At 41.7% G+C, this 72,089-nt stretch overlaps 1 protein-coding gene across 1 annotated transcript; it reads right to left on the bottom strand.

The window, feature by feature from the left end:
- Positions 1-24,073: 24,073 nt before the first annotated feature.
- On the bottom strand, positions 24,074-68,815 carry fgf9 (fibroblast growth factor 9). The gene is made up of 3 exons (XM_008107995.3): positions 67,396-68,815; positions 42,634-42,737; positions 24,074-25,348 (listed from the first exon to the last, which is right to left on the bottom strand). The coding sequence occupies exons 1-3, from the start codon at positions 67,676-67,678 to the stop codon at positions 25,103-25,105; spliced, it is 633 nt and encodes a 210-aa protein (XP_008106202.3). The 5' UTR covers positions 67,679-68,815; the 3' UTR covers positions 24,074-25,102.
- Positions 68,816-72,089: the final 3,274 nt, after the last annotated feature.

Below are 72,089 nucleotides of genomic sequence, written 5' to 3'. Positions count from 1 at the left end.
TTTCTAGGGATGTAAATACTCATTTCATTCTTAACACATCTGAATGAAATATATGAAAAGTCCTTTCCCACTGAGCAAGATTATGTTTTTTTGCTAAATTTTCAGTGATTTTCTGCATTTTAGAATTTTTTTCCAAAAGCTTTCATCCATAAAACACAATGTTTTAAACAAAAAAAAGTTTCCTTTTGGCTGTTTTGGTTTTTTTGTGTGTGTTTGGGAGTTTTGTTTGTTTGTTTGCTTGTGTATGCCTGTATCTATGTTTGTTCATGATATTGCTTCTTACATATGACAAGAAATAGCAGGATCTTTTTCTATGACTTTCTACACCTGGGAAACTTCTTGCAAAAATTCTGTGCAGGCTTTTTTTATATGCAAACCCGATATTATTTGTTTTGCACAAAATATAGTGATTTTGCACAAAGCAACGTGACCTTGTCTTGTCAAAAGAATCTTTTATGCTGAGGATGAGAATATTTATTAATATTGTTTACATTTTAACCCTTTCCCAATGCCAGCACTGAACTAAGATTCAGTTACCAGTCTAGTCAGTCTTTTGGTTCAGGCAGTAAGATACCTTTCTTCATGCCAATTCTGACTGGCCTTACCTTTTTATGATTTGGAAGTGTGGCTTGGAAACACTTTGCGATATTGGACTGTGTTGGAAATAGCAACCTTCTCAAGGTTCCACTAGTTATTTGTTATCTATATAATTGTTTACTGTATTGTATATGTATGTATTGGTATGCAATTGTATTTTAACTCTTTGCTGTGGGAGGGGCTGCAGACTATGTGATCAGGTCTGAGCTTGTTCAGGTCTCAGACTCCATTTTAGGAACAGTTCGGTTTAGACTTCAGTAAGAACTGTATGCTTCAGGCTTCAATACGGGAACAGTATGCTGTACAGAAGTCATTAGACTCCATTGGACTATGGACTGTTGATTCTAAGAATGATGCCCTGTGTTACCTACACACAAAAATTACTTCAAATCTATTTGTAACTGGATTGATAAGCAAAGTACCTGTATGCTCAATACATGAAGTTTGTGAGTAAACCAACTATGTTACTTTTAATGAAGTTTGCTTATTTTTGTCTCTTGAGAGCATAATTTAAAGACAAATATATTTTAAGGGAGAGAATGTGTTTTTGGGCAACTAATAAGAACACTTCTGAAGGTCTTCTCTCTCTATTTATGTGTGTGTGTGTTTTGTGCATTGGCATATCTTTGTGCTTAACAGTTCAAAGACATACCTAGGTACATCAGTTTAACAGCTGAGAAACCTAGTTGCCTTGCATGAATGCCATTTTCCCAAAAGCTTATGACTCTTAACAGGTCATGATTTTTGCCAAGAGGTTATGGCATCATTTTTCAAAAGGTTGTGACTTCTAACAAGGTCATGCTTTTCCAAAGATCATAAAATCTCCAGAAGTTTATGGAGATTTCCATTTTCCAAAAGACTGCAATTTCCAGGGTGCCCCAACTAGCAAGTTCCACAACTCTACATTTACCAAGGTCTTCAAGGAGGACAGAATTTGGCTTACCTCCAGGAAGAGGGAATGGGAACAAAATGATCCAGCATCTCCCCTGTGACTGAGAAAATATAAAAGATTTTCCCTTCCTCAACCCTTCCATCCAACTGCTAACTAGTGAGGACTCCTGGGAGCTTCTTACCATGCAGGGATGTTCATGCTAAATGGAAGAGATATAACAGACGAAAGGGCAACTATACAAAATAAATAACCAAAGAAATAGAAAAGAATGCATGTTTCCATTCAATTTTTAGTACATCCAGTTACCGTCTGTCTCCCATTCCCAGAACACAATGGAGAGAAGGGAAAGTAGTGCAGGGGATAGATGATGGCATGTTCTGAGAAGTAGCAGGGTGTGGAAATGAATCAGAGGTCCACAAATTTGGGAAGGAAGGTTATGTGTCTTCATGTCATCTCTCATCTTATGGCAAAACCCATTAATTTCATAGGATGTTGTTAGGCAAGGACTTACTATTAAATGTTGCAGCACAGAATGCTTCAATTTGGAGAGCCAGCTTTGCATGATTTCTTTGAGGACTCTGCACTCCATTCCTCTTCCTCCATTTCTGGTCTTTGACACATAACAGGGACTCAGCCGCCTGTGGCCACTGAGCAAGTTCTGTCCTTGCTGGATGTGTGCCAAACTGTGTTAATGTCTTATTCATATAGAAACCAGTACTAGCAAGGAACCACTAATTCTAATCCAAATAAGCTACTGCTAGCTATATATCTCTGATTCCATATTATTTTTTGCATATGAGCATTTTAAAAATGTGGAAATACATTTAATGAGGAAAGTCATGAGCAGGAATTATTAGTGGCTTTCTCCAGCCAAATTCCTGGAAGCCGTACAATTAATCCAATATGCCATGAAGCCAGAGTATTTATCCCAACTTGTAAAATTCCTTTAAGTGGTATAAAAGTTATGTTTGAGCAAATTGGGGATTTTGTGTCACTTTGATATCATGGTTTACATCTTAATTAAAAACAGTCAAACTCAGTGTTGGGGGTCTTTCATATGTTGTTGAATACATGCATATCATGTGGTCCTTATTAACAGAATTTACTTTCTTCCTACCCTGGACTTGACCCTGTCCTGAAACCCTAATAACATATGTCATTCCAAACCCCCGAACCATTTTGTGCCTGCTTTTTTCTACCAGGATACAGAAGACAGGGTGGTCAGCACATAATTGGCACTAGTACAGCAAGATGCCATACAGATCAGTGGGGCAAAACAGCACCTCAGTGTAGCTACCTCAAAATGTATGTGTGGATGCTTGGATTGAAAACTTTAGAGTAGGCCATGCCCATGAGCAGCCTCCCCCAAGCCAGCATCTTCCAGATGTTCTTTACTACACCAGATGTTCTCTACCCCATCATCCTCAATCAGCAGTGGACTATGATATTGGATTGCATGAATTAAATAAGTGGTTTTAAGGTTTGATATGTTTTAATGGCTTTTTATTTTACTATGTATGTTCATATAGCATCGAATCTCATGTAAGCTGCCTTGAGCCCACTACGGGGTGAGAAAGGTGGGGTATAAATATGATAAATAAATAAATTTCACAAAGTGTCATGTCAGCTGGGGTTGATAACAATTGTAGTTTAATATATGTTGAAGATGCCAAGTTGGGGAACACCAACACAGACTCTGTCTATACTGCCATATAATGCAAGTTCAGTGTAAACTCATATAACTGAATACTCATCTCTTCTGGCAAGCCTACACAGTCAATTTTAACTTGTGAATTTTAATCTGCATTTTATCAGTGGATTTTAACTTGTAATTTTAACTGTGTATCTTCTTGTAGGTCTTTTAAGTGTTTTATCTCTTGTTTTAATGATGTTGTATCCCACCTCAAGATGCAGGGAGAGGCGGGTAATACATTTTTAAAAATTATTGTTGTTATTATTAGTAGTTGTAGTATTAGTATTATTATATAATGCAGACTGAATTGCATTGAACTGGATTATATGAGTCTACACTGCCAACTTAATCCAGTTAGATCTGCATTATAATGTCAGTGTAGATCGGGCCACAGACAGTTTTCTTATCACCATCATGTTCATGACACATAATGACAGTGATCCAGTACAGATGGAACACATATGAAATGGTTAATTAATTGGCCTTCATTTGCTATACTCATAAGTTAAGAATTGCCACAATGCCCATCAAGCAGGGATAGACAGCTGATGTGGGGCCACTAACCATATTAGCTGAGGATTTCAAGGCCATGCTTTTTCAAAAAGTCAGATCCATAGAACTTGATGTCATGCATATGAAACTGAGTAAAAAGAAAGCATTTTTTTAAAGAATTGCAATCTAGGACATTGCTAAGCAAAGAGGATTTTGTTGTATGACCTTTCAGTGCAGTTTACTGCTACCATTCTGCAGTTGCTTAGATGTTGGCATCCTACTTCACATCCTGCTGGGAGCAATGTGGTGTTTTTAGACATAGTAGTCCACTGTGTAGGGCAGGGTCAGACTATGTTCTTATTTAAAACATTTGTTCTTTTTCTGATCTCCTCCAGATCCTTAATTAGCATTGTTCAGAGCTCAGCAGTGGCATAGGCCATGAAAGCTGACAGACGAAAAACACCTGTTGGGGTCAAACAGCTCACCTTTCTGATCAGAAAGGGTTGTTTGCCTTGCTATTTTTTCTAGATGCACTCCTTCTCTTCTCTTCTCTTCTCTTCTCTTCTCTTCTCTTCTCTTCTCTTCCCCAGGCCTCTAACTTCAGAAGAGTAGGCTTCAAAGTTAGATTGTTCCTCTCCATTATCATTATAATTATGATTGCAAAGTAAACTGATTTTAAAGCTAAGTAACTAAACATTGCACTTCCCTTTCTATATGTGTGTATGGGCTTTCATGTTCCTATCAACCTATGGCAACCTCATTAATTTCATAGGGTTTTCTTAAGGAAATGATAATTAGCTTTACCAGTTCCTTCTTCTGAAATATAGCCTACAGCACCTGATATTCATTGTTGGTCTCCCATCCAAATACAGTAGAGTCTCACTTATCCAACACTCGCTTATCCAACATTCTGGATTATCCAACACATTTTTTTAGTCAATGTTTTCAATATATCATGATATTTTGGTGCTAAATTCGTAAATACAGTAATTACTACATAGCATTACTACGTATTGAACTACTTTTTCTGTTAAATTTGTTGTATAACATGATGTTTTGGTGCTTAATTTGTAAAATCATAACTTAATCTGATGTTTAATAGGCTTTTCCTTAATCTCTCCTTATTATCCAACATATTTGCTTATCCAACATTCTGCTGGCCCGTTTACATTGGATAAGCGAGACTACTGTACTAACAATTACTGACACTGTCTAGCTTCCAAGATGAAACAGGATCTGGTGCCTTTAGGATATTTATTTAGGCATCCTAGTCAATGCTGTGAATGTTGGATTAGGAAAATGGGAGACCAGAGTTCAAATTGGTGCTCAGTCATTGAAACCCACTGGTTGACTCTGGGCAAATCAAACTTTTCAATCTTGAAAAATGAATATGCAGATGAACCCAAATTATGTGAAGTGTCGTTGTTATTGGGTAATGATGACAGCCCTGACTGGAGCGCATGCTCAATAGGAGATTGAAAAAAGAAATTAGCATAGAATTATAGTCATGCAGGTATATTGATAAAGTAAATGTAAATTACAAGCACTCGTATTTTTTATTTAAGGAATAACAATTTTCTGTTGAAATACTGCACACAGAAATCATACGCAGTAATTTTGTTGTCAACCCCTCTCTGATGGTGTGGTTCACACATCCCACACTCCCTAAGTAGCCTCAGTATTGGGGAAAAGGAATATAATAATTTATAATAATATCTCAATAATAATGAAATATGAATCTCACATATATGTCTTCAGCTGTTTTCCTAGAATATAAACTGCATCTACATAAAAGCTGAATGCTCCAAAAGAAAAAGTAGTACCCATCTATCTATATATATAAAAGAGTGATGGCATCAGGGCAGTGGACAAAACAACAAAACTACAGGCCCCCCAACCTCGAAATTTGACAACACAACCCATCATCCACGCCTCAAGGTTGATACAACAAAAAGAAAAGAAAAATAAAGTCCTAATTAGAGGGAGAGGAATAATTGTTTTTATCCAATTGCTGCCAGTTTAGAGGGCTAATCTCTGCCCACTTCGTTGCCTAGCAACCAAGGGACAGCCAGGTTTCAGTTAGGGGACAGGCCGATGTAGGCCTCACTTAGACTTCTTCCACAGATTATCTGATTTGAACTGGATTATATGGCAGTGTAGACTCAAGGTCCTTCCACACAGCTATATAACCCATTTATAATCTTATATTATCTGCTTTGAACTGGATTATCTTGACTCCACACTGCCATATAATCCACTTCAGTGTGCATTTTATACAGCTGTGAAGAAGGAGCCTCATATAATCCAGTTCTAAGCAGATAATATAAGATTAGAAATATACAGTAGAGTCTCACTTATCCAACATAAACAGGCCGGCAGGATAAGTGAATATGTTGGATAATAAGAAGGGATTAAGGAAAAGCCTATTAAACATCAAATTAGGTAATCGTTATACAAATTAAGCACCAAAACATCATATTATACAACAAATTTGACAGAAAAAGTAGTTCCATGCGCAGTAATGCTATGTAGTAATTACAATAGAGTCTCACTTATCCAACACTCGCTTATCCAATGTTCTGGATTATCCAATGCATTTTTGTAGTCAATGTTTTCAATATATCGTGATATTTTGGTGCTAAATTCATAAATACAGTAATTTCTACATAGCATTACTGTGTATTGAACTACTTTTTCTGCCAAATTTGTTGTTTAACATGATATTTTTGTGCTTCATTTGTAAAATCATAACCTAATTTGATGTTTAATAAGCTTTTCCTTAATGCCTCCTTATAATCCAATATATTCGCTTATCCAATATTCTGCCGGCCCATTTATGTTGGATAAGTGAGACTCTACTGTACTGTATTTACAAATTTACCACTAAAATATCACAATGAATTTAAAACACTGACTACAAAAACATTGATTATGAAAAGGCAGACTGCGTTGGATAATCCAGAACATTGTATAAGCGAATGTTGGATAAGTGAGATTCTTCTTTAATATGAAATAATTACTGGGATAGAATAATGCAGAACAATATAATCTCTAAAACCAGGACAGTAAATAAACAGGGGAATTCCACACAGGAAACAATCAGGGCCAGCAAACACCTCCCAACAAAAAATTCACTCAGGGAGGAAACAGCCAGGCTTTAAAGCTGCAAGGCCATTACATCCTAATCATTTTTCCTAATTGCAGCATTCATACTTGCCTCCAACAGACAAAAAAAACCCAATCAGAAATATTGTATATTCACAACCTTTAGGAAATAATATCCCCTGATGGCGCAGCGTGTTAAAGTGCTGAGCTGCTGAACTTCTGGACCAAAAGGCCACAGGTTTGAATTGGGGGAGCGGAGAGAGCCCCCACTGTTAGCCCCAGCTTCTGCCAACCCAGAAGTTCAAAAACATGCAAATGTGAGTGCATCAATAGGTACTGCTCCGGCGGGAAGGTAACACCTCTCCATGCAGTCATCCCACATGACCTTGGAGGAGTCTACGGACAATGCCGGCTCTTCGGCTTAGAAATGGAGATGAGCACCAACCCCCTGAGTCAGACATGACTGGACTTAACGTCAGGGGAAAACCCTTGACCTTCACTACCACCAATTCCTCAATACTTTATTTCCCAGACCACCAGACTTCGCCACAGCAACGCGTGGCCGGGCACAGCTAGTCTATATATATAAAATGATAAAGTTGTTTGCGCAGTGACTATAACAACAAAACTAAACATCCCAGAAATACGAAATTTGGCAACACAATGCAAAAGGCTTGCCTCCAGGTTACAACAACACAACCACACCACAAAACCACAATCCAGACCCACAAAACTCACAACAACGCATCATGCGATAACAACACAACTAAACGCCCCAGAAATACAAAACTTGGCAACACAATGCAAAAGCCTTGCCTCCCAGTTGTAACAACACAACCACACCACAAAACCACACAGGACCCACAAAACTCACAACAACGCATCGTGACTATAACAACACAACTAAACGCCCCAGAAATACGAAACTTAGCAACACAACGCAAAAGCCTTCCCTCCAGGTTGTAACAACACAACCACACCACAAAACTACAATCCGGACCCATAAAACTCACAACAACACATCGTGACTATAACAACACAACTAAACGCCCCAGAAATACAAAACTTGGCATAACAACTAAACGCCCCAGAAATATAAAACTTAACAACACAATGCAAAAGCCTTGCCTCCCGGTTGTAACAACACAACCACACCACAAAACCACAATCCGGACACACAAAACTCACAACAATGCATCGTGACTATAACAACACAACTAAATGCCCCAGAAATACGAAACTTGGCACACAACTAAACGCCCCAGAAATATAAAACTTAACAACACAACACAAAAGCCTTTTCTCCCGGTTGTAACAACACAACTACACCACAAAACCACACAGGACCCACAAAACTCACAACAACGCATCATGACTATAACACAACTAAACACCCCAGAAATACAAAACTTGGCAAAACAATGCAAAAGCCTTGCCTCCCGGTTGTAACAACACAACCACACCACAAAACCACACAGGACCCACAAAACTCACAACAACGCATCATGACTATAACAACACAACTAAACGCCCCAGAAATACGAAACTTGGTAACACAACACAAAAGCATTCCCTCCCGATTGTAACAACACAACCACACCACAAAACCACAATCCGGACCCACAAAACTCACAACAATGCATCGTGACTATAACAACACAACTAAACGCCCCAGAAATACAAAACTTGGCACACAACTAAACGCCCCAGAAATACAAAACTTGCCAACACAACACAAAAACCTTGCCTCTCAGTTGTAACAACACAACCACACCACAAAACCACAGTCTGGACCCACAAAACTCACAACAACGCATTGTGACTATAAAAAATACAAAATTTGACAACACAACTCATCCACCTCCCCAATCCCTACATTCACCCTTGGCCTCCAAAAAAACAATTACAATAATAACAATGACAACAACAACAACAACAATAAGAATCAACACCATCACAGGCAAGAAACAGCCAGGCACTGAGGCTGAGAGGCCAGTCAGTGCTACACTGGGCCTCCAAAAAACAATACAGTAGCATCTAACTTATCCAACCTTCATGACCACTACAACAACAATAATAATAAACACCTACATAGGCAAAACAAAAAAAAGACTATTGTACCACAATAAAAATATAAACCGCACTCAGCAGAATCAGACATTACAACTAACAACAAACCAAAGACAACAGGGATCTCAAGCAATTATCAATCAACACAAAAATTGAACAAGGTAACAGACTTCAAATACTACTACTAATGTGAGTATAAAGAAGGTGGAGGTCACAGCATAAATACAACCTAATGTAGACTGACCAACACCACCAGACTAAGCCACAGCAACGTGTGGCTGGGCACAGCTAGTCTTATTATAAAACAAGAAATGGTCCCATAGATAAATGAACCAATTAAATAAATAATTCTAACCCACACACAAATATGTAACAGAAGCTCAGAATAGACCCCCAAATAGTAATTCTATGGACCCAAAGATGTACGACGTCACTGCCTTCAACCTGTTTCAGAATTAATAGAGTATTTTTTCCAGCTGTGGAAAAACTGTTCCTTTCATTAAACAACAGACATGACCTTCAATTCAGCATTCTCCTCTTGACATCAGTTATAGAACACTTGACAGATTGACAGTTTTCTCATTTTACTCCAGTCCTCTCAGTGAACCAGAAAGGCATATAGAGCAACCAAGCAAGCAAAATAATTCTTCTTTTGCTGAATTTTGTAGCCTTCATTTTTCATATGATCAGCTACCCTAACCTGGTAGTCTTGGTTTTGAAACCCTTTTTGCACATCAATTTCACTTACAGTAGATATCGACAAATATTTGAACTATCATTAAAAAAAGAAGATATGACATAAAATATATGGTTCATTTATATCCTTTAACTGCATGAAACCAGGTTAGTAATTCAGTACATCATTAGCCTGCCCACAACGAGGTCAACTTGAAGCGCTGAAAAATAAAATGATGCCTTACAGAAATTAAGCTATATGCTCCTTTTAAGGCATCTCATAATTAGTAAACTCCCTTCTTTATGTGTTTGCACACCAATGACAATAAAAGATCATTTGTTCCCATAACTCGATTAAAGCATTTGTACAAGTAATTAATTTTTGCACACCTGGAATACTGTGTCCAGTTCTGAGTACTGCAATTGAAGGGAGATGTTGACAAGCTGGAATGTATCCAGAGGAGGGTGACTAAAATGATCAAGGGTCTGGAGAACAAGCCCTATGAGGAGTGGCTTAAAGAGCTAGGCATATTTAGTCTGCAAAAGATAAGGTTGAGAGGAGACACGACAGCCATGTGTAAATACATGAGGGGAAGTCATAGGGAGGAGGGAGCTTGCTTGTTTTCTACTGCCCTGGAGACTAGGATGTGGAGGAATGGCTTCAAACTTCAGGAAAGGAGATTCCATCTGAACATTAGGAAGAACTGTTCAGCGGTAGAACTCTCTGCCCTGTGTGCAGTGGAGGCTCCTTCTTTGGAGGCTTGTAAACAGAGGCTGGATGGCCATCTGTTGAGGTTGCTTTGAATGCGATTTTCCTGCTTCTTGGCAGGGGGTTGGACTGGGTGACCCACGAGGTCTCTTTAAACTCAATCCTATGATTCCATGATTCTTCATACCCATCATCATTTTACAGATCTGAAATGGATTATGTGTGACTAGGCTCCATCTGATTGTGGTCAAGATGGCAAAAGTTATTAATGAGAAATAACACACTTTAAGAGAGATGGTAGCATCTCTTTTAAATTGTGTTATTTTAAATCTAAGACAAAATCTAAGACAAAAAATCCCAGGCAGATCCACACACAAACCTGTCTGTCCCGGGATATGGTCCCCCGCCATCCTCACAGCCTTTTTTTGAGGCAGATCAAGATGGAGGGCAGACGCCAGGCTCATTTTCATGGATTCAGCAACCAAATCCACCAAACTATCCAAATCTGGTACACAAATGCAAAACCATGCACACCCCTAATAAACAATTCCTAGGTTTTAAATTTTGCACCATAATTATTACAGTATATTATCATAACTGTTCTATTTTATTGTTAGTTATTGTATATGTGTCCAATTTATAACTAAAGGTACGTAGATATAGAGTCCGTGGTTTCATTTATCAATATCTGAAAAAATATGTCCTCCTGGCATTTTCTAGATCCCCTACCAGGACTCTGTGATCTCCTTGGGCGAATATCCTTCATTTCAATAGTGTTTGCTATCGGCTACAGTTTAACATATCCATGCAAAGTCCAGGACGGTATCCCCAACAGATAGGAGGGTCATACTTCCATATATATAGGGTCCTGTTCTGTTTGGTAACATATCTCCTGCAGATAAGGGTGGACTATTGTCCCATTTTTTTCAACAATTGAACAAGGTTTTCCTCAATTTGCTTCCCACTGATCTCTATAGAAGGAAATTACTCTTTGTCAGAGTGAAGGCTGACATATCTGAAATGGGCCCATGTGGAAGAATGGTTCAGCTATGGATCCTCTAAACTGGAGAGACGCAAATATAGAAGATCCAGGGGCTGCCCTCATGATAGCCTGGTTTATTTAAGCAATGCAGTATTGGGCTTAAATAAAATGCAATGAGAGTCCAGTAAATTGTGACTCATTCCCAGCCCTCCCAAGCTTTCTAGAGATACAATTTTTCATTTTTGACCCCTTAAAATGTGAAAACTTGGTTGATGGGACCTCCAGTCACACCATTCTCACTCTGCTAAAAACTCAAATTTAGCTCTTATCTACATAATTTCAGAGCTTTTCTTTAGTGGGAAAACTAGTAGCAGTAATCTGTCTATTCGTTCATCTGGTCTTGTTCACCACAGCAGAACCCCTATAAGCAACAATGAACTTCTCTATTGCTGCAGAGAGACATCAACCATTACCCAGAAAGGCTGAATAGGGTTGCACTGCATAGTAACTGCTCATTCAGGTTAATAACTTTTTTTATAAAATCCATTGGAACAAATCTAAAAGTGGTTTCTTTGTTTTGGATTTTAAGCACTGTGTACACAGCCCTGGGTTGGTTTTATTTTAGAGTCAGCAGGCAGGCAGAGTTGCCGCAAAAATCGCTCGCATAAGAATGGGAAACCCTCTCTGCTGAAATACTGACGAATACTACTGCAGGATTTTCCTTCGTTCCTGCTGACTCATTGCTGCACTGACTGTAAAAAAAAGCCTGCACGCATACACACAATACCCTTGACACATTGAACAAGATTCAAGATCTGTCAGTGATTCATGAATCAGCTCTTTCGAAGATAAAATCTAAAGATCAGACCTCAGTTACTGCAATGCTGTTTTCCAAATATAGCCTTTTCTTTGATTAAATCTTATGGTTCATTGGCATAACAGGGTAAAGTTACCTTTTTTGAACTATAGTTCCCCAGATCCCCTAAACTGCATAGCCAGTGGCCATTGGTTAGGAGATTCTGGAATATATATTTTTGGAATGAAGTTTTTCTGAGCTCTGGATTTATAGTTTGAATCTCAGATGCTGAAAAACTTGTGTTTAACTACAAGTCCCAGAATCCCCTGGTTCTGAAAAGGTATAGTCTTAAAAATAACTTTTCAAGTTTTTGTAACCTGCAAGGACCATTTGGAGTTCTGTATTATTTGGGCGTATAGCTTCAGCAATAAGCATTTTGATATATTTGATGAAATTCTAATAGTTTTATCTTTCTTCTCCCATAAAATGATTCTCTTTCGGTCATGGCTCTGTAGATGGCCAATTCTCTCACACCAAAAACGACTTGCAAGTTGGTTCTGACATGATAAAATGGCTATATTAGTTGCTAAAAAGCATTTGTTCTGTTCCACAAAGGAGAGTGATCTTGAGTGGCAACTGAATGTACAGATGATGGGACAGTGGGTGCATCTAAATTGTAGAATAATGCAGTTTGACACCATTTTTTTGCCATGACTCAATGCTATGGAATCCTGGGATTTGTAGTTTGGCACTAGCATTTTTTGGCAGAGGTGGCTAAAGACCTTGTAAAACTGCAACTCCTCTGATTCAGTAGCATTGAGCCAATGCTGTTAAAGTGATGTCCAATTGCATACAGTATTGATGGACTCTGAGGACCTCATCTTATTGGGTAGGAGGAGTGGGGAGAAGCGTCTTCTTACCATAGCATTTGGTTCTGTTCCATTTTTTAAGGAAAATTGATAATATTTTCAACTCCATCTTGTTCTGTATTATCCATGTTTCTACTGTTATCCTTCACATTCTGAGCTATCACATGGGTGAGTGTAGTCTCCACCCATTTCTCATTTATCTTTTTCCCACACACACACAAAAAGAAAACTTCACAATTGCGGAAGTCTGAAATCTAGGTTTTTCAAAAGGGGGAAATATAGCCAAAACAAAGTGGTGATATATCAAAATTGCACAATTCCTAATGAATAAACTAATTTTAAAAAATTAGCATAAAAGCTTCATGAAAGAGGAGTACTGGCAAGAAAAGGCACATCAAAGCTAATTTTGAGACTGTCCACAGGAACACCTACTCTAAATGTCACTAAAACAAACTAACACAGGCAAATCTGATAGTTCCCATCCCACTTGGCTTTAGTCATTTCTGCACACATTGGGAGCTCTGAAGACAATTGCTCTCCGACCCCAGAATCCTCTGTTTCCAAACATTTCTGAAACAGTTTTCGGAGTCCTATGAGGTGACCAGCCAGAAATAATTTTGCATCGTATAATGGGCTCCATGGGATTCTGTCCCTAAATTGTTTTTAAAGTGTGCAAAAACGCGCCTGATGAGGTCCTGAGTCTGTACCACATTTGACAACAATGCAGTGGCTTAGAGATCATGAGATAGGCTGTACAGTACCTGTAGCTCTGTCTTCAGGTATCTTAGTGCTATTTCCTATGTCCCAAGTCACTGCTGCGTGATGCAATTGCAATGATACCTTCATTTCCCACATTGTATAGAAAGGTGGAGGGAGAACAGAAGAAAGTCCAAGAAGGAACAGAGAAAACCTAGGGATTTCCTTGATGGAAATATTGTAGTTCAGTACTTTGGCTTCTGATTCCTTATCCCGAGGTGCAATTCCCTTGTCTTAGAGATTTTGAGAAGAAAATTTCAGCTTTGAAACTGGATCAGCCCCAAGATTTTGGTAACACTTATACATTGATTGTGATAGCTAAATTCCACCCCTCCACTCAGGACTCTGCCCACAGTGTAATAATGGGTTTTTTATTTTTAAAAATGATGGGTTACTGTTAGTTGCCTCTAAAGATTAAAGTTGACTGATGTTGATATCACTATCTTCCATTACCTCTTCAAATGGCAAGCTAATTGAAGTTTCTATTGAAAATTGTCTACATAGGGTCATGACTCTATATCTCTTAGAATCATAGAGAATCATAGAGTCATAGAGTTGGAAGAGACGTCTCGGGCCATCCAGTCCAACACCGTGCCAGGAAGCAGGAAAATCACACTTAATGCACCACCGACAGATGACCATCCAGTCTCAGCTTAAAAGCCTCCAAAGAAGGTCCCTCCACCACACTCTGGGGGAGAGAGTTCCACTGCCAAACAGGTCTCACAATTAGGAAGTTCTTCCTGATGTTCAGGTGGAATCTCCTTTCCTGAAGTTTGAAGCCGTTCCATGTCCTCGTCTCCAGGGCAGCAGAAAACAAGCTTGCTCCCTCCTCCCTATGACTTCCCCTCACATATTTATACATGGCTATCATGTCTCCTCTCAGCCTTCTCTTCTGCAGGCTAAACATACCCAGCTCTTTAAGCCTCTCCTCATAGGGCTTGTTCTCCAGACCCTTAATCATTTTAGTCGCCCTCCTCTGCACACTTTCCAGCTTGTCAACATCTCCCTTCAATTACGATGCCCAGAATTAGTCACAGTATTCCAGGTGTGATTTGACCAAGGCAGAATAGAGGGGAAGCATGACTGTAGGCTCATGTTTAACTTGTTGTCCACAGGAACTCCAAGATCTTTTTCACACGTACTGCTATAGTGCCAGGTACCCCCCTTTCTTTATCTTTGCATTCCATTTTTTCTGCCTAAGTGGAGTATCTTGCATTTGTCCCTGTTGAACTTCATTTTGTTAGTTTCAGCTCATCTCTCTAGTCTGTTAAGAATTCTGCTCCTGTCTTCTGGAGTGTTAGCTATCCCTCCCAGTTTGGTGTCGTCTGCAAACTTGATGATCATGCCTTCTAACCCTTCATCTAAGTCATTAATAAAGATGTTAAACAGAACTGGGCCCAGGACGGAACCCTGCTTATGGCACTCCACTCGTGACTTCTTTCCCGGATGAAGAAGACACATTGGTAAGCACCCTTTGGATTTGTTCGCTTAACCAGATGTTGACAAGCTGGAAAGTGTCCAGAGCGACTAAAATGATGCTGGGATACTCCACACACAGACACACATATTAAAGGATTGTTTTATCAACAGTATTGTATTTTTGTGTCATGTGGTTGAAATTAGCATTTCTGCGTTTTCTTCAAAATTGAATTGTTTTTGTTGTTATCATCCTTTTATTATTCAATTTGAGATATATGTGTAGGCAGGTAGAATCTGTTTTAACCAAGAGAATACCTAGAAATTTATCAATTCTAGTGAAAACTCTGTGAAATGTTGGAGAGTAAGCAATCCCCACACTCTCTTGTTTGCCTGTCCCTAAATAATGGGCTGCGGCCTCCTCCGTTTCACTGATAAATCAAAGGAGAAGAAATGTCATCAAATCCCAACCATATAAACCCTCCATTCAAGGACACTACACTGTCAAAAATTGAAACTTTTCATTCTTGTTTTAATTAATCTTTTAAATATATTTGATCTCCCTTACTTGAAGTCTACTTGATATCCCATGCTGCAAATCTATGTAAAGTTTGATAACTCTGCCGCCACCTCCACCAGCACTAAAATTAGGATAATTCCTGCAGTGTAGTATTTTCTTGTCTGAAGTCTTACAAGATCATCATGTTCCAGTCCTTCTCTTCTCACAAACAGCAACATAATTCTCTGCCAAGGATATCTCCTTTTCCAAGGGATGTCCACTAGAACATTATGTTAAATCCTGGTGTCCACATTTATAGCACAGAGAGAGGCTGCAAAGAATTAAGCTGATGACTTGTTCAAACATATTCACAGAGAGCAATCTGCTAATTGCTGTATATTGAAAAGTGGAGAAATAGTTGGGTTGCAGGACATTTATCCTTGATTGGAAGACAATGTGTAGTTGCTCTTTGCCTTTAAGTTATTTCCGATTTATGGTGATTCTAAGACAAATCTATCATGGGGCTTCTGGGGCTGAGAGTGTATGAGGGCCCATCCAGTCAGGGCCCAAAATATGTACGCTCTCAGACTTTTACTGGGGGTATCCAAACAACGCCTTTGGTAAAAGAGGAATAATTCATAACAAAGCACTGGGCCTTCCTGAAATGCCCAGCTTGAATGTAGTATGGAACCTGTGGGAACAGACTACTGGGTAGTCGGAGACTACCCAGTAGTCTTTCCCTACAGCCCAATTTGCTTCTTTAACCCATTTTCACCTGGAAGCGCCCTGACTCGTCCAAGATTACACAGTCAATTTCTAAAACCTTATGGGGAAACTGAACTCGGATCTTGTAGTCCAACACTCAAACAATTGCACTATGCCATCTTTCATGCTAAGTACAAAAGGGCTCAGTTTAGCAGATGAAAGCATAACAGTAATTAATGTCCAATGTTTAAAACTAATGCATTGCAATGAATTGCAGAACACTTAGCAATTCAAATAAACTATCAATGGTACTTCACTTCAAAGTAGCATGTTAACAAATGCTTGATACAATAACAGTAGGGAGATGTTACTTTTACCTGCCTTGCAGGATTCCATTAAATTAAGTATACATTCTCCATATAGCAACTACGTTGTAATTAACTTGGCCACAGTTAATGGAGGAATCCCATTGACCTGACCATCAGAGAAGTTGCTGTTCTAGAAGAGAAAAAATAGGCAGCACAATATAATTTCTATATTTATTCCCAGTCTGTTACAGCTTTCCCAAAGGAGATGTCTGATCGATTACCTGCGCTAAAAAAACAGCTGACACAAGGGATTTTGAGGTACCAATAAATTATTCCACATGGACCAAAAAGGTTTTGTTCTAGTTTTTAGGCTTTGTTTTTGTACAGGAGATGATGTGGATATAATATTTAGACCGGCTTCTTTTGCAAAGTATTATGGGATGACATACTGGCTTGTTAGCATGGCAGGGGGTTGGACAGCCCCTGTGGTCTGTTCCAATTTTATTATTCTACCTGTAAAATTTTGCTGTCAAAATGGAAGTCATTTCTTTTAACTACACTCATTCCATATTTGGGGCTCACTCATAATTTTACTAAAGACTATGAGGGCTTTTGTTGTTGTCCTTTCACTAATATTGAGAAACCATCTGAACTATTGGGACTGCAATAAAATAATACGTGTTTTCAAGATCATATACGAATGTATTTATATCAAGTACAAATGTTCATATGTGTTTACAAGTACATATTATCAAGTATATAACACTTTTTTCAGATTGCTTTTTATATAGATATAATATAAACGCTACAACTACTGTGTTTCCCTGAAAATAAGACATACCCATAAAATAAATTGTAGCAGGATTTCTAAGCATTTGCGCAATATAAGCCATACCCCGAAAAGAAGACATAGTGATAGGCGTGGCTATACAGCATACCGGCACGGAGCGGTGAAGAAGGAAGCCACCATTTCCCTCTGCCACGGCCATGGCTGATTTACCAGCTTACACCAGCACACCCTCCTCCCTGCCCAAGCAAGGGAAGGGTGCAAGGCACTCCAAAGCCTCCCAAATGGAGTGTAGGAGAAATGCACTCTCTGGGCGGAGGGAGGCATCTTGCCATCATGCTGTCTGGGCACTTGAGTACTGGCCATGGATATAAAAATAAGACATCCCCTGAAAATAAGCCATAGTGTGCCTTCTTGAGGAAAAATAAATGTAAGACAGTGTCTTGTTTTTTGAGGAACATAGTAGATTATATGAAGCCTTCTAAAAGTTCATAGCATAAGATCAGTAGCCATGAATATTTCCCTATGTTACCCCACTCTGTGTGGCCAAATTCCTGTTGACTGAAAGCCCTTCTACACAGGCACTGAAATCCAATTTGAAGTTGGCTTGAGGTTGAGATGTCTACAAAATGTACACTCCCCATGTTCATGGCAACATGCATCCAGCTGTAAACAGCATATTTTAAAAACTCACCAGAAATTCCAGCTCAAGCCATAAAATCCATTGAAGTTGATCATTGTATATACAGTACCAAGGGGCGGCTTAAGGTATAATCGGGGGAAGCATTTGCGGGTGGTGCGGAAATCCACTAGAGGCACTGTAGAGGAGCCGGGGCCTTGAAAATTTACCTAGGGCCGGCCCTGCCTGTCTCCCTTTGCTGGCAAGTAGTGCCACCCTGGCACCAGCCAACCATGCTGGAGCAGAGCCCAGCCGCGCTTTGAGGAGGAGGAGGAGAGGGAGAGGCAGAGAGGGGCCGATGGGTCCCTGGTCGTTCTTCCTGCCTCCGAGTGGCCACGCCTGGCGGAGGTGAGTACCGCATGCTCTCTTTCGGGACGACCCTTCCCCCATTTCCTGTATCTGACCCCTTCTTTCGTTTCCGGTCGGCATTCCCACACCACCCACTCCTTCTTCTTACCACCTGAACTCCCAGGGATCCTGCTCCATAAGTCACAGGGCGCATTGTGGTTTCAGTTTGTGCCCGTTTCCTGCCCCCAAAGTTTTCCTGGCTGCTGGCTGGGTTTCTGTTTCCACTCTCGCACTCTTTCTGTCCCTTTCCCTCGTTTACACTCTCCCTCTGTCACTCAAGAACAGGCATGGGCAAATTTCAGCCCTCCAGGTGTTTGGACTTCAACTTCCACAATTCCTAACAGCCAGTAGGCTATTAGGAAAAGTGGGAGTTGAAGTTCAAAATACCTGGAGGGCCGAAGTTTGCTTACATAATTGCTTCGATCATAAAAACACCACCAAAACTTTGTTTTTGCGGGACACCCATAAACTCTGCTATAGTTTATCAATGAATATCTCATTTCAACATACATGTTGTTGAAGGCTTTCATGGCAGAAGTCACTGGGTTGCTGTGAGTTTTCCAGGCTGTATGGCTATGTTCCAGAAGCATTTTCTCCTGATGATATGGTGTGTATGGTATATATAAAGTGTATATTATAATTAGGATATCTTGGGTCCCAAGATATGGTATATATAAATATATAGTGTATATAAAGATATGGCATATATATATATATATATATATAGAGAGAGAGAGAGAGAGAGAGAGAGAGAGAGAGAATATAAAGTGTATATTATTAAGATCATATATTGGGTCCCAAAATATGGTACATATAAAGATACAGTATATATGGATATGGAATATGTGTGTGTGTGTGTGGTATCTAGAAAGTATATTTTTCAGTGATTGGTTTGGGGGGTGCCAAAATACTGTTTGCTTATGCTTGAAAATTATCTAGGACCAGCCCTGACAGTATCATGCAGAGCAGGAATGTGAGACCAAAATGCAGAGCACTTGTGAGGGTAGGACTAACACTGAATCATTTGGAGAAAGAAACTGGATGCTTAGTTTGGTCAGAAGATAAAAAAAAATTTCCCCCAAGAGGAAACCACAGTGTTCCCATGGGAACACTTGCTTTCACTTTCTTGCTTTGCCCTGCTTCAGTCCAGCACTGATTTCTACCGATCAGACTGCTTCTTTTCAGTGCATCTTGCCGAATGTGGAAAGAGAAAAAATTATTCCTTGGATCAAATCAATTCACTATTTGCAGATATTTGTGGCCACTATCCCAACTTGAAACTGGTTCTTGGGATGCCTGTGTAGTAATTCCGCAGCAAACCAGATGTCTTTAATCCATATCCCGACTTAGATTAAATGGCTGTGTAGAAGCAGCATAAATTACACTGTCTTAGACAGCAATAGCACAGCAATAGCAGCAGAAGTAAAAGGCTCGGTGTTGGGAGTGTGTGAAGGCATTGGAAGCCATGGGTGTCAGAAGTAAAAACTGTTCTGTGACCTCCTAAGCTGCTCAGAAGTCATCAGGGCATCTTTCTGTGTGAACGCCCATGGCTTTTTCTGCTTTCACTCTGCCACTGCTCCTAACCCAACAAAACTGCATTATGCCAGTGTAACAGATGCCCTATTGTGTTTTCACATATTTTTCAACTTATGGCAATGTTAAGGCAAACCTACCATGTTTCTTTCTTAGCAAGGGGGCTTTGTCTTTGCCATTCTCTGAGGCTGGGAGAGTGAGACTTGCCCAAGATCACCTAAAGGGCTTAGCAGGGATTTGAACCCTTATCTCACAGAGTTCTGGTCCAGCACTCAAACCATTGCACCATGTTGGCTTACACTCTAGCTCTTATTTCCAAAGCAACCCATACTAAAAGAAGTCCTAGCTATATCTTGTCTGTATGTCATAAAACATGATGTAAAAGACTGATGCGCCAGGCCTGACTATAACTACTCTTATGGCATAGGAACTCTTTGAAATGTAACTACTCATCATTTTTCTTCTGTATAGGACGTTCACACTTGTATGGAGGGTGTGATCATTTTTGCTACTACAAATGAGCATGGAGTTCAGGTTGATATATAGTAAAGAATAATGAATGAGCAGTGTTCAAGTGAACATATAGAAAATTCACATATAGTGTTGTATTACAGAAGTGACCAAATGTATATTTTACTTTCATTATACCCAAATATGAAAGGTTCGGTGCCTGATGTCATTTGTTGGACTATTCATTTCCAAGGAATGTTTATGCCATTTTTATATCTACAGAAATCCAGTAGGTATATACACACCACTATGGTTATTTGAATAAATTGGTTACAGTTTATTGTTATCAACTGCCATAAAGTAATAACATTTTTTCTTGCTCCTTTCTTTAAAAAATACAAAAAAATAAATTAAACATGTTAAGTAATATTAATGATCTATGATCAAAAATACCAGCAAATTCCACGTTAAGGCTAAAATGTATAGTCTTATTGTTCTGATCAGTTCATGGCAAGGTTGACCTCAGTTTATGAGTGCCCTTAACATGGTGTGGACTTAGTGCAAATTTAGATGCTTATTGCTACTTGAATCCACCTTTATGCTATATATGCATTTATACTACTGAATGTTAAACTGCTATATGTCCTTTCAATCATTTCTTCATTTAATACATTTTTCTGGTCCAAATTATTATACAATAGAAAATTAAATAGACTTCTTAAGAACTGCACAATTTATGACAAATGGGTTTGATGATTATTAAAGGCTCATGAAAGGCCTTTAATGTATGACCCACCAAGCCAAACACAGCCTGAGTATTGAAAATTACCAATATGCTTCTCTTTGCAATCTTAGACAAGATGTTGGGGAAATATTAAATTCCAAGTAGCCACCATATCTTGCCACTGGGCTTGGTTTGGTTTGGTATTTTAAAATGTTGAACACCCATGTCTGTCTCACAGATATGTTAAGATGCAGCCTGTTTAATATCAATTTCAAAAGTTTTTCAAAGTTAAACATTAAAAAGCAGGTAGCAATTGAAACAGCTATACAAATAAATGGGATATAGTTCTTGAGAAGTCACAATGCCCTGATAAACGGCGAACAGTGCAATCATATGTCTGTGTACTTAGAAATAGCTCCCACTGAGCTCATCAAGGCTTACTCCCACATAACAAAGTACAGCATTACAGCAAAAGAAAAATTAAACTGTTTGTAAGCAGAAATGTTCTGCAGCTATATGTGATGTTCCTTGGAATTAATCTTGCCGTCTTTGTTCCAATTTTGAAAGGTTCAGTCCAAGCCTAATAATGCAATCGTTTATAATACATATGGGAAGTTTGATTATAGTCTGAGCTGATAAAAAGAGTGATACTAGCTTCCCTTAAATTTTCAAGTCTCAATCTCACCAAGGGCTTGTGTGCACCCATCATTATGTTCACATGACAATTTTAGCTGTCAATTATGTGCATCATTTCTTTTCAGTTTATCATGGATAGTTGCATCTTATCACCTCTAGAAATGACATCAGGCATTGCAGATTGGCTAGCATATGGTTGGAAAGATACATTAAATTGAACACAAGCTGCTATTAAAACGCCATTCCCTTGTTGAGTTTTTCACCTCTTCTATTAGTTTGAGCACATCGTGCTCCTCGGTCTTGATACTCAGCACTAATGTGCCATTATAAGTATATCCGTAGCATGGAAATGCACAGCTTGATGAAATTGTAACATAGATATGCAACTCGACATCATGGTAGAGAGAGCCAAACTGGAAAAAGGGATACTGTTTGTGATTGCAGACTCATATTGATTATAATATTCTCTTTAAAATTGTTTGCACTCATTTTGTACTTACTGATTCTTGTCTTTAATGTTTTGTACAAAAACAGTGCTCAATCTCTCTGTATATCAGGTTCCATTCTTATTAAAGGAGCCTGAAGCTTTCGTCTTGAAACTGCCTCCATGTTTGCAAATACTTCCACATGGAACAATACACGGTTCCAGAGTTGCTTATGTTATCAGAATTACTACTGATTTCAATGGAAACCAATAGAATCACTAGTCCAGTTGTCAACTAACTTATTCTATAGCAAATGGTTTGATTATTGCAACCACTATACTATCCTGAACAGACCCATCTTTGGGTTGCTGTGAGTTTTCCAGGCTGTATGGCCATGTTCCAGAAGCATTCTCTCCTGATGTTTTGCCCACATCTATGGCAGGCATTCTAAGAGATTGTGAGATCAACCTCTGAGGATGCTTGCCATAGTTGTGGACGAAACATCAGGAGAGAATGCTTCTGGAACATGGCCATACAGCCCGGAAAACTCACAGCAATCCAGTGATTCCGGCCATGAAAGCCTTTGAAAACACATAGACCCATCTTTCTCTGACTAAATGAAACAGGGTAAAGCTTGATGGATGATCATCTGGCAGGGACCTCTCTAAATTAGGCCAGGAAAGAAACTTGTCCGGAACCCGCGAAAGCCATTAATGCCAATCAAAGTTAACAATACTATGCTAGACGGATCAATGATCTGACTCAGTATAACACATCTGCCTACATTCCTGAGTGGGTTTTGGAATGCTGCCTGATCAATATTCACAGCCATTCCTTCAGTTATTTTAACAGTTGGCATGAAAAACAAAGAAGTGGATATTGTTCACCTGGAGACAAAGGAGAAGCATGCCAGACAAAATATTATCTGGGCAATAACCACAGGTATGCTGAGCTAGCTGTGTTAGTCCAAAGCTGTATATTTCCCCTACACAATTGCATATATATACAAGCAGTCTCCAATAACAAACATCTGACTTACAAATGACTCATAGTTAAGAATGGGGCTGAGATAAGGAAGTGAGATAAATCTACCCCTAGGAAGAGAAATTTACTCCTGGAAGTGTTATCATGGGGAAAAGGGGTCTGGATTCATACAAAATATGTACCTGTTCCAACTTATACAAATGCAACTTAAGAATAAACCTACAGAACCTATCTTGTTAGTAACTTGGGGACTGCCTGTATATGAACAGCACATGCCGGTACGATGCTTCTGCCTGCTCTGTTATTCTCTGAGACTGATGACAAAGCCTTTTTCCCCTGCAAAAGGCAAGCCCAAATTACAACCAAGGTGTGTTTGCATTTATGTTATATAATCCTAATAACATACAGTATGCAATGAATCCTGCATTATATATTTCAGGTACATCTGAAAGATAGCCTCAGGAAATAAAACGAGGATAGTACTTTTCCCCTCATTGCATTCTCAATAGAGATTTATTGGTTTCGTTTTGCAAGAATCTTACTTTAAGAAGGGTGCTAATAAGTATTATGATAGTTCACACTGAAAGCAATTTCCCCATAAAAGATGTTACAATAATACCCCCTATGGAACTTGTGTCATCTCAGAGTAGATAGTCAAGTGCACAATTAAAACATTTTTTTACAAGAGGGAACCTCATCCCTGGCTTCTTGTACTAGTTGTGAGAACCTTAATCAGCACAAAATGTCAATATTAGGATGTTTCTGGCATTCTGCTAAAATAAAAAGAGCATATGTATCGCTTAGCTTTGGTATTATCTGCAGTAGGTTTGAATGAGTAGAATATATAGACCAACCAACCCTTCTTTTTCTTTCTTCCACAGCTGTGAAGCTTACAAAGATGGAACAAGTCATTTCTCAAAGAGGAAATATTACAGACGCAGAATTAAAGTTTTGAAGACCCAATTTTATCTTTAATCCTCAAGGAAGGAAGGGGAAGAAGAGGGGAAGTTTAAGCTATGAAACAAGCAGTCAGAAGAGTGAGCACCCAGTGACATGAGTGGTGTGCATACTTTTACAATAATATGGGCACAAAAGAGATTGTCACCTTTAGTACATTAGGATCCCTAGATTTCTTTGCCTCCATGCACCTTGACGTTTGACTTGCATGAATTTTTATCACAGGTTCATAGCGGCTTTCGCTGTCGAAATGCTTTACAGAGCCTAAAGCTTCCAAACTGCCTATCTGGCCTGTACATATTTCATTAAAAATAAACTCTATATAATAAATAAATATATAAAATAAATAAAATGTTGCCTTTGGAATTTCTATAAATAAATTTTAGCTTTTTTATTTATTTTTATTTTTTCCCCCATCTTCTCCTGTTTTACCTAAGAGGTGTTTGCTCGAAACTCAACAAGGGGTGACTCCCACTTGAGCAATCAAACGGAAAATAAGTCTCTTTTGCTTTTGTATCCTTTTGTTTAAGTAAGACGGAACCTTCCATGCCTTTTTTTAATATGCAGCGTACACTTGCGCAGGCCACCAGCCAAAATTCCTGATGAGTCAAAGTATGGCAGCTATGCTGATATAGAATGAAGTACAACAGATCAAAAAATTTAAAAGCGTGTCTGTTTCCCAGCATGCATCAGGCCTTTTCCCCCCTTCCTTCTCGCTCCCGCTTGCTTCGTTCATCCTCTTTCTCTTTCACTCTCACACATTCTCACGCTTCCTTCCTTCCTCTCTTAATAAATCAAGCGATGGGCGAAGGCTCTCCTCCAGGAAGACAAACCCTTTAAGTGCAGAACAAAATCAGCATGTTCCATCCAAGCCTCCATCATATATTATGCATGCGACAAAGTTTGGCAACAGTGGAGCTGATGTGATGACACAGCTAATCAATTAAGAACCCACCGCATGAAACCTTTATAGTGGTTACTTTTTTTAAGGGCTCAAGGGAAGGAAATGTCTTTGTCAACTTTGGCTTAAAATATCCTTATATAGTTCAGGGACTTTCTCTGGGTCCACTGGTCTAGGTAAAAAATGCGTGAATTTGTGATGCCGCTTAGTCCTAGTCCCTTCTCTTGGAGTCCCATCTTTGTTTAATGCAACGTAATATCGTCTTCCAGTGTCCACGTGCTTATATAGGTTCGATGAATATGTGTTATACCAGTTCTCTTCAAACTGTTCTCTGAACACACACTCCTGGGTTAATTTTTCCTGTGGAGAGAAAACAGAAAAGAATAGTAAGGATTTTAGGATACTTTTATCGTTCATCTACTTACTTTGCTAGCTACCAAAATGGAAAACCAGAGGCTGCCAAAGATACAGTCCTATCCCCAATCCCCATCCTCTCTATTTTAAATTATATTTGATTATTTCTCTAAAGCATCTACCTTTGTAACCCACTCGCTACCGTGTTTCCCTGAAAATAAGACAGTGTCTTATATTAATTTTTGCTCCCAAAGATGCTCCAGGTCTTATTTTCAGGGGATGTCTTATTTCACATTTATTGTTGAACAAAAAATGAGCATTTATTATATACTGTACAGTAGCTGTCATCGTAAACCAGCACAACCAGACAAACTGTGAATCCTATCAAGAATTTCTTGTTACTACCAATATTTCCATGTACAACACACTATGGTATGTACATTTACCGATCCTGCATGCTCTGGTGTTCTGTTCAGCAGGCATGCTTTCAAACACAAACTTTGCTAGGTCTTACTTTTGGGGGAGGCCTTATATTTAGCAATTCAGCAAAACCTCTACTAGGTCTTATTTTCTGGGGATGTCTTATTTTAGGGCAAACAGGGTAGTTCTACACACCATGGGTCCATTTTAATAAACAACTACATCAATCCATGTATTCATTTATTTATTGGTGGATAAACAGTTAATTAATGATATGTTACATAACAAAACAGCAAATTATAGCAGATAAAGTCAAATAACAATCCTTTTGAAATGTGCATGCATATCTACATTAGTCCATCAACCGGTTAATTCTAACATTAAGTACATATTATTATCAGTAATTCAAAACATTTTGCTCTTTCTACATGTTATCCACTATTTTCAATCTAGATTTCTACTCATTTTTTTAAAGAAATTAAATATAAGAGTTCACCCTAACATTCAAACAAAGACATACAAACATGTTACACACAACAGACCCTGCGCACACCTAAAATCCCTATCTCACTCTGGTTTCTCTTCAGATCGTATAAATCTTTCGCCTTTTACATCAATCCATGTAGATCTGTGAGCACATGTGCAAAATATAAGTAAAAGGCAAGCTGTACCATATAGAAAGGTAAAGGTTTTCCCCTGACACTAAGTCTAGCCATGTCCGACTCTGGGGGTTGGTGCTCATCCACATTTCTAAGCCAAAGAGCCAGTGTTGTTCGTAGACACCTCCAAGGTCATGTGGCTGGCATGACTGCATGGAGTGCTATTACCTTCCTGCCGGAGCAGTATCTATTGATCTACTCACATTTGCATGTTTTCAAACTATTGGCAGAAGCTGGGGCTAATAGCGGGAGCTCACCCCGCCCCCTGGAATTTGAACCACTGACCTTTCAGTGAGCAAGTTCAGCAGCTCAGCGGTTTAATCCGCTGTGCCACTGGGAGCTCCTTTCCATATAGATAACTTGGCTAATATTTAAAAATATCAAAATAAATTATTCACAAGAGAATTTACACTTTTCACTGTAACAGTCCTTAACAGTTTTGAACCTTGCCAAATTTATCCTGCTCCCACCCTCACAAAGATGGCAATCTCCTAAATACAAATTGTGTCTGCTCACTATTGTGATTGTACAATAAGAGTTGAAAAAAACTCATGACATAAAGCCATCATGCTGTAGTAACTTGAGTACTGCAATAGGACTCCAGAAAATAAAAGTTTGAATCTTCATATGGCCATAATAATAATAATAATAATAATAATAATAATAATAATAATAATAATAATAATAATAATATCAACAACAACAACTCCCTGAAGGGACTCAGGGCGGCTTACAACAACAAAAACAAAATCAAAATAAATAGCAGTAAAAAAACAATTAAAATAACCAATTAAAAATTCACAAAAACGTGATAATCACTAAAATAGGTAATAATTCCAAAGGGAGGGAATTCCAGAGGGAAGGGGCGGTCACAGAGAAGGCCCCCTCTCTCATTCCCACCAACCGCACTTGAGGTGGAGTGGGACCGAGAGCAGGGCCCTCTCCAATGACCACAGGATTCAGGTAGGTTTATATGCAGAAATGTGTTTAGTTAAGTAGCCTGTACCTAAACCTTTTAGGGCTTTATAGGTAATAGCCAGCACTTTGTATTTAGCCCAGAAGTGGATCGGCAGCCAGTGGAGCTGCTGTAACATGGGAGTTGTCCACTCCTTGTACAACGCTCCAGTTAACAACCTGGTTGCTGATCTTTAGACTATGGGTTGATTTTGGGCAACCCACGTCACACCATCTCAACCTTCGAAGAAGGCAATGTGATGCTTCCTTTGAATAAAGATGATGATGATGCTGCTGCTGCTGATGATGATAATGATGATTATTATTATTATTATGTTTATTATGTCTATTTTACCCCGCTTTTTCACTCCACAAGACTCAAAGCGACTTATGACAAGATCATGATAACTTTAAGTCAACCCTGAGGCACACACTAGATTAAATTTTATCTACTTTCTCTTGCCATCTGGAGGGCCAAAGTTTGCCTACGCCTGGTCTAGGGAATGGATTTTTCAGTAGGGACAGCACAGAGACTCAAATGGAGGCAAGACATCACCTGTTTGTTCCAAGTGAAGGCTTTTTATCATAATCCTCCAGGTTTTATTGTACTATTAAACTTACCAATATTTTGCTTATTTATTTAACAAAAAATATTCCTGTTGTTTCAATGATTTCATGGCAAATTTGTATTAGTTTGGTTATTTTAGAAATTGCTGTAAGTAACCCTGAAGGGAGGGTTATCACATTTTTCAAACATATGAGTTCAGAGGGGAAGACAGTGGGACAGTAACATATGTTTACATGGGTTAGTACTTTATCCATCCCCACCATTATATCTATTTCAGCCTAAAATATGGAACACCAAGTCCAATGACTATACGCATTAAGACTGCAACGACTAATGAATCCAACAATTGGTAAAAGCTGAATGCATTTTGATGGCTTCCCATAGTTCATCTAAAAGGGAAGGATGCAGACAGCTTTGTAATCAATGTCTTATTTATATTTGTTGAATAGTCTGGAAATGAAACTCTTGTTGCCTTAACATTTCTTTGAGCAATTTTTTAAAATCATTTTGTGTTCTTTCAGTTGCAAAACCAGATGCTGAAAAGAAGCTGAGTGTGCTGAAACCAAACTGGTGGAAAGAGGATGAAACTCATTCAAATTGGCTTTTTCTCCCTTATCTTTGTAGGATCACATGATGTACCCTGCAGAACTTCTAAGAGCAGGCATGGGCAAACTTTGGCCCTCCAGGTGTTTTGGACTTCAACTCCCATAATTCCTAACAGCCTACTGGCTGTTAGGAATTGAAATCCAAAACACCTAGAGGGCCGAAGTTTACCCATGCCTGTTCTAGGGTGTTAAAAGGAGTTTCTAGCTGTCATTCAGTCTTTTCTTGAGTCATATAATCATTTCTGTCATAGCCTATGTAAATGCTCACAAAGGCTTATCTGAAAGCAAGAGTAATTTGAGACAGAAGGATGTTTTTGTTTTGTTTTTAAAGATATTCTTTCTTGCCCTGCTTAAATATTCTTTTCTGGTAAGAAAAAGAAACGGAAAAGCACATAAAGAGAATCATTAGAAGATAACTATGCCTAGGCCCCACCTACCCACTAAATCATGTGGAAAAGGAATGACCAATCCCATAATAAAAGGCTTGTTTTTTAACTGTGCCATATTTTTTTTCGAGACCCTCAATTCAGCTGAAACAATACTGCAGGATTCTACCAGACCACCACTAAAATTTATATCCCTTAATAGAAGCAAATTATGTTATTAAAGTAGTGTAGCATAATCCAATCAATTATGGTTGGCATTATTATACCAAAGAAATCAAGCTTATGTTTGTTTGTACCAATGCATACACCTTTAGTAAAGATTTACACAATAACTAATTCATAGATCACTAACATAATTTTAATTTAAAATTCTGCTAAAGCCAACATGATAGAAGTCAACCTGCAGGGAAAAACTACAATAAAAACTCTTTTTAAATGTCCCCACTACGGGAACAACATATTAATTGTTACATCAACATTTTCATTCTGCCCCATTGAGATACCTCCTTGTGTTAATAAAATCAAAAAGTCAAACATCACAAGGAACACTGTGGTATAGAATTCTGTAAACTTCATCCCTGTGGAGCAAATAATTTAAAAGTAATGGGCATAAATTCAATTATCCAAATAGGTAAAGTTTCAATTTACTTAGTTCCCAAGGCTCGACACAATTTTGATGGAACTACACTTTATATTAGATACTTTAGCTCCGACTAGATGAAACAAACAAAACTGATACCACACATGAATAGTCAGTGATTCCTTTCTCCTTTGAAGGCCTATCAATCGGATGTACACTTCAAAATTGTTTTGAATCTGGACTGGAGATGGGTGGAAACTGAATTTGCCACTGTCTACAGCCAGATGAACGCTCAGGTCACAAGCACTAAACAAGCTACTGGGATATAGCAGAGGGAAATCCATCAGTGATGCTGCACATAATGACACAACTAGACTAAACCCAAAATCATGTTCAGCTGCTAGCATTCGGAGATGAAAATAAAATCCAAAGCTACACCACACATATTTTAGAACCATGGAATGCGAAAGGCATGAATAGCGGAAAGCTGGACAGAATAAAACAAGAAATAAAATATATAAATATGAATATGAGTTTTAAAAGCCATTTTAGTGTATTTTAAAGGTAAAGGTTTTCCCCGACATTAAGTCTAGTCGTGTCCGACTCTGGGGGCTGGTGCTCATCACCATTTCTAAGCCAATGAGCCAGTGTCATGTGACCGGCATGATTGCATGGAGCACTGTTACCTTTCCACCGGAGCAGTACCTATTGATCTACTCACATTTGCATGTTTTCGAACTGCTAGGTTGGCAGAAGCTGGGACTAACAGCGGGAGCTCATCCCGCTCCCCGGATTCGAACCGTCGACCTTTTGGTCAGCAAATTCAGCAGCTCAACGGTTTAACCTGCTGCGCCATCGGGGGCTCCGTTTTAGTGTATTTACTGTATTTTAATTCTGTTTGTACCACAGTTACTATTTTATTGTTTTTTAACTTTTGTATTGTATCTTTTAAACTTGTCTAGTGTGGAGTGTCCGCTGCCTTGAGTCCTCACGGGAAGAAAAGTGGGGTATTATTATCATTATTATTATTAAGTACTGCAAAGTAGACTTCTGGTTAATCAGAGGCAACTGCAACCCAGAAGTAAGAAACTGAGCAGAATCAAAGATTGCATTAAAATCCGCCCGAGGATCAAGAAATGAAGCAGAAGTACTATTGAATGCATTCTGCAAAGACAACAGTTTGTTCACCACAAACAATTAAGTAATCAAAAGGGTGACAAACAATACAACACACTATATAATAAAGATGAAGGAACAGGAGAATTATCCAAGGAAGAACTATTTAAAGATGAACCTACAAAGTTAGAAACCAAAGTACAAGCTGCACTCAGGGCACTTGGAAGACACAAATCAGATGGCAGACCAATAGGTCTGCTTCAGTCCACAGAGATGGAATCTACACTAGTTCCTACTTGCCAAATCAGAACAGCTATAGGGCATGAAAATGTATATATTAGATATAAGTTCAAACACACATGTTTTAAAATAATATCCAAAATGTTTTATATACCACAAATGCACAAACTAGGTAAAATGCATTCAAAAGGCACATAGTAGGAAAATCAAGCCAATTAGTTCAAAAATTATAAGTTGACAAAATAAACAGTACATTCTTATAATTGAGATTTATTTTAAAAAATGTAAAAGGGATAGATTTGTGCATCCCCATCTGACAAATCCATTATCCGCCTAACAAAATTTATCAAAAAATCCATTCTAAGTAATGTATGTACATGATTTAACCAGACATTTTGTTAGTTGTGTAATGGGCTTAACCTTCAAACAACTTAGCTTGCTTAACATTCCGTACCAATGTTAATTGTTGCTAGTGGATCAAGATCATAAGCCTAGATTTAGATATCATCAAAGTGAAAGTCATGTTCAGTCTAAGAATGATCAGTAATCTGTAACAAAAATGAAGTTCTGAGATTGCTATTATGAGCTGTTTCTGCAATAATGTTTATGGCAATTACACTGAACTTAGTCAGCATTTACAAATGGGTACTTTTTTAAAAAATGTGTCAGAAGCAACTTGAGAACATACTAAAAGTTGCTTCGGGTGTTAGAGAATTGGCTGTCTACAGAGACCTTGTCCAGGGGACGCCTGGATGTGTTAGCTAGGAGGCTTCTCTCATGTCCCCACAAGCTAGAGCTGACAGACGGGAGCTCACCCTGTCTTTCGGTTCAAACCAGCAACCTTCAGGTCAGCAGTTCAGACTGCTAATGGGTGCTCTTTCTACTACTTAATAACTAATTCTATTAGGTGTGTTTTGATATGAAATATAGAAATCTCTTTTTACTAAAGTTTGCACAGTCTGCATACAAAGAAAATATTTATGAAATGATTTCTGTAAACAAAGTAGAGGAACCTATGGCCCTACAAATGTTCCAGCTCCTATCAGAACCAGCCATTCTGGTCAAAGGGTGGTGGCATTATCCTGATGGGATTCCCATCTAAGATTGCCTATTTATTTAATTATTATCTTTATTTATACCTTGCGTTTCTCCCCATGGAGACTCAAGACGGCAAACAGTCCACACTAGGCAAGTTTAAAAGGTGCAATACATAAGTTAAAAAGCAATTGAATAGTAGCAGTGTGGTAAAAACTGAAGTGATTTTTTTCAGCAAATAATTAAGCATTGATTTAATTTTCTAATTGAACATAATGGGACTTTGAATGGAAAATACCCTTTAAACCAATAGCTCCTAATCTTGGTTTTGCATTCTTCTTTACAATTAGTCATGCTGGCTGGAGATAATGGAGTTAGTTCAATAATATTCCAGAACCAAGTTCAGGAGAAGAAAATGCTACATCTAAAACATGATTTTTCAGTTGTTATAATGTATCAGCCCTCAAACTTTCCAGGGATTTTGCCTTCAGCCATTATTGTTGTTCTGAATTATTCACTATTTATTCTCTGAACTGCCAATTCTCTAAGTGCCTTCTATGACCATGATTTTATACACACACACACACACACACACACACGAGGTGAGAAAACTATATACAGTACTACTGCACACTTTTATGAAAGAATCACCCTCATCCATCATATTTACGCAACCACTTCTCCCTTTATGAACCTGTTCGGCCCTTAAGATCGGCCAGGAAGGCCCTTCTCAAATTCCCAAAAATCTTGGGTCAATCCTTCCAAAACTCCCCCAGTTTTTACAGTTGGTCATGTTGGGTCTGTGTGCCAAATTTGGTCCAGATCCGTCATCTGCTGGGTTCAGTGTTCTCTTTATAAGGGTGAACTACAACTCCCAGATTTCCAGGGCAATCATCTTGAAACTGTGCCAGTATTCAATTGGCCATGTTGGGTCTGTGTGCCAAGTTTGGTCCAGATATGACGTAGGCTGGGTTCAGTGTTTTCTGAATACGGGTGAACTGTAACTCCCGCATGCCAAATTCAATCACCCCAAACTCTGCCAGTTTACAAAGTTGGCCATGTTGGGTCTGTGTGGCAAATTTGGTCCAGATCCATTGTCGGCTGGGTTCAGTGTTCTCTGGATAAGGGTGAACTACAACTCTCAGATTCCCAGGGCAATCTTCCTGAAACACCTGCCAGGATTCTCAGTTGGCCATGTTGAGTCTGTGTGGCAAGTTTGGTCAAGATCCGTCATCTGCTGGATTCAGTATTCTCTGAATACGTGTGAATCATAACTCTCTGATGCCAAGGTCAATCACCCACAAATCCTGACAGTATTCCTAGTTGGCCATGGTGAATTTGTGTGCCAAGTTTGGTCCAGATCCATCACTTGCTGGGTTCAGTATTCTCTGAATACAGGTGAACTATAACTCCTGGATGTTAAGGTCAATCACCCCCAAACCCCGCCAGTATGCAAATTTGGCCATGTTGGCTCTGTGTGCCAAGTTAGTTCCAGGTCCATTATTGGTGAGGTTCAGAGTGCTCTTAAATTGCAGGTGAACTATAAATCCAAGTCCCTACAACTCCTATAAATCATGGTGAATTCTCCCCAAACCATTCCAGTATGTTCAGGTGCTGATCAATTCCTCTGTTTCCTGTGTGCCATAGGGAAGGGTAGGGAAGGGTTAATGGAGAGGCAGTGGGTGGGGTCATGCAAATAGAGAGAGAAAGGAACATTGGGATGTGCGTGGTGTAACCTGCAATGTCATTGGGGGACTCCTTGGGGAGAGTCACTTAGTGGCAGCTCAGCACATTATAGCCTGTTTGTGGAGATTGGAGGCTACCTGTTTGAATGGAAACCCATGCCACATACACACATATAGATTTTCACTTTTATTATGTGAACAGATTATTATATTATTATTATTATTATTATTATTATTATTATTATTATTATTATTATTATTATTTAGCACATGGAGCCTAGACTCCTTTTATCCTTTCACCATATTATGTGATTTCCAGTTCTTTGATTAGTTCCTAATCTTGCATGCTCCTCAAACTATTTCAGGTGGTGGCACAGATAAAGTAATGCTATACAATACTTTGAACAACAATGCAAAAAATCCTGGTTTCTTTTTTTCAAGCTTCAACAACATTTCAAAGGAAGAGGTTCCCCACCTTGCTCATATTTAAAGTATGGATCCCACCTGATCCTGGAAGCTAAAAGGGGTCAGTTCTAGTTAGTACTTGCATGAGAGACTATCAAGGAATACCAGATGCTATTGTCTATATGTCAAAGGCCCCTTCCACACAGCTGTCAAAAATCCATGTTGACCTGGATTATATGGCAGTGTGGACTCAGATAATCCAGTTCAAAGCAGATACTGTGGATTATCTGCTTTGATACTTTGGTTATATGGCTGTATGGAAGGGCCCAGAGAGAGAAACTGAAAAAATAAACAGCTCTGAGTATTCCTTGCCTAAGAAAAACCAATTCATGGAGTCTCCATAAGTTGACAGGCAATTTGAAAGCACACAGACACACACACAGTTTGGATGCTGCTCGTGGAAGCCATGCCAGTATCAGTATCAAGGAAATCCAAATAGCCTTTCAATTAGTGGTCCTGAGACTGTCTCTGGGCCCTTCCACACAACCATATAACCCAGAATATCATGGCAAAAAAATCCAACAATATCTGCTTTGAACTGGGTTATCTGAGTCCACACTGCCATATATCCCTGTTCAAAGCAGATAATGTGCGATTTTATTCAGCTGTGTGGAAGGGCCCTGTGTATGCATGTATCAAATTGTGCTTTTCATTTATTTATGTCATTTTTTTGTGTTAGGTCACTTTAAACCACCAGTTTTAAACAGCTATTTGGGAGTTTATTTTCTGCATGGCTTGCTTTAAGAGATATCTTTAGAAATGCTAAAACCTTCCAATACAGCCTTGCTTCAAAACAGGCTGAAAGCAGCTGTTAAGCTTCTAAATTGAAGTGCAACAGGTCTAAAGACCGCACTGTTTTGTTCTATCATGTGTTCCCCTCATACAAACAATCCATTTGTAACAGGCTAAGACTTTATCCTCGCAGTTAATTTTTTACTTTGATGACACTTCACATCAATAATTTAATATATAATTACATTTTTATTAAATTTTGAAGCAAATTGATGAATGAAGAGGTCAGAGAACAAGCAACCATCTTGCAAGATGTCATATGACCCTTCTTTGAGCCTCAAAATATTCAATGTTCAGGCTTTGAATGACAAACATAATTGTGGAGTTACTTGACTATTTTTGAAAGCCTCTAAATGCAAGGGTAAGGAAGGGTAGAATTTTTTTTTCTTTTATACTGCTATATTTTATTAAAATTTCTTAAATATCTAGCCCATCTTCTCCATTACAGTAGAGTCTCACTTATCCAAGCCTCGCTTATCCAAGCTTCTGGATAATCCAAGCCATTCTTATAGTCAATGTTTTCAATATATCGTGATATTTTGGTGCTAAATTCATAAATACAGTAATTACAACATAACATTACTACGTATTGAACTACTTTTTCTGTCAAATTTGTTGTATAACATGATGTTTGGGTGCTTAATTTGTAAAATCATAACCTAATTTGATGTTTAATAGGCTTTTCCTTAATCCCTCCTTATTATCCAAGATATTCGCTTATCCAAGCTTCTGCCGGCCCGTTTAGCTTGGATAAGTGAGACTCTACTGTACTGAAAGAAATCTTACTTTACTTTCCACCTCCAATAAAAAGCCTCTTAAATCCTGAAAAGCATGAAAAGCCCAGGTTTATAAAGAAAAAAATTGCACTGATGTTTCCATCATAGATAGGTTTTTATTAATGCTAAGACAAGTCATACACTCTCAGCCTCAGCGGCTGAGGGGGGAAAGGAAGGGGCCTGAGGCTGTTAGGAATTGTGGGAGTTGAAGTCCAAAACACCTGGAGGGCCCGAGTTTGCCCATGCCTGATCTAAATGCTATGTAATTATTGTGATTTATGCCCCTGGTGGCACAGTGTGTTAAAGCTCTGAGCTGCTGAACTTGCGGACCAAAAGGTCCCAGGTTCAAATCCCGGGAGCAGAATGAGCACCCGCTGTTAGCTCCAGCTCCTGCCAACCTAGCAGTTTGAAAGCATGCAAATGTGAGTAGATCAATAGGTACCGCTCTGGCGGGAAGGTAACGGCGCTCCATGCTGTCATGCCGGCCACATGACTTTGGAGGTGTCTATGGACAACGCCGGCTCTTTGGCTTAGAAATGGAGATTAACACCAACCCCCAGAGTCGGTCACAACTGGACTTAACGTCAGGGGAAAACCTTTACCTTTACTATGGACATAAATCCCACACATTCCAGTGAAGTTTAGAAATAGCCGGCTTATTTTCAACCACATTACCTCTTACGTATTACTGCTAAACATACAATGTTAATTTAAGCATTCTTTAATGCTTTTATGTGCAGAAAATCAGCAGGTCAAACTGTTTATAAATGTCAGCAGTGCTCATGCTAACTCAATTTGAATTCAAAGCATGATTCAAAGAAAGTTTTTATTCATCCTTTTGTCTTTTTACCCTTGGGCATTGAAAAAAATACCTGTATCTGCCAATATGATGCAGCAGAGGCAGTGACACCTTCAATGTAGCAAGTATGTAGCAAACGCACTTTTCGAGTCATTCAGCACTTGAATTATTAAGGGACAGTGCTTCAGAAGCCTTATATGGCAGGGTTGCAGAATGCTTGCAACAGAGCCATTGTTGGCAAAGCTAAAGCCCTTGTCATCACTTCTGTGTTATGCCACTGTATGCCGTGATTTTAGGTTTCATAATAAACTAAATAAGTGAAGCCTGTTGAGTACATGGAATAAAGCCTTCCAAATTCAACCTTGAGCTGGTGATTCATCAATAGGACTGGCCACTCTCTTGTCAAAGTCAACAGTAGATAACTGGGGGAAGAGGGGAAGGATATAAACGAAGAGACTGACAGTGAACAAAAAGGAATGGCTTTCAAGTCAGTGGGCTACTATCCAAGGGACTGAACCCAATCTCCAAAATAGATTCAGCATCTTAGCCTTCATAGTTTGGATTGAAATCCAGATCAGATGCACCATGCCACTGACATTGCAGTCATCCGCCAACACTGTCCACATAGAGCACCACATTCGAATCTCTAACTGTAAAACAATTTCCACGCATACGTAGAAGGTAAGCCACACTGAGTAGAATCAGACTTCACATATCCATATTGTTGCCCTTTTCATGAGATGTCCTCTGTTCACATTACATGGCTATTCTGTGGGAAAGATCATACGTTCTCTGATTCCTTCTTGGAAGAATAAATAAACCCAAGATATGTATAGAAGGCTTGATTAAACATCCATGCAAAGTATCAGCAAATCCTGCTTCAACATCTCTCTTTGCATGAATCTTTTGGCTTAATTATTCTCAGAGTACATGGGAAATGTATGACTCTGAAGGTGGTAGTAAGTAAGCCTATCTAAAACAGTTTTTCTTTGCAAAGCAAGATGTGCCCCCTTCTAATCCATTTATAAAAGCCAGCCAAACTGGTAAAAGAATGTTTCTACAGCATTCTATTTTTATTGAAGATGCAAGCTTGCTGCATGCTGTACAAACTGCATGGCACACAGCTCACCCTTCTTTGATAACCTGCTGCCTTCTCCCAAATACTGCTGCCTAGTGCAGCAATTTTATTCTGTCTAATGGTAGACTACTCCAGAGAGTGAGCTAATCATGATTCTCTATAGTTATATCCTTAAATCAATGCTGACACCCTTCTGACACCAGCTTCAGGAAATACATCAAGTACATCTAGAGCCAATACTGTCTGCGTAATTCCAATAAATAATATTTAAAAACGGCTACTGTCTTCTTCTCCCATCCAAAAAAGATTCAAATGTATAACCAGCCCCTTTGATTGACAAGCCAGATGTATCTTTTCCACTGAAGAAGTCAGTCACAAATATTGGTACCCTGTCCAGGCAATAGCACAACCTTGTAATCCCTCCCCTCATACAACAGATGGTGTATTTTATTTTATTTTAGCATCTAAAATAACATGTTCTGATCTAAAGATCAACTTAATACAAATTTGATACACCCCAAATTGTTGCATCTTTGCAACTAATATGTAGATTTTTTTAAAATGCAAGTTGTCGAATAATTCAAGGGAAAATCACTCATACCTAGAACACATCTATTTTACTGTGATTCTATTCCCTTGCTAACTTTACCTGCTCCATTTCTTTACGTGTCTGTATTTCTAAATATTCAACAGAGTTTAAATAACTGCAGTGTTAAACATTAATGCACTAGAGGAAATTTCATTAGGGAAGAGTACACTTCTTATTGTGGCCATGCTTTCATTTTGCCTTCCCCCATAGCAATATCCCTGCACTCAAATCAAGAATCGCCACCAACACCACCATCACTGTTATCAAAAGCAACAAAAAAATAGATGCTTACAGTATTTCTCTTTTCACTTTTGTACAAATCCATGACAAATAACTTCACAAAATACCCAAAAACCTTGGGGCACCTTGAAGATTAACATTACTTCCATTCTGTAAACCAACTAGAAATGCACGTGATCTATAAAGTAGCAATTACAATGTCAGCATTTCCCCCCATTAAATATGACATATCATTTAAAACACCTTAATACTGCAATGCCAGAAACCAATAATACTTGTACAGCTTTAGCATCTCGGGCCAAGTTTTTCAACACTGCCCCAACTAGTTGGCACAATCCAATATCCCAAATGCAAATTCTTATTTCTTGGCACATGCATCAGGTCCCATGAGGACAGGAAAATATGCATTGATTCCAGGCCACAACAGTATTTCTGCTACTGTTGGCAGCTGTTGAAATATGGGTACTAATTTTGCCAGTGTCAACAAGGCCCTAAAGGATCATGAATATTAGATGTTATGTTTCATTGAAACTAATGGAATTAGATCACAGCCACTTTTCATCACACTGTAGCCTGATGGCAATCCCCATCTTCTGCTGACAGTTTTGAAAGCCAACTCAACCAGCCTAGGGGTACAATCTATCAGGAATTCCTCCTACACAAGCCTCACTGGAAGAAATGGGAATTGGACAAAATCACACTGTATAACTCCGTGTGTACAACTGCCAAGCCCTTCATTAGCTCCTTACAGATTCCTATATTGGGGACGGGGAGCTTCTATAGTTCAACATGACATTAAAATTCTTGTAAACACCAAATGCAAAATTAAAACAGGAAGGAGAAATGCCAGCTCATATCAAAATCTAACACGTTTCCAAATCAATTCTTTGGTATAGGAAGCCAATGTCATGTCTTCCTTTACAGAATATTTAAATATTTGCTTTTCAGTCACAAAAATATTGAATAAAATACTTTTATAAATCTTAATACTGGCCTGTTTATAATGCAATGCCATCTCCTAAAATAATAAACCTGCACCCCCCCCCCCCCACACTTCATTATATTAAAGCTTTCAAATCCACTTAGGCAGCAATCCCATAATCTCATACAGAATTCCTGGAAGTAATAAACTCCAGTGAAAACTATCTCAGTATAGACACATGTATAGGACTGAGTTATTGGCAGACTGGACTATATTGTGGACTCATATTCCGGACTCATTCATATTACACAAATATACTACTGCCGTGGTTCAGTCCTATGTACCTACATCCCTGCTGCACATGGAGTGTCTGAGAGTGCCTTTTAAGACTCAAAGGCTGGATATAAAGGGACAATAAAGAGATATATTTCTTTTTGCCTCACAATTCATGAATAAGCATTACTTTCCTAACTTTCTTTCTCATGAATGCACAATTAGGATGGCTGATGATGTAGCAATACAAGAAGAGCTGGTGCTATCCTCTTAACACACCTCAAGTGATGGCTGGTGTGCATGCATCACACAACTAACAATACAGATATACCATCAGGAAAAATTATTGTGGTGGTGACAGTGCCTGCAAATCAATTCCGACCTATGGTGACCTTAAGGTTAACCTATCACAGGATTTTCTTGGCAAGATTTATTCAGAAGATGTTTGCCATTATCTTCCTCTAAGGCTGAGAGAACGTGACTTGCCCAAGGTCACCCAGTTTCATGGCCAAACAAGGATTTGAACCCCAGTTTCCAAAGTCATAGTCCAACTCTTTAAATCACTATAATATCATTCTGGCTCATTTGGGCAAAATACAACACAATTATTTTTCTTATTGTTATGTGCCTTCAAGTTGACTCCAACTTTTAATTACTCTTTCACTGCATTTTCTTGGCAAATTTCATTCAAAGGAAGTATACCACTGCCTTTCTCTAAGACTGAGAGAGTATCACTAGCCCAAGGTCACCCAGACTGGTTTCCCTGTTTCCTAGGCCCCTTCTACATTGCCATATAATCCAGATTATCAAATCAGATAATCCACATTATCTGCTTTGAACTGGATTATATTCGTCTACACTGCCATATAATCCAGTTCAAAGCAGATAATCTGGATTTTATATGGCAGTGTAGAAGGGGTTCTAGTTAACCATTCTGATTACACAATACAATCCCCAACATACTGAGAGATAATTCAACTCAGTGGGACTTATTGCCACATAAAAGTAAGACTGGGCCCTTAGGGAGCTTCCAGACTTGACAGAAATGCACACCAAAGCGGGTTTTTAAAACCCGCTTTGGCACGCATTTCTGTCCTCACACCCACCAGGAGGACTGCCGGAGCAGCGTTTTCTTTAATTTTAAGGCTGGTTTTAGGGGGGGGTGGGGGAGGAGGATGTCCTCTCGCTAATCCGGGCTCATGGAGCCCAAAACACCAAGAGGGCTGTGGGGACTGACTCCTGACTACTAGGACTACCCAGTAGTCAGTCCCCACACACCCAATACCCCATTAGACCTCGGCCTTTCAAGAAGGCCCAGGTCTAATAGAGTATCAAATTAATTTACCTGCTTTCTCCCAAATTAATTCACTTTTACCTGAGGCATTGTTTAGATGCCTCAGGTAAAAGCCTGACAGGTCCCGTATTTTGGGGCCCTTGCATTACCACACTTGTTCAGTTTATATATCTATAAAATCAGAAAATGTAGAGTCATCCAACTAGTGCCTTACACAATAATCCTAAAGAATTCCAAAGCAGACATAGCATAATTGCAGAATATGCATAGCATAATTGCAGACTATGCAGTCTTCTCAACTATGCTTTTTAAGTACTGCTCACATTCTAAGTACTTACTATACTGTACCATAACAAATCTCAAGTTGCCAGAACAAGGCAGTTTTTATATTAACACATACAACCCTAATGATGCAAATGCAATGTTCCCACAAAGATACGGCGTTATATAAAACATTTTATTTAACCAACAGCAGTTCTCATTCCTAACTATACGCATCTTTTCTGCCATCTCTGCACCATTGTGCTGAGTCACTTCCTATCCTTCCCTTCATCTTATGTCTTCCCTTCGGGGAATTATTCTTCAGTCCAATTCAGGAGACAGTTTGTTTGTTGTGCCATCAGATCATGGGCATTTTGTCTTCCCTGATTTGTTCCTCTCCCATTCAACTAGAGAAACTAATCTAAATTTCTTCTTGGCTTTATTGAGAATGAAACAAACCAGAGAGCAAGTGTCTGTGTTCAGGCAACTTAACAAATAAAAATAGAGCAAAACTCTGTGGTTCATTTATTACTCCATCATCACAGAGAAGTGATGAGGCAGAATGCAGCAGCTTGAAAATGCAACAACCTGGTTCCTGGAGATCACTGACTTCCAATATTGTCCAAACTGGCCCTTCCTGTCTGCAGCTCCATTTCTCACATCTAGTTCCAGATACATTGATATGATAGAAAATCAGTGCATATGAGGCTTACAGCATGCATGCTTGCTTGCTTATTTATTTATTCATTTGGAAGAAATAAATTACCCTCCAATGACAAAGATTACCAGAGTAGTTTACGAATTCTTAATTTGACAATTCCCTACCCTGAGGCTTACAGTCGAAGGCCCCCTTCTACACTGCCATATAAAATCCAGATGGTCTGCTTTGAACCAGATTATATGGCAAGTGTAGACTCAGATAATCCAGTTCAAAGCAGATAATGTAGATTATCTATCTTGACAATCTGGATTATATAGCAGTGTAGAAGGGGCCTAAAACTGTTGAGTCTCTGTGTTCTTTCTGGGATTCTTCAGCTTTAAGTCAAAATGTGTTGATCCCTTTTCTGTGTAACACTATAGATCAGGCATGGGTAAACTTGGGCCCTCCGGGTGTTTTGAACCTTAACTTCCACCATTCCTCAGGCCCTTTCCTTTTCCCTTTCAGAAAGTTTAAGTCTTAATTTCTCAATAGGAACATATGGTCTTGATGTGTGTGAATGGCAAGGTATGAGGAGCTGTGGCTGATGCTTAATGACATCAGGAGAGATCTTCCCCAGTCTTAGATTTTGGCTTGGAAACCTCAGGGCATGAGATAATCCTGAATTACCAGTCCTACTCATAAGTAATAATATTGTGAGTTCTATGCCAATAATGAGTTGAGTTACCCGTTTTCTTCTTTTCCTGCTCTCTGCCATCCTTTTGAAATTAGCCCAAAGGCTGCAGGTAATTAGACTACATATTATGCACTTGATTTAGACACAATAATCACAACAATTTAACTCAATTAAAGAATACTGAGGCCAACATTTTTTTAAAAAACTGTAAGGAACTTACCGAGCCATAAAGTTCCCCTTTCTCATTCATTCCAAGATAAAGTCCACTGTCTACCCCTCGAATGCTGACCAGGCCCACTGCTATACTGATAAATTCCAGGATACCTGCAAAAAACATAATACAAAATATTATTTCCATTCACCGATTTAGTAAATTTGGTATTACCATCAAGAGGTTATTTAAATAGCAGCTGCTTTCCAGAAGATGGAAGAATCCCAACGGATGAGTAATTATTAGAGATCAATGCATCCTTAGCACATAAAAGAGAACGATATCAAGATTCTTATGCAATGTAAAAGCTCATGACTGCCAAGCCAAAAGCTCAACCCTTCTCAAAAAAAATTCATAAACTTTTCCAACTGAAAATAACTGATTCAAGATTTCAAGCAGTCCTTTGATACAATGAGGCTTACAAAATGCTTGGTAACATTATTTACAGATGGACGTTTTTAAAATATATTGTTGTCCATTGACATTCTGTTTTCCATTCTTGAGCTGTAAGTGAAGTATCTGCTTTGGGAGACAGTGATCAGGCATTCGGACAATGTGGCCAGTCCAGCAAAATTGATGGTGGAGAATCATTGCTTCAGTGTTGGTGGTCTTTGCTTCTTCCAAAATGCTGACATTTGTCTACCTGTCTTCCCAAGAGATGTGCAAGATTTTTCAAAGGCAACACTGATGGAATAATTCCAGAAATTGAGAGTGATGTTTGTAGATGATCCATTTTTTGCAGATGTGCAACAGGGATGATAAACAAGCATTTTGGTATCTCTATGAATGTCCCAATCCTCAAACAGTCCCTGCGTCATTAGTAAAAATGCTGCGATCACAGAGCTCAGACAGTGTTGTATTTTGTACTTACAGATGGATATTTTAAAAGTCATTTTGTAGGCTGTGAAAGATTACTTTGAATCTGCTGAAACAGAATTCAACAATGCATGCATAGCTATAACTGCTCTCCTGGTAAGTAAAAACATTCTAATTCCTTCTGACTTTTAGACAAGTTTGTAAAGGAGTGCTATGCTGCTTTGTTGATTTTGTAATATAGTATTTCAATGAACTATAGTGGTTTTAATTTTACAAACTGTTTAGTTGTTTTTAAATAAATGTTATCTTTATACTTTTTATTGATGGTTTATCAAATTTTAATTTGCATTGTTTTAGACTCATTAGTCAGGAAAAGGTAGAAAATAAATGAATAAAATAAACAGAGAAACAAGCAGACAAAGAAATAGTATGTCAGTGGCTGTAGATGGCTTCCATACTAATTGATAGTGTGTCTGCCAGGAGTTTTAATCGAAATGTTAAATAACCTCGTCCCCAAATGGGTTCAGCACCTTGGATAGCTCCATGAATCTAGCCTTGGAGGAGGGATAATACAAGAGCACTGGCTCTGCAAATGAAAATTCTGCAGGCCCAAATTAAATTTACCTTCATGGCTCAAATTTCTAGCATTGCAATAACTCAGTAACTCCACTGAGTATTTAGAAAAGTAGGCATCAACAAACAGGAACAGGCAAAAGTTACTCAAGGTGTGCAAATACAGCTAATATAAAAATTCAAGGTGTGAACAATTTTCAGCATCTCATTCTCTGAAATCCTAGAGATTTGGGACACAAAGTACAATCTTGTCTGGGCCAGAATTCTTATTTGTGGGACAGTAATGCTCTCATTTTGCTATATCCCTTATAACTACACCCTTGGATTTCTCCTTTGAAGTTCAGACGAAAATTCAAAACCACACTTCCTGACATTTCAGCCAGCAGCTACAACTATGTACAACAATGAGACAGAGAGGGTATAAAACAAAGTAAATAATAAAAAAAAATTCTTTTGAGTTCATGAATGCTCTAATTGGACTTATTCTGCATAAGAACATAGGTTGTCAAACAATATCCAGAGATATATTTTTCTTTTAAATGTTACTGAAGGAAGTCCAATAGACCTTACTTAGAGTGTTATGTTCTACTATATGCAGGACTGCCTAAGGTTTGGGGAGCCTTAATCAAGTGTTCTGCTCTAGTTTAAGAATAATAAGCAAGTAATATCCTTCAATAATACAAGTAAGCAAAACCTCTTACATGAATAAAGCATGACTATCAATTGTTACATTACTTTTTTTTAAAAAAGTAAAGTCATTGACTTTGTTATTATACAAAAAAATAACACAGGTGATATTGTAGCTTCTAACACATTGCTTCAAAACTCTGAATCATGCACTTGAAAAGCAGAAGCCCCAATGTTCCAATTTGGTATTCCACCATTCTGCAAAAGAACTAGTCAGTTGTTCAGACAGATTTACTAAATCTCATTTTTGGGTAACACCAAGCCCTACTAAATCTACTTATTGCTTAAAATCGCTTTCCCCAACTCAGATCTCCAGATGTTTTAGGTGCCAACTTTCATCAGCCAAAGCAAGAAGAGTAGAAATCAGATTCAACCACCAATCAGATAACTTTCTTTGGTGAAATCAAGAGGAAAATGCCATCTTTCATTTACAACAGGCAGCCAAATATCTCAGCCAAGTCATGTGTGAAACTCAATAGAGTGCGTCTTATATACTGCAATTTTTAAAAATCTTACGTTAATGCCTGCTCTGTACTACACCAATAGCTAAACAATTCTGAGCAACACTGCTCATAAAGTATGAATTGTTTTGGACTTAGCCCAATTCATTTAAACTGAGGCCTCTTCTACACTGTCCTTATATTCTAGGATCCGATCCCAGGTTATCTGTTTGGAACTGGCTTATATGAGTCTCCACTGACAGATAATCTGGGATAAGCAGATAATCTGGGATCAGATCCTGGGATATTGGACAATATAGAAAGGACCTGAGTTAAGAACTTTATTATTTAATTCAGAGATGGGCTTTTTTTTTTTCTTTTAAAGGGTAGTCCCTTGCAAGTAATTTGTTGAAGGCCTCACATAAACATTGGGTGGAAGCAAAGTCAGCGATAGAAGCAAAAGCAGTTTTCTCTCTTTTCACCACACTTTTCTAGGAGCTCTTGATGGTGAAATGGGTTAAACCCTTGTGCCAGCAGGACTGCTAACTGACAGATCCACGTTTCAAATCCAGGGAGAGCAGATGAGCTCCGTCTGTCAGCTCCAGCTCCCCATGCAGTGACATGAGAGAAGCCTCCCACAAGGATGGTAAAATATCAAACATCCAGGCTTCCTTGGGCAATGTCCTTGCAGATGGCCAATTCTCTCACACCAGAAGCGACTTGCAGTTTCTCAAGTCACTCCTCGCACACACAAAAAACACACTCTTCTGTCCTTGCTGAACTGAATGCCTTCAGAGAGCTTTTGAAATTAGAAATCAGGTTCAGGATCATGGGCTGTCCATAAATTATTTGCTTAAAGTTTATTCTGAATGCACATAATATAAGCTCAAGTACTGTTGAGGTTACAATCCTATCTCCTCAGAACCCAACAACCTGCGAAGGAATGGTCCTGAATAATGTCAGAGATGACACATTTGTAAAGGTGACCTAGAAGCAAATGCCAACTAGAAGCTGACATTCCCAATAGATTATCATCTGACCTGCTCTTTATTCTTGGCATTTTTCTTGATTTATACAGCAAAAAAAATATTTTTTAAAGATCGCCATACTGATTCACAATAACACAGCAAAGTACTACCCAAAAATTCATTTTAAAAGCAGGACTAGTTGATTTATAGATTATTTGATTTTCACTGGTGACTCTGTCATGATACTGGCATCACAACAACAACATTCCACCTGGTCCTCTGACAAATCTGGTAGCTAGACAATGGTTTCCCATAGAGGAGGTTGCAAGAGATTTAAATGGAGGCCAGCAGACTCCCAGTATTACATAATTCAGCATGCAGGCTACACCGGGTATATATTAGAAAGTTTCTGTCAGCATTATCTGGAACATCCTTTGAGGTTTCCATTTTTCCAAATCAGACTGGCATGAAATGTAACCAATTAACTCCAATTTACTGCAGGATATTTAAAAAGCAATGTAGTTATTCTGGAACATAACTACATTGTCCCTTTCAGCCAAAAAAGGTTAGGCGGTGTTTCTTTATCAAAGGTAAAAACTTTAATAAGTTAACATAACATAACTTCCATGAAGTATGACTCAGTGCAAGGCAATATGAAAGAAGTACTGCTTTTCTAATCAAAATGTGGGCAGGGATTTTAAAAAGGAACATTTCTACTTTTAACTGAGTAGAGTTAGCTGTACAGACTATACAAGGGCAAATAATGTTGCAACCTAAATGCTTTCTAAAAAGGTAGCAATAGGGGTGCTATTGCCTATTCACCACAGGCAAGTAACAGCTACACTTTGGGAGCACGCAATGGTGCAATGGAGTCAGAGCTCATAGGGTCAGACTTTTGGCTGAGACTTTTGGATTCATAGGAATACTTACATTATTTCCCATCCCACTCCCATAATTCCCTTTACCTTTGAATGTACCAGAAATTCACACAGTAAGGTGAGGGAGGGAATTCCCAGCAACAATATAATGTTGTGTGCTATTCCTCTTATGCAAAGTATTTAGGAATGGCCATTAAGAAACATTAACTTTACAAAAGACACTTCATAAAGTAAATACAAAAACTGCTACAGTTTATTGTCGAAGGCTTTCATGGCCGGACTCACTGGAGTGTTGTCTGGTTTCCAGGCTGTTGTAGAAGGCTTTCATGGCCGGAATCACAGGGTTGTTGTGTGTTTTCCAGGCTGTATGGCCATGTTCCAGAAATATTCTCTCCTGATGTTTCACTTGCATCTGTGATTGGCATATTCAGTGATCCTCTGAAGATGCCAGCCATAGATGCAGCTGAAATGTCAAGAGAAAATGCTGCTAGAACACAACCATACAGCCCGGAAACCACACAACACTATTACAGTTTGTTATTACCTGAATATTGAATACATTTGTTAATTTGATTATAGGGACTGTCACAATTCACTCATTCATTCAATGTATACCCCCTTTTCTCACAGGATGGGGCCAAAGTGCTTACAAAATTTGTTGCTGGGTGCATTTAAATTGTTTCCAAATTATGGGAAACCTAAAGTGAACTTGTCATTTGACTTTCTTGCCATGACATATTCAATGGTAGGTTGTCAGCTCTGAAGCTGAGAGAGCATCAGTTGCTCAAAGTTGCCCAGCCAATGTCCATGACTAAACAGGGATTTGAACCCTGGTCTCCCAGTGTCTCCCTTAGCACGTAGGCTGCACCAGGTATATAATGTATTAGGCACTTACTATCAACAATTTATGGAAAATGTATCTCCAAGAGGCCTCTGGGGATAAAATTTTGCAAGTTTGAGGGGACCTCCAAAGTTTTGGTGATGACCTGTTGGATGGCAAGGGCATAAAACACTTTAGACTCTTCTTTCCGTTTGTATAGAGAGCATGAAAGATTAGAAACCAGATTTGCTAAGTCCTCAAACTAGTAAAAACAGCTAGCTCAGCAAAGGAATAAAAAAAGAGAAAGAGGCCTCATTCACCACTACTGATCACAGCAAAGTCATACTCTCCTTACTTTATCAGGCACTTTTCATTGCATCTGATGTTCACAAGTCCAACAGCATAATCCTATGTGTGCTGATAAATGGTAGCATTGACATCAACAGAACTAACTCCCTTCTTTCTGTGTTTTGCAATCCTAGCTACAGTTATCCTCAACTGAATCCTATTGAATCCAGGGTCATCTACCCAGAGGACATGCCTGGATTTAAAAGAATATACTGTAGATGGAATTAGCTCTCAAAGGGTTACTATTGTAGCAAAAGAATCCTGCAGCGTTTTAAAGATGAGACAACATATTACAACACAATTGCTAGTTTGTAATTAAGCTTTCCTTTATGAAAAACTTTGAACACCTAGAAACTGCTAACTGCTACTGGGTTTAACTCAAAATTAGTTGTACAAAATTTAGTTGCACAAATATCACTGGGACAAGTTAATGGTGATTAAAATGCAGGGTATTTCAAAAAGATGGACCTGATTCAAATTGCTATATCTCTGTCATGGTGCAAGGAGCCGCAGTGGCGCATTGGGTTAAACCCTTGTAAACTGCTGACCTGAAGGTTGGGTTACTGACCTGAAGGTTGCCGGTTCAAATCCGTGAGACGGGGTGAGCTTCCGTCTGTCAGCTCTAGCTTGGGGGGCATAAGAGAAGCCTCCTAGCAACACCTCCAGGCATCCCCTGGGCAACATCTCTGTAGATGGCCAATTCTCTCACACCAGAATCCACTTGCAATATGTTCTCAAGCTGCTTCTGACATGATAAAAAAAATATCTGACTCATGAATGAAACTCTTACTGTGAGAAAGGATGGGGCAAAAAATTTCAAAGGATTACCACTAGATGCCTCTCCCAGCACAAAAACAGCCCCTAACCTCAATCATTTGCAAGATGATGACAGTGCAACATAAAGCCTCATGAGATATTCTCCATTTACAGATTATTTTAGATTGCTTCTGGCTCAAAATGCTTAGTAAAACTTGATAAACCGTTTATATCTTTTTGTGTAATTGTAACATGAATATGCTATCATGAAATATACTGCTTTGAAAGTGGGTCCAACATTTTGAAACACCCTGTGCAATGATTCCAGCAGGATGCATTACTAGCTCCTCTGGATCTAACATAATAACAATAATTGAATTGCCTGAATCTATTGGCAACAGAGACCAATATCTACCTACACTATCTGGATACACTAAACTGAATCGTAATTGTCATCCACTTTATTATGTCACCGCAAAAAACATTGAATGCTCCAGTAACACAGACTCCAAACTATTTGTGAAACAGCCCACTCATACTGTTCGGTTTTAGGAAAATCATAATTAGGCATCCCCAGTCAGTTGGAAAGAAAATATCCTGCCAATCACCGCTGTGATCCTATTTTGTCTTATCAGCCAGGGAGGCATTTTCACAAGGCTCTTAAAGATGCTCCTGCACGCCTCCTAAGGAACAGCTGGCAAAGGAATGGAACCTGGGGAGTACAGTTTACTGCAATTCATCTGCAGCAATTCTGGAGAAGCTCAGATGTGTTGGAGCTGCAGCAGCCCTCAGTTTTTTCCCCAGCCTTTGCAACAATTCTATTGCTGCATCATCACCTACGTGCAGAGAGAGCTGGAGTCACACGCTACCCATGGAAGGTCACTGACTGCAGAAAAATATAGAAAAATGTAGAAAAAAGGGACAGAAATGAGTGCATATGTGTGCCTGAGTGCACACTCATGTGTGTGTTTGTGTGCATTCCCACTGCCTTCCCTTATCATCTTATTTAACTAATCACTTTCCTTCTGGAGATTTTGCTTGGAGAAACAGGTAAGGAAAATGCTCTGAAGCTAATGAGGGATGTAATGCACATATTCAGTACTTGTTCCTCTAATTTAAACAAATTATAACTGCATAATAAAAGGGAGACACGCGCACACATACACACCTCATTTTTAAATGTTCACCATTAATTGATTATGACAGATACAAATGTTAATACAGGGGTTATATACTGCAAGGACACGGATCAAATATATTTAATGGAAGTGACATCCCATCCCAATTTTTTCTTCCAAAAAGCTGAAGGTCGCACACATGGTGTCCACTTCCTTTATCTTCAAAACAATCTTATGAGGTAGGTTAAGGTTCTGAGGCTGGATTATACCCAGACAAAGGTCAGGCAGTCATGGTCAAGTGAAGTGTCTCCTCCAACAGCCCACATATGGCTTGATTGCTTGCATGCATGCACACACGCTTGAAAATGATAGGTTTTGCCACAGTTGTGTTAATGCCTGAGTGTACCCAACTGTTTTTCCTTTACTTTAAATATTTTTTTCATGTCAGGAGCGACTTGAGAAACTGCAAGTTGCTTCTGGTGTGAGAGAATTGGCCATCTGCAAGGACATTTCCTAGGGAATACCCAGATATTTTGCCATCCTGTGGAGGCTTCTCTCATGTCCCCACATGGGAAGCTGAAGCTGACAGACGGGAGCTCACTCCGCTCCCTGGATTCGAACTGCCAACCTTTCCATCAGCAGTCCTGTCAGCACAAGGGCTTAACCCATTGTACCACCAAGGAAATAATAATAATAATAATAATAATAATTATTATTATTATTATTATTATTATTATTATTATTATTATTATTATTTTATTATGTATTACCTGCCTCTCCTCATAGCTTGAAAGGCATGGCAACCCATAGTCATACCACAAAAAGCAGAGGGATACTATTGTTTCCTTTAGTTCTAAGTCTGTCATATCTACACATAGAAGTCCTGTTCCATTTTGGTATGACAGAGGTGATGGAAGGGTGTTCTATTAGAGATAACAGAGCTCTAATATGTGGACTGGAAATATGCACATTGTATCTGGAGGGTGTTATGTTGGAGAAGGCTGAGTCTAGCATCTTACAACAGGGATGGGAATGGCAGTCTTTTAGATGTTGTTGGGTTGCAACTCCCAACACAGCCAACTGCAGCCTGATGGTATCTTGGGAAATCACATAACCCTTTCCTACCCTTTTCTATGGCACACAGCAAACAGAGGAATTGATCAGCAACTGAACATACTTGAGAGGTTTGAGGAGAATTCACCATGATCTATAGGAGTGGGTAGGGACTAGGATGTATAGTTCATCAGCAATTTAAGAGCACTCTCAACTCCACCAACAATGGACCTAGAACTAACTTGCCACAAAGAACCCACACAGCCAACAAATAATATTGGAGGTCTTTGGAGGGATTTATAGGAGTTGTAGTCCATCTACATCCAGAGTGCACTATGAACCCAAACTATTATGAGTCTGGACCAAACTTGGCATGCATACCTGATATGCCCAAATTTGAATACTGGTGGCTTTTGAGGGGAATTAATCTGGACATTTTGGAGTTGTAGGTACTATGATTTATAGTTCACCTGCAGTCAAGGAGCACTCTGAACTCCACCAAAGATGAAATTGGACCAAACTCGGTACACAGAGCCCCCATGACCAGCAAAAAAATCAAAAATGGGAGGTCTTTAGGGGAAATTCACCTTGATTTGGAGAAGTTGTAGTTCACCTACATCCAGAGAGAACTGTGAACCCAAACATCGATGGATCTGGACCCAACTTGGCACACATACCTGATATGCTAAAATTTGATTATTGGAGGGGTTTGGAGGGAACTGACCTTCCATTCTGGGAGTTGTAGTTCACCCACAACCAAGGAAACTGCGACCTATACCAACAATGGACCTGGACCAAACTTGGCACACAGACTAACTCAACCTACGGGAGGGGTTTGAGGGGACTGACTCACCATAGTGGGAGTTGTAGTTTACCCTACAGCCACAGAGCACAGCGAACCCCACCAATGATGCATCTAGAGTAGGCATGGGCAAACTTTTTTGCCTTGGGGCCACATTGTGGGTCCAGTCAGGAGGGCAGGGCCAGGAGGGAGGGGGGCTGGGCACACACCGGCTGGAGAGGGCCCAGGAAAGGATGGTGCCAGGAGGGGGCAGGGCAGGGCAGGGCCCGGGTCATCCTCAGGTTGTCCTCCCAGCATAAAGTCGGGCTGCTCATCCCATCCTTCTGCTGGGAGGAAGGCGACCATGTGGTGACTGCCCCAATCCTCCTTCACATCCTCCTCCTGATCCTCTGGCTGTCCTCTTGGCATTATGCCGGGAGAAGGGTGCGACAGTTGGTGACTGAATGTGCTCCAGAGGGCTATCAGCCGCCGAGTGCCATCTCCTGGCCTCTCTCACCGTCCTTATGTTGAGAGGAGGGTGCGACACATGGTGGCTGAGAGCACACCAGAGGGCTCTCGGCTGCTATGTGCCTTCCTCCCTATCTCTTTGGCATAAGGACACCGTGATCCATTATGTGTCATTAAGACAGGGGAAATGAGGAGGGCCTAAGGTAAGCACCCAAAGGGCCGCATCCAGCCCCCAGGCCCCCTGGCCTTAGTTTGCCCAGGCCTAATCTTAAAAAAACTTGCCCGGCATAACAAACTTTAAGTACTGATGGGAGTTCCTTGGGGCTATTTTACTCTTCAATAGATTTGCTTCTATCATTTGGCTGTCCAGACTCCAAACAGGAGTTCTAGCCCAGCTTTCATTGTACACATAACAAGCCTACTCCTTCCTCTGACGGCTACCTCTGCAGGTATTTGGAGATGGATACAGTAAGGGCGCTCCATGCAGTCATGCCGGCCACATGACCTTGGAGGTGTCTACAGACAACACCGGCTTTTTGGCTTAGAAATTGAGATGAGCACCAACCCCCAGAGTCGATCACGACTGGACTTAACGTCAGGGGAAAACCTTTACCTTTACCTTACAGTAAGATCAGAAAACCATGCAAGCTGCACCGAACCCGTTTGAGCAGGACTTTCCCAGTGAAATAATACCTAAACCCAACGAAATGATACCTAAAGCTAGCATCCTTTCTTACGTTGACTTTCAGAAGGTCTACCTTGCCTTGGGAAGAAAGGTCAGGCAAAAGCACTTCTTTGGCGGAGGTGGGCAAGAGACTACAAACTAGTCAAGAATGTGGGCTGAATGTTAATTCCTCCTTCGCGGCTGCGCCGGGGAAAGGGAAAGGGGGAGGGGGAGGGAGGAGGAAAAGAAAGGGCAAGAAAGGACAAAAATAGGCTTGGAAGCGGCAGGCTGAGCTTAGCACGCACGGGCAGCTGGGGGAAGAGAATTGTGCAACGAGGCGCGGCCGGGACTCGGAGGGGCGCGGCTTTGCCAGTCGCCTCGCCAGTCCTGGGGCTGCGTGCCCTTCAAGAGCCCCTCGTGCAGAATTCACAGCCTCAGCCCAGGGAAGGGGGATTTCTGCAGGTTCCATCCTCTCCCCTTGCTATCCCATGCTACTGTTTGCGGCAGAATTTCTTATGAGCCATACCACTCCTCAGGGAGGGAGAAGGCGTATATATACACACACACACACACTTCGGCACCAGACTCCAAACTCGACCCCCCTCCCGCTGCCGCCGAGCTTTCTCCGCAATTGAGCGTCCCGAAGTTTGCAGCAGCCTCGTCAGGCGCGCCTTCTGCCAACGGGAGGCTGAACCCAACCGTGGCTGCGGAAAGAGGCGAGCCAGGAGAGGGGCAAGCAGCATTGTGTGAGTGAATCCACGCGCATGGCACGCTCCGAAGGCAGCTGGGGAACCTCCCGCAGCTAGCCCTGAGGGGAGCGCCTGTCGGGTGCTGTGGAAGCCAGCAACCCGCATGCCTTCCTTTGCAGAGAGCTTCTAGGTCGATCTCACTGGGTCATTCAAAAATCTGGAGGAAAGCAAGAGTCATAGCCATCTTGAAACCAGGCAAAGACCGCAATGACCCAAAAAGCTATAGACCAATCTCCTTGTTGTGCCATCTTTACCAAGTTTTGGAGACTTATTTTGCATAGAATTATGGAACAAATAGACCCATCTATGGCTTCAGGAAAGGCAAAAGCTGCACATCACAAGGGTTGAACCTGACTCCGCACATAGAAGATGGGTTTGAAAGGCAGCAGATTACAGGAGCTGTCTTCATAGACCTGTCAGCAGCCTATGACACTGTAAATCAGGGGTCCCCAAATTAAGGCCCGTGGGCCAGATGCGGCCCTCCAAGGTCATTTACCTGGCCCCTGTCCTAAACTTTAGACTTTAGAGTTCACCTAAGTCTACCTGGTTTTTGGAGGTCTCTTTGCTTACCTATGGTCTTATGAGATTGTCTAGATGGTCTTTGAAGGTCTCTTTGCTTAGCTACGGCCTTATGAGATTGTCTAGATGGCCTTTGGGGGGCCCCTTCCTTACCTATGGTCTTAAGAAACCATCTAAATGGTCCCTTTCCTTATCTATGGTCTTCTGATGGCCTGATGAGATCATCTAGATGGCTTTTGAGGGTCCCTTTCCTTACCAATGGTCTTATGAGACCATCTAGATGGTCTTTGGAGGTCTCTTTGCTTACCTATGGTCTTATGAGATCATCTAGATCAGGGGTCCCCAAACTAAGGCCCTCCAAGATCATTTACCTGGCCTCTGTCATAAACTTTAGATTTAGGGTTGACCTAAGTCTGAAATGACTTGGAGGCACACAACAACAATCCTAATTTTGTACTATTTCATCATAGTCCAGCCCCCCAACAGTCTGAGGGATTGTGAATCAGCCCTCCACTTAAAACGTTTGAGGACCCCTACTGTAAATCATCACCTTCTCCTGAGAAAAATGTATAATAATAATAATAATAATAATAATAATAAAAATAATAATAATAATAATAACAACAACAACAACTTTATTCTTGTATCTTGCCCCATCTCCCCGAGGGGACTCGGGGCGGCTCACATGGGGACCAGGCCCAACAATATACAATAAAATACAACAATATAAAATACATAACAATCACAACAAATTAATATATCAAACTATACAACACAACATCACAGACTAAAAGCATAGCCAGTGGACAGAGGCGCTATCATGACACTTCAATCTTCAGTCTTGGAGGAGATGAATAAAATTATAATTATGCAATGTATTAGGAGTACTAATCGCAAACGCCAGTGATAAAAGTATAAAAGACTAGGATGTAGGGAAAGGTAGGGACTCGGTCAATATCACAAAGGACTATCACCTCTCCTACTTCATAGGAAATCTGCTACAAAACAGGAGCTTTTTTGTTGAATTCCAGGGCCAAAGAAGCAGATGGCGAAAACAGAAGAACGGCCTGCCTCAGGGGAGTGTGCTTGCTCCATCAATGTTTAACATCTCCACAAATGAACATCCATTGCCAGAAGGCACAGAGAGTTTCATCTATGCTGACGATCGTGCCATCACCGCCCAAATAGGGAGCTTTGAAATGGTTGAACAGAAGGTCTAAGAAGCTTTAGGTGCTCTTACTGCCTAAAACCTACTGATCCCTAATCCATCTAAAATACAAACATGTGCTTTTCACCTTAAGATCAGACAAGCATCTCGAGTTCTGAGGATTACCTGGGAAGGAATCCCACTAGAGTTTTGCAGAACACTAAAATACCTGAGAGTTACCCTAGACTGTGCTCTAACTTACAAGAAGCACTGCTTGACTATCAAGCAAAAGGTGGGCACTAAAAATAACATTGTACAAAAGGGGATCACAATCTGACACAATGAAGACATCTGCCCTTGCATTTTGCTATTCTGCTGCTGAATATGCATGCCCGGTGTGGAATACATCTCACCACATTAAACCAGTGGATATGGTTCTTAATGAGACATGCCGCACAGTCACACCCCACATAACTAGAGAAATTACACTGTTTAGCTGGCATTGCACCACCTGACATCTGCCGGGAAGTTGCAGCCAGCAATGAAAGGACCAAGGCATCGACATCTCTGGCCTATCTCCTGTTCGGGTATCAGCCAGCATGCCAACGCCTTAAATCAAGAAATAGTTTTCTAAGATCTACAGAGATACTCACAGGAATACCTCAACAAGCAAGAGTCCAAAAGTGGCAGGCTAAGACCTGGAACCTGGGGCCGGGCTGTGGCGCAGCTGTTGAGCAGCTGCCTTAAATCACTCTGACCATGAGGTCATGAGTTTGAGGCCAGCCCGTGGCGGGGTGAGCACCCGTCAATTAAAAATAAAAAATAGCCCCTGCTCGTTGCTGACCTAGCAACCCGAAAGATAGTTGCATCTATCAAGTAGGAGATAAGGTACCACTTATAAAGTGGGGAGGAAAGATTAACTAATTTACGACCTGGAATGAGGAAGTGCCGTCAGTGTGGATGATGAAGCAGCTGCTCCCCCCTGTGGCCAGAATCGAACATCCCCTCAGAAGAAGGTTAACTTGCCTCTGCGTGTGTCTCTCAGTCTCTGTTTGATGTGTTTATGGGCATTGAATGTTTGCCCTATGTGTGTTATAATGTGATCCGCCCTGAGTCCCCTTCGGGGTGAGAAGGGCGGAATATAAATACTGTAAATAAATAATAAATAAATAAACCTCAATCAGTAGCTAATGCCGGATGAGAGACTTCCTCCTGGGCACACAGAAGACTGGGTGACTTGGAAGGCGCTGAACAGACAGTGCTCTGGCACCATGAGATGCAGAGCCAACCTTAAGAATTGAGGCTACAAAGTGGAGTCCACGACATGCTAATGTGGAGAAGAGCAAACCACAGACCACTTATTACAATGCAGTCTGAGCCCTGCCACATTTACTATGGAGGACCTTCTTACAGAAACACCAGTGGCACTCCAAGTGGCCAGCTACTGGTCAAAGGACATTTAGTATAATGACAAGTTGTTGTTGTTGTTGTTGTTTTTAAACTTTGTTTGTGTTTTCAAATACATTACAACTTGTACCCTCGGTTCACTTCTGACACAATAAATAAATAAATAAATAAATAAATAAATAAATAAATAAATAAGTGGTTCTCAACCTTTCTAATGCAGTGACCCCTTAATATGAGTTCCTCATGTTGTGGTGACCCCCAACCATAAAATTATTTTTGTTGCTACTTACCTCATAACTGTAATTTTGCTACTGTTATGAGTCGTAAATATCTGATATGCAGAATGTCTTCTCATTCAATGGACCAAATTTGGCACAAATACCCCATATAAGCCCAAATTTGAATATTAGTGAGGTTGCAGGGGGGGGTGGATAATATCATTTAGGAGTTGTAGTTGCTGGGATTTATACTTAACCTACAATCAAAGAGCAGTCTGAACTCCACCAAAGATAGAATTGAACCAAACTAGGTACACAGACCTCCCAATACCAACAGAAAATACTGGAAGGATTTGGTGGGCATTGACCTTCAGCTTTGGTGTTGTAGTTCATCCAGAGAGCATGGTGGACTCAAATAATGATGGATCTGGATCAAACTTGGCACAATACTCAATATGCCCAAATTTGAACACTGGTGGAGTGTTGCATAGTTCACCTATAATCAAAGAGCCCCTTGGACCCCACCAATGATAAAATTGGGCCAAACTTCCCACACAGAACCCACATGACCAACAGAAAATACTAGAAGAGTTTGGTGGGCCTTGACCTTGAGTTTTGGAGTTGTAGTTCACCTGTATCCAGAGAGTACTGTGGACTCAAACAATGATTGATCTTGACCAAGAATTTGGCCAAACTTCCCACACAGAACCCCCATGACCAACAGAAAATACTGGTCTTTGGAGACCCCTCTGACACCCCCTTGAGACCTCCCCAGGGGTCCCAACCCCCAGGTTGCTCTAGATTTCTTGGGATGGGGTTTAGGAACCCAAAGATGGGGAAAGAACCTTCTGCAGAGCTTCATCTGATGCAAGAGGCACGCCTTTCCTTCCTTCCACTCAGCTCCAGTCCTGGGCCGAATTATGAATTTACAATGACTCCTCTGTGCCTCAAGACACATGTCTAGACCCTCGGAGCCTGGTGGAAAGACAAAAGGAACAGCCGAGGGGGGGGGGGCAGGGAGAGAGCTTGGGTTACCGAGGGAGAGAGGAGGTCAAGTTACAAGGTTCTCCTGTTCCCAAGTCCCTGCAAAAAGAAGAAATTTGCTGATCTTTGCTGTCAGGGCAGGGGACTACTATTGTTTCAAAAACTCTAAAATCAGGGCAGTAAATAAAGAAAACACTCTGAAAACAGGGAAATTCTAGACAGGAAACAATCAGGGCCAACTAACAACTACCAACAAAGGATCCCCCCAGAGAGGAATCAGCTAGATCTTGAAGCTGAAAGGTTATTCAGTGCTAATCAAGGTAGCCAATTGAAACATTCACACCAGCCTCAAGCAGACAAGAGTGCTTTCTCCCACCCTGGACATTCCATAGATATATAAACTAGTTTCCAACAGACCTCACAACCTTTAAGGATGCCTGCCATAGATGTGGGTGAAACGTTAGGAGAGAATGCTTCTGGAACATGGACATACAGCCCGGAAAACTTAGACTATTGCCTAACTAACATCTAAAACTCCAAGGGCCTCCCAAGGCAATGACCACATGATTGATGGGCTATTCTAACCAAATATCTAAAATAAGATTTGGGATGTATTACTGCCTTTCAGGAGGAGAAAACAAAGAGCAAGCTGGGTTGCTGTGAGTTTTCCAGGCTGTATGGCCATGTTCCAGAAGCATTCTCTTCTGATGTTTCACTCAGGTTGATACATCAGGTGCTCTGCTATGGCTGACTTCTCTGGTTGAATTAGTCTGCAGTGCTTTTCATGTTCCTTGATTCATGTTTGAGCATTGCTGCGTTTGGTGGTTCCTATGTAGCCTTGTCCACAGCTACATGGTATATAGTAGACTCCTGCAGAAGTGAGAGGATCCCTCTTGTCCTTTACAGAACATAGAATTTGTTGGATTTTCTTAGTGGGTCTGTAGATAGTTTGTAGGTTGTGTTTCTTTATCAGTTTCCCTATGCATTCAGTGGTTCCCTTGATGGATGGTAAGAACGTGGTTTCCAATATACCTCACAACCTTTGAGTATGCCTGCCATAGATGTGGGCGAAACATCAGGAGAGAATGCTTTTGGAACATGGCCATACAACCCAGAAAATTCACAGTAAGCCAGTGATTTCGGCCATGAAAGCCTTCCACAAAACATGGAACAACTACTGTTTAACATCTAAAACTCCAAGGGCGTTCCAAGGCAATGACCACATGACTGATGGGCTATTCTAGCCACTGTGCCTAAAACAGATTTAGGATTTAATCCTGCCTTTGAGGAGAAGAAAACAAAGAGCAAGCTGATCACAAAGTCTTTTTTGTACCTCTTCATTTGGATCCCGCTCACCTATTTCCCTTTGCCAAAGGCCGAGGGTTACATGGACAGTCTTGTTTTTGCACTCCAGAAGCACTTCTGCCCTTTCAACTTTGCACTAGGGTTAGCTGAAGAGGGGAAGCTTGTGTGATTCCCATTTGTTTGAATAGCTTGGCTACTTCCAGTTGAAACTGTTCTAGATAAAAACAATCAGGACCAGCTAACATCTCCCAACAAAGGATACCTGGGGTAGGAATCAGCCAGGTTTTGAAGCTGCAATGCTTTTCAATGCTAATGAAGGTGATTAATTGCAATAGTCACACCTGCCTCCAACAGACAAGAGTTTTTTCTCCCACCCTGGGCCTTCCATAGATATATAAACCTCACTTGTCTAGCTTCCAACAGACCTCATAACCTCTGAAGATGCCTGCCATAGATGTGGGCGAAATGGGAGGAAAGAATGCTTCTGGAACATGGCTGTACAGCCCGGAAATCTCACAGCAACCCATGAAAGCCTTCAACAACACAAATCCAAAACTTGTTCTAGGGCAATATTCTACTTGTGCTCTAAACATAAGCAAGCATTGGTCAAATGTGGATTTTAATACCTTTCTTAAGGCTACTTAAGAAGATGGAACATGTCCAGAGAAAGGGGACCAAAATGATCAAAGATCTGGAAGCCAAGTCCTATCAGGAGAGACTCCAGGAGCTGGATATACTTAGCTTGAAGAAATGAAGACTGGGAAGGGACGTGATAGCCATGTGTTGTCGAAGGCTTTCATGGCCTGAATCACTGGGTTGCGGTGACTTTTCCAGGCTGTAGCATTCTCTCCTGACGTTTCACCCACATCTATGGTAGACATCCTCAGAGGTTGTGAGGTATATTGGAAACTAAGCAAGGGAGGTTTAAATGCCTGTGGAATGTCCAGGGTGGGAGAAAGAACTCTTGTCTGTTGGAGGCAAGTTTGAATATTGCAACTGGCCACCTTGATTAGCATTTAATAGTCTTGAAGCTTCGAAGCCTGGCTGCTTCCTGCCTGGGGGAATTCTTTGTTGGGAAGTGTTAGCTGGCCCTGATAGTTTTATGTCTGGAATTCCCCTCTTTTCAGAGTGTTGTTCTTTATTTACTGTCCTGTTTTTTATTTTAATGAATACTGCTGGCCAGATTTTGTTCATGTTCATGGTTTCCTTCTTTCTGTTGAAATTGTCCACATGCTTGTGGATTTCAGTGGCTTCCCTGTGTAGTCTGACAAGGTGGTTCCAACAAAGGATTCCCCCAGGCAGGAATCAGCCAAGCCTTGAGGCTGCAAGGCCTTTCAATGCTAATCAACGTTCTTAATTGCAGCATTCCAACAGACAAGAGTTCTTTCTCCCACCATGGACCTTCCACAGATATATAAACCCTACTTGACTAGTTTCCAAGAAACTTCACAACCTCTGAGGATACTGACTTCTTCCTGCCTAGGGGAATCCTTTGTTGGGAGATGTTAACTGATTAATTCATGTCTGGAATTCCCCCAGTCAGTAAGCAGCCAGGCTTTGAAGCTGCAAGGCTATTCAAGGCTAATCAAGCTGACCAATTGCAACATTCACACCTGCTTCAAACAGACAAGAGTTCTTCCTCCCACCCTGGACATTATTCCACAGCTATATAAACCCACTCCCCTAGTTTCCGACATACCTCATTACTGCTGAGGATGCCTGCCATAGATGTGGGCGAAAGGTCAGGAGAGAATGCTTCTGGAACATGGCCATACAGACTGGAAAGCTCACAACAACCCAATGATAGCCATGTTTACATATAGTAGAGTCTTGCTTATCCAACCTTCGCTTATCTAACATTCTGGATTATCCAACGCAGTCTGCCTTTTAGTAGTCAATGTTTTTGTAGTCAATGTTTTCAATAAATTGCAAAGTCTCTGTGCTAATTTTGTAAATACAGTAATTACTACATAATATTACTGTGTATTGAACTGCTTTTTCTGTCGATTTGTTGTAAAACATGATGTTTTTGTGTTTAATTTGTAAAATCATAATGTAATTTGATGTTTAATAGGCTTTTCCTTAATCCCTCCTTATTATCCAACATTTTTGCTTATCCAACATCCTGCCGGCCCGTTAATGCTGGATAAGAGAGACTCTACTGTATTTGAAAGAATGTCAGATTGAAGAGAGGGGAAAGCTTTTTCCTGATGTTCTAAAGACTGGACCAAGGGATTCAAACTGCAGGACAAGAGATTACACCTAAACATTAGGAAGAACTTCGTGATATAAGAGCTGTTGGGCAGTGGAATATGCTGCCTCAGAGTGCGGTAGGTCTCCCGCCTTCTCTGACGGATTTTCAAGCAGAGCCTGGATGGCCATTTGTCGGGGGTGCTTTAATTGTGCTTCCTTGCAGGGGAGGGAACTGGGCTGGATGGCCCTTGGGGTGTCTTCCAGCTCCATAATTCCAAGAAGGAGCACAAGAAATAGGAAGAACATCCTGGGGTCTCACTGCAAAAGGAGCGACAGAGGTCAGCGCCGTCGGGGATGCCTTCCCTCTGCATCAGATCTGCGAGGAGCCCTGGAAGGGAGAGAGGCAGCTGGCGAGGAGCAGGGCGGGGTCTAGGACCCGGCGACGGCCTCCTGCCGGTGCCGCTGCCAAGGCCACTGTGCGAGGGAGCGGGGCGCACCAGCTCGGCCGCCGTACACCTGCTAGCGCCGTGAGCCCGCCGGCTGCCGCGGGGCTGAGCCGCAGCGTGTGCAAATCTCGCCTCTTCACGCACCAGAAGCTCCCCGGCTTTGGATCCCGGCCCAGCCAATCGCCCTCCTGCCTCCGCTCCGCAGCTCCACGCCGCAAAACCCAGCCCAGCGAAAAGATTGCTTCATTGGGGATGGAGAGCCCCAGCCCTATCCCTCTCTGCCTCTCCCACCCCCCGGAACTCCCGTTTGGGGAACTATATCTCTCCGCGTGTCTTTCCCACCCACCTCTAGCTTTTATCTCCATTTGGAACACTCTTCTCCTTTTCCTGGGTCCAGAAGCATTCTCTCCTGACGTTTCACCCACATCTATGGCAGGCATCCTCAGAGGTTGTGAAGTCTGTTGGAAACTAGGCAAGTGGGGTTTATATATCTCCAGGGTGGGAGAAAGAACCCTTCTCTGTTTGAAGCAGGTGTGAATGTTGCAATTGGCCAACTTGATTAGCACTGAATAGCCTTGCAGCTGCAAAGTCTGGCTGCTCACTGCCAGGGGGAATTCCAGATATGACTCAATCAGGGCCAGTTAACTCCTCCCAAAAAAGGATTCCCTCAGGCAGTACGCAGGCAGACCTTGAAGCCCACATCGGCGAGGTCTGTTGGAAACTAGTCAAGTGGTGTCTGTGGGAGGCAAGTGTGAGTGTTGCAGTTGGCCACCTTGGTTAGCACTGAATAGCCTTGCAGATTCAAAGCCTGGCTGCTTCCTGCCTAAAGAGTTCTTTCTCCCAACCTGGACTTTCCACATTCCAGACCAAAAAACAATCAGGGTCAGCTAACACCTCCCAACAAAGGATTCCCCCAGGTAGGACTCAGCCAGGCTTTGAAACTGCAAGGCTTTTCAATGTTAATGAAGGCGATTAATTGCAATATTCACACCTGCCTCCAACAGACAGTTTTTTTTTCTCCCACCTGAGTCTTCCATAGATATATAAACCTCACTTGTCTAGCTTCCAATAGACCTCACAACCTCTGAAGATGCCTGCCATAGATGTGGGTGAAACATCAGGAGAGAATGCTTCTGGAACATGGCCATACAGCCCGGAATGCTCACAGCAACCCAGGTTTGGGATTTTTAAAAGTTCCTATTATACTAGAACATGGATCCCCTTTAAATCCACTTTAGGGAGGGGGCTTTAAACAGCTCAGCCAGACAGGTCCTGGGTGTCACTAAACGACAAACCCCAGCATTCTGCAAGAGGCAGAAACAGGATTTAAAGTGGATCCATGCTCTAGTTAATGGAAGATACATCTACTCTTTCAACAGGGTGGGCAAGTAGCAGTTATTGTAAGAGACCAAATGCGCAGGTAAGCAGACAGAGCTTTAGTAAAGGTGCAGCTGATCCAGCAGATGGTTAAAATTATGCCTGTACCCTCTGGCCACACGACCTTGGAGGTGTCTACGGACAACGCCGGCTCTTCCGCTTAGAAATGGAGATGAGCACCAACACCCAGAGTCGGTCACGACTGGACTTAACGCCAGGGAAAAACCTTTACCTTACCACCCTCTGTGAAATGGGGTTCAGTAGTTCTAGCTGTTCATCCATGTCAGTTAACAGGTGACAGAAAGAGCTCTGAGAGGACAGGATGTGCCTTGATGCAATGCAGGTCCCGGCTATTCAGCTTTCCTCCTAAAACCGAGTAAGGGGAGTTTTGGGAGGAGCTGAAGGGAGTTGGAGCCTTAACAACAATCATGTCCCATGTCCATGTCTGACTCTGGGCGTTGGTGTTCATCTCCATTTCTAAGCCGAAGAGCAGGCGTTGTCCGTAGACACCTCCAAGGTCATGTGGCCGGCATGACTGCATGGAGCGCCCTTACCTTCCCGCCGGAGCGGTACCTATTGATCTACTCACATTGGCAAGTTTTCAAACTGCTAGGTTGGCAGGAGTTTATGAATGCATCCCTTAATCCTTGTGGGCAAACTTGGGCCCTCCAGGACTTCAACTCCCACAATTCCTAATAGCCTCTAGCCCTTTTTTCCCGTCAGGAATTGTGGGAGTTGAAGTCCAAAACACCTGAAGGGCCCAGGTTTGCCCATGGCTGGTCTAACTGCATCGAGCCCCAAGTGACTCCACTGTGTTCTTGTGTGCCTTCAAGTCGTTTGAAGGCACCCAAGGGGTTCTCAGGACAAGATTTGCTCAGAGGGGGTTGCCTGTGCCTTCCTCTGAGGCTGAGAGTGACACCTGCCAAGGTCACCCAAGGGAGGGGGTCTCCATGGCCCAACCGAGGTCTCCGGAGTCGGAGGCGCAACCCACTGCCTCAGGCGAGCTCTCTCCTCTGCTGAGTCACGGAAAGGATTCCTCGGAGCGTTCTGCTTCGGGGATCCCCTTCGGCGGGGGCGGGGTCTTTCCTCGCTCCGCTTTGCCTTTCGGGCAGGTGGGAAGGAGCGGGGATTAGGAGGGGCGTCTCTCTGGCTCGGCCTCCCTCGCAGCCCGCCCCACTCGACCCTCCAAGGAAAAGCAGAGGGACGTTTCCCAGCAGGAGTAGGAACTTTCACCGGGCTGGATCCAGGCTGGCTAACTCCTCCCTGCAGGGGACCCATTGGAATCCAATGGGAACTGGTGGAGATTCGCGAGTATTTGCTTAAAACCAGTATCTTCGACCTCCGCATATTCAAGGAGGTCAACACATAACAGGCAACATCTGTACTGCAGAACAGGTATGGGCAAACTTGGGCCCTCCAGGTGTTTGGGACTTCAACTCCCACAATTCCTAACAGCCGGTAGGCTGTTAGGAATTGTGGGAGTTGAAGTCCCAAACACCTGGAGGGCCCAAGTTTGCCCATGTCTGCTGTAGACTGAAGTTTGACAACTGCCCTGTGGAATTTGGGGAGTTATCATTTTAGTCTTAAGTTGCTGTGAGTTTTCCAGGCTGTATAGGCCATGTTCCAGGCGTATTCTCTCCCAACGTTTCACCCACATTTATGGCAGGCATCCTCAAAGGTTGTGAGGTTTGTTGGAAACTAGTCAAGTGAGGTTTATATATCTTTGGAAGGTCCAGGGTGGGAGGAAGGACTCTTGTCTGTTTGAGGCCAGTGTGAATGTTGCAATTGTCCAGCTTGATTAGCATTGAATAGCCTTGCCGCTTCAAGGTCTGGCTGCTTCCTGTCTGGAGGAATCCTTTGTTGGGTGGTGTTAGCTAGCCAAAATTGTTTCATGCCTGGAATTCCCCCAAGCAGTATGCAGCCAGACTTTGAAGCTGTAAGGCTAATCAAGGTGACCAATTGCAACATTCACACTTGCTTTCTCCCACCCTGGACCTTCTACAGATATATAAACCCTGCTTGATTAATTTCCAACTGACCGACCACACAACCTCTGAAGATATCTACCATAGTTGTGGGTGAAACATCAGGAGATAATGCTTCTGGAACATGGCCATACAGGCTGGAAAACTCACAGCAACCCAGAGATTCTGACTATGAAAGCCTTCGACAACACATTATTATTATTATTATTATTACGTATTATTATTGCAATAGCATTATTGTTAGTTTATTTCTGTTTGCCCATAAGCACAAGCCTGGGAACATGCAGTGTACTTACAGCTATAGGTTTTCCCCTCACACATGTGGCCCTTTGCTTAAAAAAATGATGTCCCTGGTGCATGCCATTTGCAGGTCATAGAATCATAGAATAATAGAGTTGGAAGAGACCTCATGGGCCATCCAGTCCAACCCCCTGCCAAGAAGCAGGAAATCAAAGCACCTTGAGACTCCCTCCCTTTCAGAGCTCTTCAACAACTATAGCAATATAATCATCAACATCAACTCATCCTCCTCCATCCCATTGCCTCCATACCAGAAAAAGCAAAAAGAAGAAGGGTTGCTGTGAGTTTTCCAGGCTGTATGGCCATGTTCCTGAAGCATTCTCTCCTGACGTTTTGCCCACATCTATGGCAGGCATCCTCAGAGGTTGTGAGGTCTGTTGGAAGCTAGGCAAGTGGGGTTTATATATCTTTGGAATAATATCCAGAGTGGGAGAAAGAACTCTTGTATGTTGGAGGCAAGTGTGAATGTTGCAGTGGATCACCTTGATTAGCATTGAATGGCCTTGCAGTTTCAAAGCTTGAGGGAATCCTTTGTTGGGAGGTGTTGCCTGGCATTGATTGTGTCATCCAGCTAACACCTCCCAACAAAGGATTCCCCCAGGCAGGCTTTGAAGCTGCAAGGCTTCTCGGTGCTAATCAAGGTATTTGTTTATTTATCGTATCAGAAGCAAGCTGAGGGTACAGCTCTAATGTATTTGAAAACACAAAGCTAAAAACTTGGCATTATACGAAAGCTAATCAAGGTGATGAACTGCAACATTCAGACTTGCCTCCAACAGACAAGAGTTCTTTCTCCCACCCTGGATATAAGTCTTCATCACACTAGTGCAGGCATGGGGCCTTTCGGTCTGCAAGTTCAGCAGCTCAGCGCTTTAACACACTTTACCACTGGGGCTCCAATAGGCATATAATAGGAGGCATTATATGAGGCATTATATACCTCAAAAGCATTCTCTCCTGACATTTTGCCCACATCTATGGCAGGCATCCTCAGAGGTTGTTAGGTCTGTTGGAAGCTAGCAAGTGGAGTTTATACTGTGTTTCCCCGAAAATAAGACAGTGTCTTATATTAATTTTTGCTCCCAAAGATGCGCTAGGTCTTATTTTCAGGGGATGTCTTATTTTTCCATGAAGAAGAATTCACATTTATTGTTGAACAAAAAAATGAACATTTATTTTATACTGTACAGTAGTTGTCATCATAAACCAGCATAACCAGACAAACTGTGAATCCTATCAAGAATTTCTTGTTACTACCAATATTTCCATGTAAAACACTTTATGGTACGTACATTTACTGATCCTGCATGCTCTGGTGCTCTGTTTGGTGGGCATGCTTCCAAACAAAAACTTTGCTAGGTCTTACTTTCGGGGGAGGCCTTATATTTAGCAATTCAGCAAAACCTCTACTAGGTCTTATTTTCTGGGGATGTCTTATTTTAGGGGAAACAGGTATATCTGTGGAATAATGTCCAGAGTGGGAGAAAGAACTCTTGTATGTCATAGAATCATAGAATAGTAGAGTTGGAAGAGACCTCATGGGCCATCTAGTCCAAGCCCCTGCCAAGAAGCAGGAAATCGCATTCAAAGCACCCCCGACAGATGGCCATCCAGCCTCGGCTTGATGTTGGAGGCATCTATGGATGCCTGCCATAGATGCAGGCGCAACGTCAGGGGAAAAATGCTTCTGGAACATGGCCCTACAGCCCGGAAAACTCGCAGCAACCCCAAAATAAGAAGAGGCAGCAAGTCTTGAATGGCGCCTACCTACCGAATCGGCTGTGGTCTTGCCTGGTGCCTTGGATGGTGCCGTTGGGGAAAATCTCCAAGTGAAAGCCAGTCCTGCAGTAGAGCTGCCTGCGCCTCAGGATGCCCTTTAAGTGGTCCAGGTCCGTGACGGCCGGGCCCCGCGGCAGCCCCTCGGCCTGGCCCAAGTGGTCGCTGAGCAGGACCGGGCTGTCCGCCGGCAGGACCGGCACGTTCCCGAAGGGCGCCCCCGCCGCCGCCGCATCCGGGACCCCGAAATAGTTGCCAACTTCTCCTAAGGGAGCCATCGGGAGGAAGGAAGGAGGAGGAGGAGGGGGAGGGAGGAAGGAAGGAAGAGGGGAGGAAGGAGGGAGGGAGGGGGGAGGTCCCTCGCTTGCAGCAAAACCGTCACGTTTGTACCCAGGACTCGAGGGTTCTCCCCGTTGCCTGGAAAGCAAGGAAAGGAGGAGGAGGAGGAGGAGGAGGAGGAGAAGGAGGAGGAAGGAGCAGGTTGCGCCGCCACTCTCTCTCCCCTCCCACTTCCAAGCCCAAAGGTTCTTCCTTTAATCCATCAATAAGGCTCAAGGCGAGAGAGAGAGGCAGGCAAAGGCGGTGTCCTCTCCTCCGGAGCCTCCGAAGCGACGGGTCTGGGGCTCAAGGTCAAAGCGGCGCCTTCTTAGGAAGCCCCCTCCTCTGCCGCCGCGGGGGCCGCGCACAGGCTCATCCTCCCCTCCAAGCCCGAGCGGAGAGAGAGATGGAGACCGAGAGAGAGATCCGGCTCCCGCGGGCTGGCCCTTCTAGCAAGCGCTCAGCTCTTCCGCCCATCCGGCCGTCATGAGGAGGAGCAGGCTCCGGACTTGCTCCATGGGGCTCCGGAGCAGAGCCGGCATCGCAACTTCGGCGCCTCCGAGGCACCGGGGACGCCCGAGAAGGCAGAAGGACGCCCGAGATCCCCCAGAATGAACCCCGCCAGGAGGAGGAGGAGGAGGCGGGAGGGCTCCGCACACTGGCCTTTTCCCTTCCCAGAAAGGCTTGTTTCTTTACTGCTTAATTAAAAAATAAACTTTTGACGTCCACCGCTATGATGCAGAATCCTCTAAGGAGGCAGGAGGGTGGCAAGGATCCTCCTCCTCCTGCTGCTCCTCCACGCGAAGGAAGGCAAGCAAGCGAGGCAGCCGGCAAAGCCTTCGGTGCGGCGGAACAGGTGTAGGCAAGCTCTCCGCTCCCCGAGCTGCCTCTGCCTTTGCTGCTGCTGGAGCGCCCGCTCGCTCGCTCGCCTGCCCAGCTCGCTCTCTCGCCCGCTCCCTTTCTTCTCCCCCTCGGCTGTGTCTCTTCCATCCAAGCTCGCAGGGGAAAGTGGCGCAGGAAGAGGCATTGGGTTGGGTTTAAGGTAGTCCAGCTTGCGGGCGGGAGAGAGAGAGAGGGAGAAGGAGGGAGGCCGAAAGACTTCCCCCCGGTCCTAGCGCCCAACCTCCACCTCCGCAGCACTAGAGAGCAGCCGCCGCTCCTTCCCTCCCCGCTTCCCTCCGCCTGCTCCAGGCCATTGCCGCTCTTTTTACTGCTCTGCGGCACTCGTGGAAAGAGGAAATCAAGAAACATCCAAATAAAAAGAGGAGAATCCCCAGGCAGAAGGTAATCAGGGCCAGATAACACCTCCGGCCAAACGGGGCACGAGAGAAGACTCCCATAGGATGGTAGAACATCAAACACCCAGGGTAACGGCCTTACAGGCGGCCAGGAAAAAAAATACGGAGGGAGGGAGTTGAAACTTTTTTTTTAGCGAATCACGAGGAGTAGTTCCAAAACCAAAATAATTTAGAAATCATGGATAAACTTCAGTGGACACCCAAGACAGATAAACTTTAGTAGACACTCATGGGGATTTGGTTAACCAGTTAAAATTCATAAGTACTGTAAACCAGCGGGTTTTTTAACCTGAAAAATTTGGGAGGGGGGGTTGAACTCCTAACCCCCCCTCCCCCTTGGCTACAGCCCTGCAGCTACACCTCCGACCAAACAGGGCATGAGAGAAGCCTCCCACAGGATGATAAAACACTAACGTCTTTACAGACGGCCAATTCTCTCACACCAGAAGCGGGGCATCTGTCGGGGGTGCTTTGAATGCGATTTCCTGCTTCTTGGTAGGGGGTTGGACTGGATGGCCCATGAGGTCTCTTCCAACTCTATGATTCTATGACTTGCAGTTTCTCAAGTCGCTCCTGACACGGGGGAAAAAACACCTCCCAACAAAGGATTCCCCCAGGCAGGAAGCAGCCAGGCCTCCCAGCTGCAAGGCCAGGCATGGGCAAACTTCGGCCATCAAGATGTTTTGGACTCCAACTCCCACAATTCCTTAACAGCCGGTAAATTGTTAGGAATTGTGGGAGTTGAAGTCCAAAACACCTGGAGGGCCCAAGTTTTCCCATGCCTGTGCAAGGCCATTCAATACTAATCGAGGTGGCCAATTGCTACAGTCACACTTGCCCCAAACAGACAAGAGATCTTTCTCCCACCCTGGACCTTCCACAGATATATAAACCCCCCTCGCCCAGCTTCCAACAGACCTCACAAATTCTGAGGATTTTTTGTTCAGTGTCAGGACTTGAGAAACTACAAGTCGCTTCTGGTGTGAGATAATTGGCTGTCGCAAGGACGTTACTCAGGGGACGCCCGGATGTTTGGATGCTTTTACCATATAAAGTTTTATAAATAAAGTTTTATTATTATTATCCTTGTAGGAGGCTTGTCTCATGTTCTCACATGGAGCTGATAGAGGGAGCTCACCTGCAATGTTGAATGACCAGCAACCTTAGGATCAGCAGTCCTGCCGGCACAAGGGTTAAACCCACTGCGCCACCAGGTGCTCCTACCTCTGAGGATGCCTGCCATAGATGCGGGTGAAACTTCAAGAGAGAATGCTTCTGGAACACGGCCATACAGCCCGGAAAAGTCACAGCAACCCAGAAATAAAGGAAGGTGGGAAGGACCAGGAACTTGGAAGCCGCGGTGGATGGAAACGGAGTGCCCGACGCAGGTCGGAAGCAGGATTAAAAGCAAGAGGCCGTTTAGACATAGTTTAGACTCCCTGCACCAGGGAGTTGGGGCGGAGGAGGACCCGATCTGAGGCAGACTTCCGCGGTCCGAGTCCCTGGCCTACCCCAGACCCTGAACAGCAGCCCAGGAATACACCCAGGCGGGTTTGTTGTGAGAAAAGCGCAGGTGGGCAGGCTTGGCTCCCCGAGGAGGGTCCGGCGAGGAGACGCGCCCAACGCCATCGAGAAAGGCGGCACTGGACCCGCGCGTCAGAGCGGATTGAGAGCGGATCCGTCTCGGACACAAACGCTCCCGGGATTTAGCTCAATGGAGAGAGAAGAGCAGCCCATCGGGTGGCAGGGAAGGCTCAAGCTGCCGACGCTCGACAGGCTTAGTGGAAAGTTTTATTTTTTCATGCGGCGCAGTCGGTCTTTATTTCGTTGGACGAGGACTCTGGAGAGCGGGGTTCGAATTCCCGCCAGGCCACAGAGACCCACACCGGGTGACCTGGGCATGTCAAACACTTAACAGAATGTGAGTTTTCCGGTCTGTATGGCTATGTTCCAGAATCATTCCCTCCTGACGTTTCGCCCACATCTATGGCAGGCAACCTCAGAGGTTGTAAGGTCTGTTCGAAACTAGGCCAGTGGGGTTTATATCTCTGCGGAAGCTCCAGCGTGGGAGAAAGAACTATTGTCTGTTGGAGGCAAGTGTGAATGCTGCAATTAATAATGTTGATTAGCATTGAAAAGCCCTGCAGCTTCTCTCCTGACGTTTTGCCCACATCTGTGTATGGCAGGCATCCTCAAAGGTTGTGAGGTCTATTGGAAACTAGGCAAGTGTGGTTTATATATCTGTGGAATAATGTCCAGGGTGGGAGAATGAACTGTCTGTTGCAGGCAAGTGTGAATCTTGCCTGGGGGAATCCAACAAAGGATTCTCCCAGGCAGGAATCAGCCATGCCTTGAAGCTGCAAGGCTTTTCAAGGGGATTAATTGAAACATCCACGCCTCCAACAGACAAGAGTTTTTTCTCCCACCCTGGACCTTCCACAGATATATATACCCTATTTTACTAGTTTACAACAGACCTCACAACCTCTGAGGATGCCTGCCATAGATGCAAGCAAAACATCAGGAGAGAATGCTTCTAGAAAATGGCCATACATCCCAGAAAACTCATAGCAGCCCAGTGATTCCAGCCATGAAAGCCTTTAACAACACTTGATAAAATCATAGAGTTGGAAGAGACCTCGTGGGCCGTCCTGTCCAACCCCCTACCAAGAAACAGGAAAATCATATTCAAAGCACCCCTGGCAGATGGCCATCCAGCCTCTGTATAAAAGCCTCAAAAAATGGAGCCTCCACTACACTCCAGGGCAGACAGTTCCACTGCTGAACAGTTGTCACAGGAAGTTCTTCCTAATGTTCAGGTGGAATCTCCTTTCCTGTAGTTTGAAGCCGTTGTTCTGCGTCCTAGTCTCCAGGACAGTAGAAAAGAAGCTTGCTCCCTCCTCCCTATGACTTCCCCTCACATATTTATCCATGGCCTTCAATCATGTCTCCTCTCAGCTTTCTCTTCTGCAGGCTAAACATTCCCAGCTTTTAAATTCCCTCCTCATAGGGCTTGTTCTCCAGACCTTTTGCCCCAGAGCACTCCAAAGCAAATGAGATCCAAATAAATCTT

The sequence above is a fragment of the Anolis carolinensis genome, chromosome 3, assembly GCF_035594765.1.
Source record: "Anolis carolinensis isolate JA03-04 chromosome 3, rAnoCar3.1.pri, whole genome shotgun sequence".
Taxonomy (NCBI): Eukaryota; Metazoa; Chordata; class Lepidosauria; order Squamata; family Dactyloidae; genus Anolis; species Anolis carolinensis.
The sequence above is the reverse complement of the archived record's forward strand: the minus strand, read 5'-3'. Positions and strand labels throughout refer to the sequence as shown.

Bases quoted from the DNA above. Each gene is read 5' to 3' on its own strand.
- fgf9 (XM_008107995.3), bottom strand. From the start codon at position 67,678: ATGGCTCCCTTAGGAGAAGTTGGCAACTATTTCGGGGTCCCGGATGCG. The intron at 42,738-67,395 runs GTAGGTAGGCGC...TGTTTTTTGCAG, and splicing joins GCAAGACCACAGCCGATTCG to GTATCCTGGAATTTATCAGT. The intron at 25,349-42,633 runs GTAAGTTCCTTA...TTCTCTCCACAG, and splicing joins AAGGGGAACTTTATGGCTCG to GAAAAATTAACCCAGGAGTG.